The sequence below is a fragment of the Eucyclogobius newberryi genome, unplaced genomic scaffold, assembly GCF_026437365.1.
Source record: "Eucyclogobius newberryi isolate DKJ021-1_F unplaced genomic scaffold, fEucNew1.0.hap1 SCAF_4, whole genome shotgun sequence".
NCBI classification, from domain to species: Eukaryota; Metazoa; Chordata; class Actinopteri; order Gobiiformes; family Gobiidae; genus Eucyclogobius; species Eucyclogobius newberryi.
The window spans coordinates 6,060,678-6,115,751 of record NW_027316056.1 but is presented as its reverse complement, the minus strand read 5'-3'; the positions used below and the strand labels follow the sequence as shown (position 1 = coordinate 6,115,751).

General features: G+C 44.6%; 1 protein-coding gene and 1 pseudogene across 1 annotated transcript; one reads left to right on the top strand and one right to left on the bottom strand.

Moving 5' to 3' along the window:
- The first annotated feature begins 3,617 nt into the window (after window positions 1-3,617).
- vps54 (VPS54 subunit of GARP complex) lies at window positions 3,618-21,499 on the top strand. Its single transcript, XM_072462598.1, has 23 exons — window positions 3,618-3,760; window positions 5,223-5,373; window positions 6,393-6,634; window positions 9,312-9,393; window positions 9,665-9,699; window positions 10,084-10,215; window positions 11,229-11,614; window positions 12,554-12,680; window positions 14,048-14,155; window positions 14,235-14,290; window positions 14,809-14,905; window positions 15,080-15,354; window positions 15,603-15,732; window positions 15,862-16,043; window positions 16,146-16,258; window positions 16,329-16,392; window positions 16,699-16,804; window positions 18,537-18,624; window positions 19,044-19,165; window positions 19,930-20,010; window positions 20,409-20,516; window positions 20,600-20,694; window positions 21,383-21,499. The coding sequence occupies exons 2-23, from the start codon at window positions 5,250-5,252 to the stop codon at window positions 21,486-21,488; spliced, it is 2,859 nt and encodes a 952-aa protein (XP_072318699.1). The 5' UTR covers window positions 3,618-3,760; window positions 5,223-5,249; the 3' UTR covers window positions 21,489-21,499.
- Window positions 21,500-21,969: 470 nt separating this feature from the next.
- Window positions 21,970-42,134, bottom strand: LOC140377194 (UTP--glucose-1-phosphate uridylyltransferase-like; annotated as a pseudogene).
- Between the last annotated feature and the right edge of the window lie 12,940 nt (window positions 42,135-55,074).

Below are 55,074 nucleotides of genomic sequence, written 5' to 3'. Positions count from 1 at the left end.
TGGATGCTGTATGGATGATGTATGGATGATGTATGGATGACGTATGGATGATGTATGGATGATGTATGGATGTTGTATGGATGATGTATGTATGATGTATGGATGACGTATGGATGATGTATGGATGATGTATGGATGATGTATGGATGACGTATGGATGACGTATGGATGATGTATGGATGCTGTATGGATGATGTATGGATGTTGTATGGATGATGTATGGATGTTGTATGGATGATGTATGGATGACGTATGGATGACGTATGGATGTTGTATGGATGATGTATGGATGTTGTATGGATGATGTATGGATGATGTATGGATGATGTATGGATGTTGTATGGATGATGTATGGATGATGTATGGATGATGTATGGATGACGTATGGATGACGTATGGATGTTGTATGGATGATGTATGGATGTTGTATGAATGTTGTATGGATGATGTATGGATGTAGTATGGATGATGTATGGATGTTGTATGGATGACGTATGGATGACGTATTGATGATGTATGGATGATGTATGGATGATGTATGGATGATGTATGGATGGTGTATGGATGTTGTATGGATGATGTATGGATGTTGTATGGATGATGTATGGATGATGTATGGATGACGTATGGATGATATATGGATGATGTATGGATGATGTATGGATGTTGTATGGATGATGTATGGATGACGTATGGATGATGTATGGATGTTGTATGGATGATGTATGGATGATGTATGGATGTTGTATGGATGATGTATGGATGATGTATGGATGACGTATGGATGATGTATGGATGTTGTATGGATGATGTATGGATGACGTATGGATGATGTATGGATGACGTATGGATGATGTATGGATGTTGTATGGATGATGTATGGATGATGTATGGATGACGTATGGATGATGTATGGATGACGTATGGATGTTGTATGGATGATGTATGGATGCTGTATGGATGATGTATGGATGATGTATGGATGACGTATGGATGATGTATGGATGATGTATGGATGATGTATGGATGTTGTATGGATGATGTATGTATGATGTATGGATGACGTATGGATGATGTATGGATGATGTATGGATGATGTATGGATGACGTATGGATGACGTATGGATGATGTATGGATGCTGTATGGATGATGTATGGATGTTGTATGGATGATGTATGGATGTTGTATGGATGATGTATGGATGACGTATGGATGACGTATGGATGTTGTATGGATGATGTATGGATGTTGTATGGATGATGTATGGATGATGTATGGATGATGTATGGATGTTGTATGGATGATGTATGGATGATGTATGGATGATGTATGGATGACGTATGGATGACGTATGGATGTTGTATGGATGATGTATGGATGTTGTATGAATGTTGTATGGATGATGTATGGATGTTGTATGGATGATGTATGGATGATGTATGGATGATGTATGGATGACGTATGGATGACGTATGGATGTTGTATGGATGATGTATGGATGATGTATGGATGACGTATGGATGACGTATGGATGACGTATGGATGATGTATGGATGTTGTATGGATGATGTATGGATGATGTATGGATGATGTATGGATGACGTATGGATGACGTATGGATGTTGTATGGATGATGTATGGATGTTGTATGGATGTTGTATGGATGTTGTATGGATGATGTATGGATGATGTATGGATGATGTATGGATGACGTATGGATGATGTATGGATGATGTATGGATGATGTATGGATGATGTATGGATGACGTATGGATGACGTATGGATGACGTATGGATGACGTATGGATGTTGTATGGATGATGTATGGATGATGTATGGATGACGTATGGATGTTGTATGGATGATGTATGGATGTTGTATGGATGTTGTATGGATGTTGTATGGATGATGTATGGATGATGTATGGATGTTGTATGGATGATGTATGGATGATGTATGGATGATGTATGGATGTTGTATGGATGATGTATGGATGTTGTATGGATGATGTATGGATGTTGTATGGATGATGTATGGATGTTGTATGGATGATGTATGGATGATGTATGGATGATGTATGGATGTTGTATGGATGATGTATGGATGTTGTATGGATGATGTATGGATGATGTATGGATGTTGTATGGATGTTGTATGGATGATGTATGGATGTTGTATGGATGATGTATGGATGTTGTATGGATGATGTATGGATGTTGTATGGATGATGTATGGATGATGTATGGATGATGTATGGATGTTGTATGGATGATGTATGGATGTTGTATGGATGATGTATGGATGTTGTATGGATGATGTATGGATGTTGTATGGATGATGTATGGATGATGTATGGATGATGGCGTGTGCGTAAAACATATCGCTTTTTGGGTGTGCCAAACACGATCCGGGCGTCAGGAGGAGCTGAGAGGAGGCGCAGACAGATGTTTTGTGTTCTGTGTGTTTTACTGAGTTTGTCTAAGGGATGACAAAAGGTTAGAATCTGGGCATAAAACTGAAGTGCACACAATGAGCACGTGAGAATAGGGGACAAACAACTTAGAGGAGCAGAGAACGTGTGAATATAAGACCGAGGCTGCTCCTCCTGTCTGCAGGCTCCTCCTCCTGTCTGCAGGCTCCTCCTCCTGTCTGCAGGCTCCTCCTCCTGTCCGCAGGCTCCTCCTCCTGTCTGAGGGCGGCTGTGGCGCAGAGCACGGCTGCTGTTTGAGCCCAAAGTGCACTACGGGTACATCATGGAGAAAGTAAAGCGTTTATCCAACTGTCTGTGAATGATGCGACACACGTAAGACATCGTTTTAAAGGCCAGGAAACACTTTAACATCTATTTCAGGCTTTTAAGTAGTTCTAAACTGTCAACTCATCCAAGCCCGACCGTGGAGCTGAAAGTGAACTGATCACGTCACTTTGAATCGGCGCCTAAACTACGACTTTTTTCTCATTAATTAATTACTTTTTTCTCGTTATTTAATTACTTTTTCTCGTTATTTAATTACTTTTTTCTCGTTATTTAATTACTTTTTTCTCGTTATTTAGTTTATTGTCGTTAATTTACGACTTTTTTCTGACTCAGACTTTTTTCTCAATAATTAACGTCTTTTTTTCCTCATTAATTAATGACATTATTCTCGTAGTGCAGCGCATTTTTTTGGGGGGGTCGGCCCTTATACTCGTCGTATTACAAAGTTTTCTTTTAGGTTTTAGTTGTTTTGTTTTAGAAACGAGAACATTGGATGAGTTCGAGCATTTTAATGTATGTATTATGATTTTGATGATTTATTCTAACTTGTATTTCTTTCTTCAAGAATCAATAAATCAATAAATCAATAAATCAATAAATCAATCAATCAATCAATCAATCAATCAATCAATCAATCAATCAATCAATCAATCAATCAATCAATCAAATATACCCTTTTTCTATCACTATTGCATTTGAGCAATCTAATGGAGTTATACAAATGCATGAGTTCATTCTTGAAAGCAAAACAAATAAAAAAATGTTTTACTATTAGGAATCGTTTGTGTTTTGGTGAGTTCGGGTATTTCCGTCTCCGTTCGGGTTCTTCCGTAAACTCTCGGCTCTGCTCGGCTCTGCTCGGCGCTCGCAGTGCATGATGGGCTGTGCACCGGTGGAGTGCTCTGCTGCTGCGGCTACTTCACTGATTTTCCCCCGGGTTTCACCGACATTCCTGGGATGTTGAGGACGGGAAAGAGCGGCCGCTGTGCTCCAGAAAACAGGTACCAAACACCGCCGACGGAAATCTGCTCCATTCCTTTGAACCAGCGCGAAAACGTACAGTTAGCATTGGCATTTAGCCAGCCTACGTGTAACAGCTTAGGACGTTAGCTTAGCATTAGCAACACGAATAAACATTGGATTTTTACGATTGTCATGGTAATTGTTGTTGAACTTTTGTATACTTTATAAGCTGCAAACCTTTTCCTTCATAGTTATTTTAGCTCATGTAATTTGACGTATAAAAACACTTAATAACTTATAGTTTTGTTTTGTTGTTTACTAGCCTCTGTCAAACTGCCTTTTCATAGAATGACAGGAGCTGTAACTCGATTTGATTAACATTAATGAATACAAACAAACGAGTTTTTTCATCTCGAAACGATTGGACAGAATTGAAATTCAAGCTCAAATCCTGTACACATTTTACAGAAGCAAATGTAAAATAAAGTTGATATTCAGTGGCTCAAAGGCAATGATTAAATACTAAAGGAATGTGGTTTGTCGGTTGGCAAATATCATTCATTGTATTGAGTATGAACATTAAAGCAATAACTTTTAAATTGGCTGTTAACTTCCTTGACCTTATGGACTTTTAACTGTTGTTTCATGAAAATAAATCCACACTCTCCCTTCTACTCGCTTTATTTCACAATGGAAGTTAAAGTCCTCATTTGATCCTCATTTTAAACAGTCACAAATTAATTACAAAAATACAAATGGTTTTCAATTTTAATTTCCTGAACGTCTTCTTCCATGGCCAATTTAAAAAAAAGAAAAAGAAAAAATGCCAATATGAAAGGGAAACTTCGTAAATCGTTTATGATTTATGATATACCCAAGGCTACTTATCTGTGGCTGTTATATACGGTATGACTCGTTTCAGGCTTTTTAAGTTTTAGCTTTAAGTTCTGCCTTATAGATAAACTTAAAATAGTCCGTCTCTTTATTTACAGTTTTTTAAGTCATTTAGATTATAGCTGTAGAAATTAATCACATTTTCTGTCTGGCTCTCGTTACAACTGAGAGAAGAATCGGCTGCGGTGCGATTACTGGTATATCACAAGTGATCTTGTGATATGATATGACACAATCTTACTTAAACCACATGTTTTTACAAACAGAGGAATGGCTATTTACCTGAATCTCAGTTTCGTGTGTTTTCAAAGTTTACACCAGACTTTCAATATCTTTATTCTGAAGTTTCATTGCCTACAATAAGGTGGACCTTAATTTTGAAGATTTTGGGTCTCATCAAGTCTTGTGCTTCTGTCTGGGCCTCTATATTTTCAGATTAAATTAGCTTTGTTGTTTTTCATATAGTAACATAACACTGTAAACTGTAAATTACCAAATGTAAGCTGCTTAATGTTTAATCTTAATGTTTAATATTGAAACTTTTAACTGGACTCACAACACAGGTTCTTCCTTCCTTCAATCCTGTTTTCCCTGTTGTGTGCGCAGCTAGCCTGAGGGCCCTGTGCCCAGGCCATGGCCTCCAGTCGCAGCTCTCCTTTGGGGTCTCGACACGCAGCAGGAATCTTCCACAAAGAACGGGACGAGCCACGACTCAGGGTTCGCTCTCTGCCTGATGTCTGCCCCAAAGAGCCCACAGGTACGAGCTGTAGCTGACTTGGAGCTAGGGCCCAACAATTATATACAAATACTGTATCTATTTGCAATTTTTCCTGATTTAAACGTTTGTAATTCTGCTCTAGCTATTTCATACTTTTGTTTATGTGCAAGATATTGTGTCCAGCCATGCCAGTGTGGATGTGTGTTGTAATGTGGTGGTTGCAAACAGTTTAAGATCAGAACTGCTTAACATTACCTAGGGTGTTCCACAGTGGTCCATTTTAGGACCTCTGCTTTTTACTTAATATAATCAATATGTATACAAACAATATTTTTGAACAACCGTGATCTTTTAAAGTTCACTATTATGCAGAAGATACAATATTGTAAAGTGTCGGTTCTATCCTGGAACAGGCCACCAAAAATCTTCAGCTTTTGCCATGTTTCAGTGTTTTAAATTCCACTCAAACCAAGTAGAGGATGTTCTCAAGATTTAAGAACTTTACAGTCCCATCTGTTATTCATTATCTTGGTACAGCACAGTCCTTAAATATGGCTTTATTTGACTATTTTGACTCTTTATATGCATGCTTCCTCCTCTACTTTTACTACAAGCTTCATGTTTCACTTCACCATATTTAAAATAAATAAATATATCACTATTAAAAAATAGGTTGCCCTACTCAAGACATTTCGACTTCCATCTTAAAGTTATTTTCAATTGATTGATTGAAAAAATCATTGTCCAGACTAATTTTGAAACATTCTCTACAATGAATCACTCCTGGACAAACAAGGGGATTACACCGACTAAGACAAGTGAAATTGATCAATTCATCTCAGTCGAGTCTTTCAGTCGAGTCTTTCAGTCGAGTCTTTCAGTCGAGTCTTTCAGTCGAGTCTTTCAGTCGAGTCTTTCAGTCGAGTCTTTCAGTCGAGTCTTTCAGAATCTAAAAAGGCGCATGAAACTATGCTTAATGTAGAAATGCTCGTCTTTGATGAAGTCGTGGTCTCTAGTATTGCCATAGTATATAAACCCTTGTAACTGTTGTTTTCCAGGTGAAGGCCGTGGTCTGTGTGGGGGGCCGTCTGTTGTAGCGGAGCACGAGCCGTGGACTGTTTACAGTTCAAAGGTGAATCTTCCTGCGGCTCTGAATGACCCTCGCCTCGCCAAACGAGAGTCCGACTTCTTCACTAAAACATGGGGCGTGGACTTCACAGAGACCGAAGTAGCTCCGTGCTGCCATCTGCCTTCCATCACCAGAGAAGACTTCAGCCACTACCTGCAAGAGACTGCACAGGTGACCACGCCTTTACACTGTACAATACATGACTCAAGCAAGGGACAGTTACACTGTACAATACATGACTCAAGGAACAGTTACACTGTACAATACATAACTCAAGGAACAGTTACACTGTACAATACATGACTCAAGCAAGGGACAGTTACACTGTACAATACATGACTCAAGCAAGGGACAGTTACACTGTACAATACATGACTCAAGCAAGGAACAGTTACACTGTACAATACATGACTCAAGCAAGGGACAGTTACACTGTACAATACATGACTCAAGTAAGGGACAGTTACACTATACGACACATGACTCAAGCAAGGAACAGTTACACTGTACAATACATGACTCAGGAGACAGTTATACTGTACGATACATGACTCAGGAGACAGTTACACTGTACAATACATGACTCAGGAGACAGTTATACTGTACGATACATGACTCAGGAGACAGTTACACTGTACAATACATGACTCAGGAGACAGTTACACTGTACAATACATGACTCAGGAGACAGTTAAACTGTACAATACATGACTCAGGAGACAGTTACACTGTACGATACATGACTCAGGAGACAGTTACACTGTACAATACATGACTCAGGAGACAGTTACACTGTACAATACATGACTCAGGAGACAGTTACACTGTACAATACATGACTCAGGAGACAGTTACACTGTACAATACATGACTCAAGCAAGGAACAGTTACACTGTACAATACATGACTCAGGAGACAGTTATACTGTACGATACATGACTCAGGAGACAGTTACACTGTACAATACATGACTCAGGAGACAGTTACACTGTACAATACATGACTCAGGAGACAGTTAAACTGTACAATACATGACTCAGGAGACAGTTACACTGTACGATACATGACTCAGGAGACAGTTACACTGTACGATACATGACTCAGGAGACAGTTACACTGTACAATACATGACTCAGGAGACAGTTACACTCTACAATACATGACTCAGGAGACAGTTACACTGTACAATACATGACTCAGGAGACAGTTATACTGTACGATACATGACTCAGGAGACAGTTACACTGTACAATACATGACTCAGGAGACAGTTACACTGTACAATACATGACTCAGGAGACAGTTACACTGTACAATACATGACTCAGGAGACAGTTACACTGTACGATACATGACTCAGGAGACAGTTACACTGTACAATACATGACTCAGGAGACAGTTACACTGTACAATACATGACTCAGGAGACAGTTACACTGTACGATACATGACTCAAGTAAGGGACAGTTACACTGTACGATACATGACTCAGGAGACAGTTATACTGTACGATACATGACTCAGGAGACAGTTACACTGTACAATACATGACTCAGGAGACAGTTACACTGTACAATACATGACTCAGGAGACAGTTATACTGTACGATACATGACTCAGGAGACAGTTACACTGTACAATACATGACTCAGGAGACAGTTACACTGTACAATACATGACTCAGGAGACAGTTACACTGTACAATACATGACTCAGGAGACAGTTACACTGTACGATACATGACTCAGGAGACAGTTACACTGTACAATACATGACTCAGGAGACAGTTACACTGTACGATACATGACTCAAGTAAGGGACAGTTACACTGTACGATACATGACTCAGGAGACAGTTATACTGTACGATACATGACTCAGGAGACAGTTACACTGTACAATACATGACTCAAGTAAGGGACAGTTACACTGTACAATACATGACTCGGGAGACAGTTATACTGTACGATACATGACTCAGGAGACAGTTACACTGTACAATACATGACTCAGGAGACAGTTACACTGTACAATACATGACTCAGGAGACAGTTACACTGTACAATACATGACTCAGGAGACAGTTACACTGTACAATACATGACTCAGGAGACAGTTACACTGTACAATACATGACTCAGGAGACAGTTACACTGTACAATACATGACTCAGGAGACAGTTACACTGTACAATACATGACTCAGGAGACAGTTACACTGTACAATACATGACTCAGGAGACAGTTACACTGTACAATACATGACTCAAGTAAGGGACAGTTACACTGTACGATACATGACTCAGGAGACAGTTATACTGTACGATACATGACTCAGGAGACAGTTACACTGTACAATACATGACTCAGGAGACAGTTACACTGTACAATACATGACTCAGGAGACAGTTACACTGTACAATACATGACTCAGGAGACAGTTACACTGCACAATACATGACTCAAGTAAGGGACAGTTACACTGTACAATACCAATACATGACTCAACTAGGATTAAAATTAAAGAGTCCGGAATTTTCTCAGAAAAGTATTTCCCACCTCCCAGGAATAAACCCATTTTAAGACTAGACCAGCACTAAATCTGAATCCAAATCAAATCAAATCAAATCCAGAGTTACTGCATGTGGATGGGCAAGCCACCAATATATAAACAATCTTTAATTACAAGAGAACAATAAGGACATTAGTTTGTGAGCTGAATCTCAGCAGACATCTGCCACAAGCTTAAAAGAATCCTTCACTCTCTGAAGAACACTGTTTCTTCCTTTTCCGATGAAGGCAATGCTTTGGAGGAGGTCTGATCCGTCTCTGTGTCTGTTTCATTTTTAGAGGGAGCGCATTCACGAACGCTGCAAGACGATCTGCCCCAACAAAGACGTAGATTCAGTCTCCAGTGTCAACATAAACCACGGTAACATTTTAATTATTAAAACTGTGCTTTTTTTGTCTAAGCATTTAATATCTCAGCAGGAAAGATTTTTATTCCTCATAAATATAGAACAAAAAGCTTCTGGGGGCCGGGACTGGGGGCCTAGTTATACAAGTAAAATATAATTTCAAAATCTGATATACAGTACAACATCTGAATATAATTTCTCTCTCTACATTCTCTATTTCTCAATTGTGTGAATATTTCAAATAATGAAAATAAATCATTTCCATTTCCACTGTTTTGCTTTTAGACAAAACGAGATCTGAGCTTGAACAAGTCCCAAAGGTAATGCACTTTTAGCTACTCTGTATCTTTTTGATTTTGTCTTTTTGCTTTCTGGTCTGCCTCCGTTTGTTCTGTGTTTTTAGAATACACAAAGTTTCGGATGTTTAAAGAAAATCAAATGCGTTTCTCATGGAAGGTGTTTTGTGTCTTTGATAACAGAAGAAATGTTTTGTTAAATGTAAAGCGTAAAATACAAACACATTATTTGTCAGTATGTTTCATAGGCTATACATATATTATCGAACAGATCTCCTCAGTGTGTATAAAACTGACCCGATTATGTAAAGCAAACTTTACTAAACAAGTTTTGATAATGTCAAGCAAATGTAGACCAAACAATTTTAATCTGAAGACGTGTTGATTTTAATTGTTTTTTTGTGGTAGATCTTCATGAAGCCCGAGTTCGCCCTGGAGGACCCGGCCACCTTTAACGCTGTTCTGCCTTGGTCTCATTTCAACAGCGCTGGAGGGAAAAGCAGCCGAGACATGGCCTCATCCAAACTACTGCAGGAGAAAGTCAGTCCAGGCACTAATACTTTCAATTTAACTGTGTGGATTTGTATATGTATGCAAATGTATGTGTCATACACATTTGTGTATGTATGCAAATGTAGTGTCATACACATTTGTGTATGTATGCAAATGTAGTGTCATACACATTTGTGTATGTATGCAAATGTGTATGTGTCATACACATTTGTGTCCCATAAGTACACTCAAATGTGCACCCATTATCTCATATTTGATCACGTTCCTCCATTATCTCATATTTGATCACGTTCCTCCATTATCTCATATTTGATCACGTTCCTCCATTATCTCATATTTGATCACGTTCCTCCATTATCTCATATTTGATCACGTTCCTCCATTATCTCATATTTGAACACGCTCCTCCATTATCTCATATTTGATCACGTTCCTCCATTATCTCATATTTGAACACGCTCCTCCATTATCTCATATTTGAACACGCTCCTCCATTATCTCATATTTGATCACGTTCCTCCATTATCTCATATTTGATCACATTCCTCCATTATCTCATATTTGATCACATTCCTCCATTATCTCATATTTGATCACGTTCCTCCATTATCTCATATTTGATCACGTTCCTCCATTATCTCATATTTGATCACGTTCCTCCATTATCTCATATTTGATCACGTTCCTCCTGCTCCTCGTCTCTTGCTCCCGCCTCTTGTCTCCTGACAAGCTGAAACCTCTGACTTTTGACCAACACAACTAAATAATATTGATTTCAGTACAATTGGTAGTAGTTTTTAGAAGAAAGAAAACTGTGATGTCACCTTTCCCTGCAATTACTTTGGCGTGAGACAAAGATTGACAAAGAGCCCAGACTCTGCTGTATAAATGTAAAATCAAGTCTTTAGATAAATCATCTTTCTGCCACATTGTCTGAAAGTGGTTGGTGCTGTTTGAGTCTAAAAGATCCAGTTTGTTTGCTATTGATTTAATGTCGTGGTACCTGTCAAAAAGCACACCTCCCCTGCTCTTGCCTTCAGCTGAGCCACTACCTGGACGTGGTGGAGGTGAGCATCGCGCGGCAGATCTCGCTGCGCTCCGATGCATTCTTTCACGCCATGTCGTCCCAACACGACCTCCAGGACCGGCTCCAGGACACGCAGCGAGCCGTGTCCTTCCTGAGGCAGCGCACGGCAGCCATAGACCGTGTCATGTGCCAGGGCCCGCTCCGCGCACTCTGCTCCGCCCTGACGCGCAACAACTGCGTCAAAGTGCACAACAAGCTGAAGCTGATGGCAGCGGTGCACCAGACGCAGCCCACCGTGCAGTTGCTCCTGTCCACCTCCGAGTTTGTGGGGGCGCTAGAGCTCATCGCCACAACCAAAGAGGTGCTACAACAGGAGCTGCAGGGGATACACAGCTTCAGGTGAGTGAAGTTCTGACTTGAAGGACACACATTATGCTAAATGAATGTTTTCCCTCTCTTTTAACCGTGTTCTAATGTCTAAAAACTCACCTGGAGAAGCATTTCACTTCATTCACATTAATATGATGAATCCAGGTTTGAAAGTCCTCTCCCTCCGAGCGTCAAAAACACACTTTAATCTGCTTTTTTACATATAAATACAGTTTTCCAGTACTTTTCTGTATAAATGCTTGTTTATTTTAAATTTCTTATGAAATCATTTATGGCTGGCATGTCCAAACTAGGGCCCGGGGGCCAAATGCGGTCCTTAAACCAATTTTTTTTGGCCCCCAAGCTTCCTGCTATGTCGGCCCAAACAACAAAAAGTAGTACTTTTTACTGTGAAATTGGGAAAATTCAGGCATACTGATGTTATACCAACCTAATATTAATTTTCTAGGTCTACTTAAAGGTGTGGAGGCTCATCGCAATTACATCAAATGCAAAATTTCAAATGATTCACTTTGTTATTCAACAAATTCGACATTGTCAAGTTGTTTGTGGCCCTCTGTCTGCCCTGTTTAAGTTTCAAAATGCGGCCCTTGGTGAAAAAGGTTTGGACACCCCTGATTTATGGTCTTATGAGTGCAGTTTGGGTCAGAGTTATGATCAGAAGAACCATAGAGATAACGAATAATTTTGAAAGCTTTCACCGCAGTCGACTAATAAATCAACAGGGCATGTTGTTTAGTCAACTACAGCCCTCGTTTTTAGTACATACAGTACATTATTTTAAGTTTTGAATCTTAAAATGCCAAAGTAATGCTACTAGAACAAAAAAAAGGAATGTATAATGTGTAATTTACTTTACTTTACTTTTTCATGAATAGAACCAGATAAAACGATGACCGGACAATTTTGAAACCTTTTCTACCATGTTATAATAATAATCTGTTTCAGACACCTGGGTTCTCAGCTGTGTGAACTGGAGAAGCTCATCGACAAAATGATGGTGGAGGACTTCAGTATTTACGCTCGGAGCGATCTGAACCGCAGCCTGAGGGACGAGCCACAGATCCTGGAGAAGGTACAATACACAACTATGCAATTTAAAAGCATTTCATCAGGTTTGCCTTAAACTTGTGGTCCTCTACGGCGCTTAAAGCTGGGGCACCTGACTTAAACACTGGGACTTATCACCTTCTCTTGTGAGAAATCGTTATTTGCTTTGGGGGCGATGTGGAATACTGTGACTGCACGCACACTGCAGCAGATTTTCCTCTCAGAGTGCAGATCATTTCTACTGCTAGAGCCTAGAGCCGCTTCAACACTGACTGCGGAGGCTCTGCAGAGGCTAAAAACTCAAATCATTAAAGAGATAAATAAGTAGTGGTGCACGATATGGAAATGTTAGACCAATACTGCTGTTGAGAGGGCCGGTGACAGATATTAGGCAGATATTTTTCTATACATAGTTTGGCTATTTTAAACTTATTTATATGATATTATATGTATGAAAATTAAAAAAACTAAACAAATTATCTTTTATTCTAATATAAGGATCAAATAGATTTGTTTTACAGAAACACGTAATACCTACCCTTCTTTGGGGAAAAAATGGAAATGTTTGACAGCGCTATCATTTATTTAGCACTGTGTTTCTATATAGTTAGGCCATAGTATGATTATTCTTTATTAGGGTAAAACGAACTTTCACACTTTTCCATTTCCTGTTTTATGTATATTACTAACCGCAGCAGCGACACGCTCTCCTCCTCAGACTGTCTGATCACCAGTGTTGGGTCGCGTTACTTTTAAAAGTAACTGCACTACTTTGTTATAAAAGTAACTTGTTAAGAGTACTCTTGCGTTACCAATAATTAACATTGTATAGCCTATATCGTTTGCTGACAATGTCTTTACATTGCTGAACAGTTGCATAATCATTAAAATATCAAATAAACAAGCAAAGTAAAGGCTTTATGTATGTTATGTTGACCAATAGCACAACACAATGGCATTCAATGAGCACGTGTAGGTTTGACCTCAAGCAATGACAAATATCACTAAAACAAAATGAATGATATAAATATTTGCAATTGTGTTTGTCTTGAAATAATAAATACTGTACCCATCACAGGTTAAGAGCCCAAATGCCGCCTCAGAGAAGGGGAAACACATTTGTACATTTACTTGTATAATCACAAGCCTTAAATTTGGGAACATAAATTGTTAATCAAGGCTTAAATTTTTGTCAAATGAATGGATGAAATTACTGTAGTTTGTTTTTCTTTTTGGTTCAATGATTAAAACATTTTGAAGCCTTAAGTAAGGAAATAATTCAAGCTGCCTTTTGTTGTAGCATCTGTGTAACTGATTTGTTCATTTAAAAGATGTATGTACACTGTAGTCATTATATAATTGTTGTTGTGTTTTGCTTGGTGTTGCATTCAGGAGCGTCTGGAATCGCTGGTGTTTGGTTTGCTGCGTCAGAGGAAGCTGGACTTTCTGGACATTTACAACGAAGAGATGATTTCAGCAGCTAAAGCCCTCGTCAACCAGGTACATGCCAATCAGAAAGCAGTAATAATAATTAGAATATCTGTGGGTCCCTTTTATTAAGGTTTTATCTTCTTTTCAGTGTGTGGCTGACTGTGTTTTACAAATAGAAGATCTTGACACAGAAGTCGTCACTAAGTAAGTTTAGTTTTTTGAGTGAAGAAAGAAATCTGAACACTAAGAATCCCAATGCAGTTCAGAATGTTTGGAGAGTCCAAACTAAACTAGGAATTAATTTTATGCCGACAATATATAGACATTTAAATAATATCATGAATGATGTTTTGAAGCTATGAAACATTTAATATTCTTTATTGTTAAATAAAAACTTTCAGAAAAAGATGCAATGGTAATATTTCTGCACTTTTCTGATTAACTTGGCAAACTTTTCACATTTGTCAGATAATTAAACCTCACTGAAATGACACAGTTAACATGTTTTACACAGAGTAAGGCCCATGGAGACACAGAGACATTTTCATTCTCAGCTGTGGACATATTTCACTCACATCGCTGCAGGCGTTTGTTTCCTAATTGCTTTTTGAATGGGCACAATTACCAGTATCATCGTAGATTTATATGTTTCTGCCCCGAACACTCCAAACTTAATTAATCATCTTTTACGGAACTAAAGTGAATAATTGTTCTTTTTTTAGGCTGGCGGATCAGATGCGTGTGATGACGTTTCCTCAGTGGTTCGATTTGTTGGCAAACGTCTTTGAGTGTTTCCTTCTGTTTCTGCAAAGGATCGAGGTCCGTCCAAACATTGACAGGACAGACTTTCAAAGACTGTCAAATGTTCAATACAATCCTAAATATAGTTTTACTACTTTGTACTTTAACAATATCCTTCCCCTGGTACAATGAGCACTGGCTTGAGACCCTACATTACACTTTAAAATGATTTCTTCATCTCCTCTCCTTTAGTCGACTCTAAGCGTGATCCGTAAAGTCGTCCTGGAGGCGTTGGACTCTCATCAGAAAAAACAGGCTTTGGAGGCGACTGCGGCAGACTCCAGCGACGTCTCCCAGAATGCTTTGCCAATGCAGGGCGTGGCAGAGCTGGCCTACCTCACTCACGAAGGCCTGTTCATCAGCGACGCCCTGAACGAGGCCAAGCACAAAGAGCAGAGCAGCGCACAGGAGCGAGAGAGCAGGCAGCAGCACGACACGGCGCAGACTGCAGGGGGCGCTAACAACATGTGAGAACTGCAGCTTCTACCACTGATACCACCACTACAAACCAATCACGGACAGATTAGAGTGCCACTACTCGTACCAACAGCAGCTACTATATATATATGTATATTACCAGTGAACGGTGCTTGTACAGAATCTTTTTTGTGAAACTTACTGTAAATTTGCATGTGCAAGGCGTGCAAATAATTTGTACAATTATCAACCAAATTCAGGTTAACGCAAAAGTGTAACTGTGTATTTCATTGTGCAGATGTCCTGAGAACATGATGCCTTCTGAGCTGGAGCTGAACCGTGTCCTGAATAACCTCCAAGAGGTGCTGTTCTCTGCCTCTGACGTCGGCCACGACCGCTGCGTCAAACTGCTCACCGCCAGAGCCAAGGTCGGCAAACCGCTCTAAATCCTCTGTGTATTGTATGGACTGCATTAACTGTGATGAACATGTAGAACACCAGAAGAATCTGAGCTTTATTTCGGCTCCCTGGGGCTGATGTCTTGTTCTTCTTCTCAGGACGGCTCGCTGGAGCGTCTTTCCTCTGCAGAGTTTGTGTGTTTGTCTCACGCTGTGGAGCAGTTTGTCAGAGACACAGAGGAGCTGAGCGGCAGGCGCAGTGTCAGCCTCAGGGGGGCGCTGCAGAGTCAAGCCAACCGCTTCGTCCACCGCTTCCACGAAGAACGCAAAAACAAACTGGGGTAAATATCATAGATTATTTAGATTGTGTTTGAAATGAACACTGCAGCAGTGGCTTTGAAGTGTGTTTAAGTGTCGCTAAAGGCTTTGTGCTTGTGCTTCAGTTTGCTGCTGGACAACGAGCGCTGGAAACAGGCCGAGGTTCCTGTTGAGTTTCAGGATTTGGTGAACTCCATCGCAGACGGACGGATCTCTCTCCCAGAAAGAAAACTCTCAGGTTTGTGACTCACTAAAGTTCTACAGTATTCATAGAATGACAAAACTTAACTGGACTTTTCTCTGGGCAGGTCCAAACGACAGGAAGCCCACTGAGTTCCTCCTGGTGAATGGGCAGAAATATGCTGTTGTCGGGTAGGTCTTTTTACATAAACACTCCATATTGATGAAGCGATTCCCTCCATGGTGGTGCAATCCCAGGCTCCACCATGTTTTTTCAAGCTCGTCTATTTAAATGTGATGCTTCAGACAAACCCTGTGTCAGTGTAGAATGGACTGAGCCCCGCCCAGATTCCTCAGTGTAGAATAGAGAGAAAGTTTGTCTGGAGAGTTACAAATGTAACTACAGTTCTATGAGTTCTGATGAAATAAAATGCTTTTTTATATCTGAACCCTATGGACAGTGAAGATTAGATGCAGAATTTCTTTGTGATTTTCCAGGACGGTCCTGCTGCTGATCCGTATGTTCCTGGAGTACTGTCAGTGTGTGAACGACATCCCGTCCATCTCCACAGACATGCTCACACGCCTCTCCGACCTGCTCAAGGTCTGACTCTGCTCCTCTGATTATCTCTGCATTTAAAGAACTCCCTGTGCTCACTTCTGTGTCTCCTGTGTCTCTCCTGTGTCTCTCTCACTCTCCTGTGTCTCCTGTGTGTCTCTTGCTCCTGTTTCTCTCTCTCCTGTGTCTCTCTCCTGTGTCTCTCTCCTGTGTCTCTCTCCTGTGTCTCTCTCCTGTGTCTCTCTCTCTCTCCTGTGTCTCTCTCTCTCTCCTGTGTCTCTCTCTCCTGTGTCTCTCTCTCTCCTTTTTGTCTCTCTCTCTCCTTTGTGTCTCTCTCTCCTGTGTCTCTCTCTCTCTCCTGTGTGTCTCTCTCTCCTGTGTCTCTCTCTCTCCTGTGTCTCTCTCTCTCTCCTGTGTGTCTCTCTCTCTCTCCTGTGTGTGTCTCTCTCTCTCCTGTGTCTCTCTCTCTCCTGTCTCTCTCTCTCTCTCTCCTGTGTCTCTCTCTCTCCTTTGTGTCTCTCTCTCCTGTGTCTCTCTCTCTCTCTCCTGTCTCTCTCTCTCTCTCTCCTGTGTCTCTCTCTCTCCTGTGTGTCTCTTGCTCCTGTTTCTCTCTCTCCTGTGTCTCTCTCCTGTGTCTCTCTCTCTCTCCTGTGTCTCTCTCTCTCCTTTGTGTCTCTCTCTCCTGTGTCTCTCTCTCTCCTTTTTGTCTCTCTCTCTCCTTTGTGTCTCTCTCTCCTGTGTCTCTCTCTCTCTCTCCTGTGTCTATCTCTCTCCTGTGTCTCTCTCTCTCTCCTGTGTGTCTCTCTCTCTCTCCTGTGTGTCTCTCTCTCTCTCTCCTGTGTGTGTCTCTCTCTCTCCTGTGTCTCTCTCTCTCCTGTCTCTCTCTCTCTCTCTCCTGTGTCTCTCTCTCTCCTTTGTGTCTCTCTCTCCTGTGTCTCTCTCTCTCTCTCCTGTCTCTCTCTCTCTCTCTCTCCTGTGTCTCTCTCTCTCCTTTGTGTCTCTCTCTCCTGTGTCTCTCTCTCTCTCCTGTGTCTCTCTCTCTCCTTTGTGTCTCTCTCTCCTGTGTCTCTCTCTCTCCTTTTTGTCTCTCTCTCTCCTTTGTGTCTCTCTCTCCTGTGTCTCTCTCTCTCTCCTGTGTGTCTCTCTCTCCTGTGTCTCTCTCTCTCTCCTGTGTGTCTCTCTCTCTCTCCTGTGTGTCTCTCTCTCTCTCCTGTGTCTCTCTCTCTCCTGTCTCTCTCTCTCTCTCTCCTTTGTGTCTCTCTCTCTCTCCTGTCTCTCTCTCTCTCTCTCCTTTGTGTCTCTCTCTCCTGTGTGTCTCTCTCTCTCTCTCTCTCTCTCCTGTGTCTCTCTCTCTCTCCTGTGTGTCTCTCTCTCCTGTGTGTGTGTCTCTCTCTCTCTCTCCTTTGTGTCTCTCTCTCTCTCCTGTCTCTCTCTCTCTCTCTCTCCTTTGTGTCTCTCTCTCCTGTGTGTCTCTCTCTCTCTCTCTCTCTCTCTCCTGTGTCTCTCTCTCTCTCCTGTGTGTCTCTCTCTCCTGTGTGTGTCTCTCTCTCTCTCTCTCTCCTTTGTGTCTCTCTCTCCTGTGTGTCTCTCTCTCTCTCTCTCTCTCTCCTGTGTCTCTCTCTCTCTCCTGTGTGTCTCTCTCTCCTGTGTGTGTCTCTCTCTCTCTCTCTCCTGTGTCTCTCTCTGTCTCCTGTGTCTCTCTCTGTCTCCTGTGTCTCCTGTGTCTCTCCTGTGTGTCTCCGGTGTCTTCCGTGTCTCTGTGTCCTGTTTCCTGCAGCACTTCAACTCTCGCAGTTGCCAGCTGGTCCTGGGAGCCGGGGCTTTGCAGGTCGTGGGCCTCAAAACCATCACTACAAAAAACCTAGGTATGAAAACGTATTGGATCTTATAGTAAATGTCCTTTGAAGCTGTAGGTTTTGATTGTAGAAGATAATGCCCAGACACCTGAACAAATGGTGTGACCAGCTTCTGATGTTAATAAAACAGAAATTAACCAGCATGAAGTCATAATTGTACATAATACCTGTAATCCAGTGTTCTCGCTGGGCTGAGGTTGAAAGCTGGCGGTGGGACAAACCACGACGCTCACGCAAAGTACCACAGCGCCCGCCGTGCGGGCGCCATGGCGCTCCTTGCCCGCGGCGCTTGCACGGTGATCTTAATACCTGGCAGTCTTTTTTGAGCATGGCGGTGACCGGCCGAAACATGGCGGCCCACCATGACACAGAGTGAGAACACTGGTGACCTGTGTCCACAGCCTGACTTTCCTTTGTTGCTGTTGCAGCGTTGGCGTCTCGCTGTCTGCAGCTGGTGGTGCACTACATTCCTCTGATCAGAGCTCATTTTGAGACCAAACTACAGCCAAAACAATTCAGCGTCCTCAGGCACTTCGACCACATCACCAAGGTACGACTTATACTGCAATAAAACTGCAGTATCACCAAGGTACAGCTTAAACTGCAATAATACTGTAATATCACCAAATAAACTACCTGCTATTGTAACCTAAATATGACATATTTTGTGACGTCCTACAGACCGTAACTTGATATTCCAAACCTTATTGAAGCTGTGGTGGCTCCTTAAACTATGTCAGGGCTGAACTTTGAACGATTCACTTCATTGTCTCGTCAGCTGTGGAACTTGTGTCCGGCCTGTTGTGGAGTTGTTCTGTTTGCGCTGCATCTTTGTTGATCAGTTTCTCAAGGAGAAATGAGCTCCTCGTTAATCGTGAACGCCACATTTACGAGCTTCCCTCTAACGATGGAGTTGCTTCTGGACTTGCTGGGTTTGATTTTCATGCCTACACTCTTGATGTTACTTTGAAGCTTGAACAGCTGTCTAGTGCAAGGTTTTGTGGTCATTATGGTTGTCAAGTCATCCGTGTCTGTGTCGAAGTGCTGCCTGGCAGTATTATTGTCTTGCAATGTCACACAAACTGGATGTCCTGAAAGTAGGCCTGTACGAGCAGGCTTTTAGATAGAGATCCGTCCTCCGGTATTTTGGAATATTTTAAAATGTGGACGGGCATTTTCGAGTGCAGGGGCGGCCATTTTCGGGCCGGGAAGCATTTGACAATAGGACACTCTCTGGCCTGTTGTACAAGCGTGCGTTTACTGTGGATTAGAAGAATGATCACTTTAGTGCTTTACTTCTGTGATTCTCCTCAGGATTACAACGACCACATCGCTGAGATTTCGGCCAAACTCGTTGCCATCATGGACGGCCTGTTTGAGAAGGTTTTATCAAAGGTAAGAAGTCACTAAAATCATGACCCAAACAGGTTCAGTACGAGGGCCTCAGTTAAAGGTGTAAATACTGCCATCTACTGTCCAAAAAGGAAATAATAAGCTATTAATTAATTTCCCCTGATCATTTGTATAATGCAACAATGGTCAGTCGTTTGTGCTGTAACTAACAATTATGTCAGTATTCGACTAGCTCAAAAAAGCTCAAATGTTGTCTTTGTTATAAAAGCTCTTTTCGGATGTGTTTTGAGTCGTTTTTTAGGTCAGCTGCTCTATTTGTCATATTAAATGTCATGAATAGTGAGGAAATGGCCTTGCTGCAGATAAGCCACCAGGGGCAGTGGAGAGCAGTTTAAGTCTCTGATTATTAGTTTTCCATCTTTCTTTCCCTGTGATTCCAGTATGAAGTGAAGGCTCCGATGCCGTCCGCCTGCTTCCGAAACGTGTGCAAACAAATGGCCAAGATGCACGAAGCCCTCTACGACCTTCTGCCAGAGGAACAGACTCAGGTGGGAACTAAAGTCACTCCATTTTCTCTTGTTTTGAGGCGTTCTTTGTGTTCTCTCTTTGCATTTACATTTCTCTGCTGCAGATGCTGTTTCAGAGAATTAACGGCGGTTTTAAAATGCACTTGAAGCGTCAGTTGTCTCGACTCGGAGTCATCAACGACGGAGGACCTCAGCACGGGTAAAACATTGGACACTTCCACATGAATGTCGTTCACTTTCCCGCTCCCTGAAGACGGAGAAACTAAATGAAGTGTAGTGTAAATCTCTTTCTCACCACAACGTGTAGTATGGTTTTATTTCTTAGTTTACTTTGTATATTGCTGTTTGGAAATGACTCGACCTGTCACGACATCACATTTTGAACAATAGTCACTCATTACAATAAATGATCTCACACACAAAAATGTACAAATATTGAGTAAAAACACGGTGACAGGCCGAGAAACAGCTTTTTGTGGCTGATTTAGGGTCAAACTTGAGCACTGTGACATCAGAGGATTTTCTCTGATGTCTTAAAGCACAAACTAAACAACTCCAGGAGCTTTAACCTTCGAGTGTCGTGTGATTTCGATTCAGAACAATCACAAAACATATTTTATATCTCATATTTCTTATTTAATCTTTATTTAACCATGAAATTTACATCAAGATTGCATTAATGTTTCTAAAGATCCCTGGCTCCCTTTTTATTATTTGTGAACGTAACTAAACCAAACAAACGGTGCTCGCGGCCGCCGGTGGCGCAGTGGTTTAAGGCGTCGCACATGCGTCAAATGAAAACACACTTTACACAGACAAGGTTTCAGAATCAAACGTTCGACTTCAAAATAAGGTGAATAACTGAGGTCTTGTTCCGTCCCGCTCAGGCTGGTGGTGGTGGACGTGGCGTTTTACACTGAAAACATCCAGGTTCTGAAAAGCCTGGAGCGACTGGACCTGAACATGGCCGAAATCTGGGAGCAGAAAAGGTGATGGAAGAGAAACACTCGAGAAGGACTTCAAAATAAGCTACAAACTGATGAAACGTGGCGACAAACGCGCTGCTGGTTCGTCCACTACGGCGAGCGAAAGGGACCAAACGGTGGCTCCTCCTCCTTTGAAAAGCACGCTTTCCACAAACCGCCTTCTCTCCTCACTGTGTGCAATCAAGAGTCCGTCATTTAAGGCGGCAATGGTTCTAATTTATTTTTCCTCAATAGTTGTCTCGCTTCAGGGTCGAGGAAATCAATCCACGGGCGATCGCCAAGAACATGGTTTGGTTTTTAATGCAAAGATGATTTTTTTACTCTTTACATAAATCTGTGAATAATTAGCTGGAAATGAAGATTTAAGGGTAAAATGTTGAAATAAAACAAGAATGGTTGTTACCAAAGTCCAAACTGTGTCTCGTCTGGTCTTTACTGACATTCACACTGTTAATTGTACAAAAGAAAGACAAAATAGACACTTAATGTTGCATTTCCCACTGTTTTATTGACCAACCGGTGAACCGGTCACAGCAGCAGCTTCAGTGACCCCAAATGCATAGTTCTGAGGGATATTGTTACAAACAGGAAGAGTTTAGGCTCTTTTGCTCTAAAAATAACTACAAAGTGCAACAATATTTTTTATTTTATGATTTCAATAGTTCTTCCTGCTCAATACATTTATTCTACAATTAAACATATTAAATAAGTCATTTTGGAAGTATTTGAATGCTCCTATTTTCTGCTAAACACTCACTTTTGAGACATAAGCATTATCTTGAAAGGCCAATGTTTCAAGACTGTATTTTTGTAACTTCTCACCAGTGAGGTTTGTTTTTCTTAAATGTTTCTGATAAATGGACAAATCTCATTTTTCATCTCCCAAAGTTTTTTTCCCCAGTATGAAAAAGCAGAAGTGGCAATTTATTATTTAGATGTGAAGCGCTGAACTAAGGGGACATTGAATATTGTTAAGACACTAAAAATGCATCAGTTTAGCAGAGAAATAGGTCATTTAAATAGTTTGTAGGTTAAACCTGTAACTACTGTAGATTTAGTTTGGTTTACGCCTAAACATTATGTTGTGTAGATGTAGACAGAAGAGGAGGGCAGTCGTGCCACAGGTTGTTTGGTGTACAGTGTTTTTTCCCAGAATGCCTCAGTGATCCAGGATCCTCAGGTTTCCGGACACGATCTTGTTTTCCAGCATGGCTCCAGCAGGAATATCGATCCGGTCGCCGTGGTTCGCAATGATTATCACAGTTCCCTGAAAAAAGACAAATGGAACTATGAAAATTAAGACTAAACATTTTAAAGTAATTTTATGATTAGAGATGCTTTTAAAAATATTTTCTTAATTAACACTTTATTATATATTTGTTTGATTATGTTCAGTCACCACATTTCATATCGATACAAGAATCCCATGCATTTCAGAAGGTAAACCACTACCAGCCTGTGGTTTGAACCTTTGTTTACAGTGTGATGTCATTTGTTTACAGCGTGATGTCATTTGTTTATCGTTCACCTTTAGGGACACGTTCTTGCCAAAGGTCACGTCTCCGGACACAGTCAGGTGATCCAGCTCCAACATGTCAGGGATGTTCTCAAACCTCTTCAGAAACTCCTGGACCTGAAGACAAACATGGGAGCTTCATAACTGACACGTGCACACAGAGAGACGCGTGCACACAGAGCTGTGCGGTGCGCGCGGTGCGTGCTGTGCAGTACCTTGGTGAAGGAGCTTCCCAGTTTGACGTGTGGTGTTGTTCTGAACTCTCTCTTCTGGCTCATGGTGAGCGAGCCGGCCTCCAGACTGTACAGGTTTGACATGACCAGCAGGAGGTCAGAGGTCATCTTCACCGGGAGGAAACGGCTGCGCGGCACGTTCACTCCCAGCGAGTTTTTAAAGCATTTTATAGCCGCTCCCACCGCCGTCTCCAGCTGGATCACGTTCAGACCACCGTCCAGCGTCTGCACGGGGAAAAGGTCATTATTAAGATTCAACATCAACTCATTCAGGATTCACTCCAAGTTCAACCAAGATAAAACAGCAGATTGTAGAGGTCATTGTAGAGGTCATTGTAGAGGAGCAGTTCACTTGGAAATGTGCTGAGGACACTATATAGTTTTACGCCCAGAGAGAGAACAGACAAAAATCAACATCCAACGAGTAAGAAAATGTAAAGAAAATGAAGGTCGACATAAACCCCTTTAGTCCAAAGTCTTTCAAATGCATAATTCTGAAATGTCACAGTAATTATGATTTTTTCTTTTAGAGCAACAAAACCGATTTAAATGTGATATTTACAGTATAAAGGACTAAACCCTAGATCTAAACCCAAGTCATTCATTTGAGTCATGTTTTCAATAAATGTACCACTTTTCTGACATATTTGTACTGATATAACGAGGGAAGTAAAGGAAGTAAAACCCCAGATATTATTCAGGTGCAAAAAGCAAGACTAAAACCAGACAAACTTATATGTGTTTATTTATATGTGGAGCAGATTTGAGCTGGAAAAATACACTTCTGAGGATTCTTTCCTCAAACCTGCCGAGCGCCGAGTGTAACACTGGTTTAATCACTGTGCAAGCCTTTCTGCACCACCCCCCCGGTCCTAAGCCCCCCCGGTCGTCTTAAGCCCCCCCGGTCGTCTTAAGCCCCCCCGGTCGTCTTAAGCCCCCCCGGTGGTCTGGCTCGTACCTTGGGGTTGACTATGATCTCCAGGTCCAGGGTGTTGGCCTCATAAACCCTCTTTATGGCCGGGAGAGAGATCCACAGGTTGTTTGTGTTGAAAATCTTAAACTTTGTGACAGATTTGAACTCGTCGACGTGATCCTTCGGGACCTGAGCGATCTCCAGCAGACGCAGACGCTCCTCGTACTTGATCAGAGTCCCGCCCTGAGAGACAGAAGAGACATATGTACAGATTATTAGTAGTAGTAAGTTCTTAAAAGGAGACGCATCATGCTTTAGTTTGGTCTTTATTGGTCATAAACATTATTTTGCTTTCCTTTGGATTTTCACCACGCGCTCAGATTTGGGTTAGCGCTCCCTCTGCTGACATCTATAGGCATTACACATGAACAAGCCAGTGCCAGGAAGTTGCAGTGAAACCACTTTTCTGGCAGAAATGCTCAGAACAAACCCGATGCTGTTATGTCACTATCTGAGGACATTTGAAACTGTATTTGTGAAGATCAGAAAAGACGAGCTCGAAAACAGGAAGTGAATGAAGTCGATCAAACTAAGAAGAACTTTCAAAGGTTTCATCTGGACAATGTTTTTCTACAGAAGTGTGACAAGGGAAACACGACTCCAGGAACAGGGTTAAAAGTCTAAGTTTTTAACGCATTGTAATTGTACATATAAAACAAGTGTAACATTGATTTGTTCACAAGTACAAAAAAAATGACTAAAACCTAAGCCTGTCACAATAACACATTTTGAAGCGTGATTTATTGCTACATAAAACATAATAATAATCCCAGGTAACCAGTTTGACATGAAGTGCATCACAAGCAGAATGAAAAGGACATGAGCCATAAAAGCACTTTAATCAACCCGCAGTGGTTCCATACCTTCACTTCAAGACACTTTTCTTCTTCTTCTTCTGTGTTTTATGGCGGTTGGTGTCTAAGTGTTACATTACTGTCACCCACTGTAGTTGTACATTTTAGACTTGGAAGCACACGAGTTCCAAGCACTTGAGGTCTTCTTCTTATTCTTCCTCCTCCAACGACTGCCATTATGAGCCCCCAGAACCTGCAAACAGGGAGCCTCCCCACTCCGACTCCCTGAATGGTGGACGTCTCCATCCCGACTCCCTGAATGGTGGACGTCTCCATCCCGACTCCCTGAATGGTGGACGTCTCCATCCCGACTCCCTGAATGGTGGACGTCTCCACCCCGACTCCCTGAATGGTGGACGTCTCCACTCCGACTCCCTGAATGGTGGACGTCTCCACTCCGACTCCCTGAATGGTGGACGTCTCCACTCCGACTCCCCTGAATGGTGGACGTCTCCACCCCGACTCCCTGAATGGTGGACGTCTCCACCCCGACTCCCTGAATGGTGGACGTCTCCACCCCGACTCCCTGAATGGTGGACGTTTCCACCCCGACTCCCTGAATGGTGGACGTCTCCACTCCGACTCCCTGAATGGTGGACGTCTCCACCCCGACTCCCTGAATGGTGGACGTCTCCACCCCGACTCCCTGAATGGTGGACGTCTCCACCCCGACTCCCTGAATGGTGGACGTCTCCACCCCCGACTCCCTGAATGGTGGACGTCTCCACTCCGACTCCCTGAATGGTGGACGTCTCCATCCCGACTCCCTGAATGGTGGACGTCTCCATCCCGACTCCCTGAATGGTGGACGTCTCCATCCCGACTCCCTGAATGGTGGACGTCTCCACCCCGACTCCCTGAATGGTGGACGTCTCCCGACCCCGACTCCCTGAATGGTGGACGTCTCCACCCCCGACTCCCTGAATGGTGGACGTCTCCACTCCGACTCCCTGAATGGTGGACGTCTCCACACACGACTCCTGAATGGTGGACGTCTCCACTCCGACTCCCTGAATGGTGGACGTCTCCACTCCGACTCCCTGAATGGTGGACGTCTCCACTCCGACTCCCTGAATGGTGGACGTCTCCACTCCGACTCCCTGAATGGTGGACGTCTCCACTCCGACTCCCTGATTGGTGACGTCTCCACTCGACTCCCTGAATGGTGGACGTCTCCACTCCGACTCCCTGAATGGTGGACGTCTCCACCTCCGACTCCCTGAATGGTGGACGTCTCCACCCCGACTCCCTGAATGGTGGACGTCTCCACCCCGACTCCCTGAATGGTGGACGTCTCCACCCCGACTCCCTGAATGGTGGACGTCTCCACCCCGACTCCCTGAATGGTGGACGTCTCCACTCCGACTCCCTGAATGGTGGACGTCTCCACTCCGACTCCCTGAATGGTGGACGTCTCCACTCCGACTCCCTGAATGGTGGACGTCTCCACACCCGACTCCCTGAATGGTGGACGTCTCCACTCCGACTCCCTGAATGGTGGACGTCTCCACTCCGACTCCCTGAATGGTGGACGTCTCCACTCCGACTCCCTGAATGGTGGACGTCTCCACTCCGACTCCCTGAATGGTGGACGTCTCCACTCCGACTCCCTGAATGGTGGACGTCTCCACTCCGACTCCCTGAATGGTGGACGTCTCCACTCCGACTCCCTGAATGGTGGACGTCTCCACTCCGACTCCCTGAATGGTGAGACGTCTCCACCCCCCGACTCCCTGAATGGTGGACGTCTCCATCCCGACTCCCTGAATGGTGGACGTCTCCACCCCGACTCCCTGAATGGTGGACGTCTCCACCCCGACTCCCTGAATGGTGGACGTCTCCACCCCGACTCCCTGAATGGTGGACGTCTCCACCCCCGACTCCCTGAATGGTGGACGTCTCCATCCCGACTCCCTGAATGGTGGACGTCTCCATCCCGACTCCCTGAATGGTGGACGTCTCCACTCCGACTCCCTGAATGGTGGACGTCTCCACTCCGACTCCCTGAATGGTGGACGTCTCCACCCCGACTCCCTGAATGGTGGACGTCTCCATCCCGACTCACTGAATGGTGGACGTCTCCACTCCGACTCCCTGAATGGTGGACGTCTCCACTCCGACTCACTGAATGGTGGACGTCTCCACTCCGACTCACTGAATGGTGGACGTCTCCATCCCGACTCCCTGAATGGTGGACGTCTCCACCCCGACTCCCTGAATGGTGGACGTCTCCACCCCGACTACCTGAATGGTGGACGTCTCCATCCCGACTCACTGAATGGTGGACGTCTCCACTCCGACTCACTGAATGGTGGACGTCTCCACTTCCGACTCACTGAATGGTGGACGTCTCCACTCCGACTCACTGAATGGTGAGACGTCTCCACTCCGACTCACTGAATGGTGGACGTCTCCACTCCGACTCACTGAATGGTGGACGTCTCCACTCCGACTCACTGAATGGTGGACGTCTCCACTCCGACTCCCTGAATGGTGGACGTCTCCACTCCGACTCCCTGAATGGTGGACGTCTCCACTCCGACTCCCTGAATGGTGGACGTCTCCATCCCGACTCCCTGAATGGTGGGACGTCTCCACCCCGACTCCCTGAATGGTGGACGTCTCCACTCCGACTCCCTGAATGGTGGACGTCTCCACTCCGACTCCCTGAATGGTGGACGTCTCCACCCCGACTCCCTGAATGGTGGACGTCTCCACCCCGACTCCCTGAATGGTGGACGTCTCCACCCCGACTCCCTGAATGGTGGACGTCTCCACTCCGACTCCCTGAATGGTGGACGTCTCCACCCCGACTCCCTGAATGGTGGACGTCTCCACCCCGACTCCCTGAATGGTGGACGTCTCCATCCCGACTCCCCCTGAATGGTGGACGTCTCCATCCCGACTCCCTGAATGGTGGACGTCTCCACTCCGACTCACTGAATGGTGGACGTCTCCACTCCGACTCCCTGAATGGTGGACGTCTCCACTCCGACTCCCTGAATGGTGGACGTCTCCACTCCGACTCACTGAATGGTGGACGTCTCCATCCCGACTCCCTGAATGGTGGACGTCTCCACCCCGACTCCCTGAATGGTGGACGTCTCCACCCCGACTCCCTGAATGGTGGACGTCTCCATCCCGACTCCCTGAATGGTGGACGTCTCCACTTCCGACTCCCTGAATGGTGGACGTCTCCATCCCGACTCCTGAATGGTGGACGTCTCCATCCCGACTCACTGAATGGTGGACGTCTCCACTCCGACTCCCTGAATGGTGGACGTCTCCATCCCGACTCCCTGAATGGTGGACGTCTCCATCCCGACTCCCTGAATGGTGGACGTCTCCATCCCGACTCCTGAATGGTGGACGTCTCCATCCCGACATCCCGACTCTCAACGCTGCACATTTTCCATCTCTGCCCGCTCAGGACCTTAAGGTATTTCCCTGCAGCCTTAGCGATGATCCTGGTCTTTTCAGATTTCCTTCTCTTCTAGTCTCTTCTTTTAAATGGCATCAATCTCCAAATCTTGCAAACATTCTGACACGTTCAAATAAACCCCGACGCGCTGCTATAATGGCGTTTACCTTGACGTCGGCTCTGGTCTTGTCGGTGACCTCCATGATGAACTCGCAGCGTTTGTCCTGAGGTTGGCTCATCAGATGCTGCAGAATGAACAGGTCCACGGTCGCCCCCAAGTTGTCGATGTTGGACACAAAGATGTACTCTTTCCCCCTCGGACAGGAGTTTGTCCAGCAGACCAGAGTTGGAGAAGCTGGCGTAGATGTCGCCGTGACCCGGGGGATACCACGCCTCGCCGTCTCCGTCCGGCCCCAGGCTCTTGGCGACCGGCAGCAGAGACTCTTTGTTGATGCGCGGGTATCTAAAAGGGAAAGACGACAGGAAACACAACATAACATATCAAATCTTAAGCTTTTGTCACCAATTCATGGTCTCAAAAGTAAAGAAAAGGACAGTTTAACGAAGCAAACGTCAAAAGATTCTGGAAAACGACCTTTTTCCCATCGATGTGTTTGTATTCAATAAAAAATGAATGTGACTTATTGTTTAGTTATGTTGTAATAGTTACTCCATAGTGCTCGAGATCAAATGTAAATGATCAAACTCTCATGTTTGCTCTACTTTTTCACGCTTACATCAAACCAAAGAAAAGAAAAGATATATGACAAAGTTAACAAAAAAGCCATGCAACAGCCCGATAAACCTATTTACCATTATTCACCCAGCAGTTTATTACTTTATTCACACTTTTGCCTCGTTTTGCTACGGCTCAGCACTACCTTTGTTTTGGCACTTCCTGTCACGCGGAAACTCCATTCATTTAAGTTTAGAAGGAGCGAAAAGTCAACGCTAAATATGATGTAAAGGAGATCAATGTGTGTAAAATGTTGATGTGACCGACAAGTTACTATTAATTGTGTGATTTAAAGTCTGTAAAGCTCATGTCATGATATTGTATAAAGGCATTTACATTTGTTTTGAATAAGACGAAATTTAATTGAAATCGATTTTTTGTCATCTCATTATTTTAGTCACACAATTACTTTTTCAAATAGTACTACTACTTTTTTCACTGTGAGCCTTTTAAAATACATTATTAATCAAATAAAAGTTAAAATATGGTGAATAAGGTGTATTATGAATGAAAATCAGAAATAATGTATCGTTTGTGTTTTAGAGTCTATAGTCCAGATTACCATGATGTTCATTTTGAAAAGTGGGCACGATGGTTCTGTTACTCTACAGTTCATGGGACATTACGAGTGCTGTGTCTCACCGGCTCTGGTTGAAGGTGTGGATCTTGACTCGGTGGTGAGAGTATTTCGGCAGGATTTTCTTTGTGTCTTCGTCAGTGTTGAAGGAGTTCATGAGCACCAGCGGCACATCGGCGTTGTACGTTTTATTCAAGTGCTGCAAACAAGGCAAATACACACTAAACTGAACCAGGACCAAGTCAGGACCAAACCAGGACTAAACCAGGACTAAACCAGGACTACCAAAGCACAGTGAAGTGAGATCAGGGCAATCAAGGCAAGCAGTGATTGACCAATAAATCTATGTGTCACAACTATATATGAATTGTTCTAAAATATATCTAATGAGCCTGTTTTCCCCTCACTTCTGCTGCTGAAGCTTCCCTGAACTCACGGTCCTTTAGTGACAGGCCGCTGGACAGTACTGCAGGAAGCATGATTCTTCTTCTCCTGCAGCTGCTCAGCCTGTGACTGTGTTCAGAGCCCGTTCATGCTCCGCTCTCTAACATGAGCTTGTAGAACCAGAGCGGACAGCAGCTTCTTTCAGAGTTCTGCACATGTGCTCTGAACACAGCCTCAAACACATGGATCTGAGCTCAAACCAGGCGGAATAAACCTGTGTGAGAATCAAAGATGTTTGCATGTTCTGCCCAAACTGAGCATGTGCAGAAGAGAAGTGAAGCAACAGCAGCGCCAAGTTTCAACAAATGTCTCTAAACTATTGATTTTAAGTCCTTGTTTTTGTTTGCAGCTCAGGCTCTGTTCACGTTCCTAATGATTAGATGTTAGTTAGAAATACAGGCAGTAATTTGTGTGATGAATTGGGTTTATTTAATCCATTTGTCCACTTGTGTGTCACCACATGCTACTCCTAAAGCAAGGCTAAACCAAGATGAAAGGAAGGCTAAACAAAGATTCCAGGTTCTAGTTTTAGAGCAGGGCTTACCTCGATCTGCTGGACAGTGAGGTCCAGAAAGGTGTTGTCGCTGCTCACATTGATCAGGCTCTTGGGGCCCTTGCAGCCCATGCTGGTGCCCAGGCCTCCATTCAGCTTCACCACCACGAGCCGGTTCAGAGCGGCCGAGATGTCTTCAGGAAGGCCTTTAGCTCGGATACGCTCATACGGCTGGATCTGCAGAGGACGAGAGGATGAGATTAGGGAAGGAACACAACCACTCTGCCCCAGGGCAGATATGGCCAGAAGCTTTTACTCCCGACTCTGGATGACAATGACTCTCTTTAACCCTGTTCTAACGTAGTTCAAAAACATGTGTTAAGCTTCATTCACACCTATTCCAATAAACCTGTTTACGAGCAAAAAACACTGGCAGGGATGTGACTAGAGGGAGAGATCTGAAGGTCTTATGTTCCGTTTATTTGAGTCCATAAATCATCACAGACATGTTTTGATTATGGCGTCATGGTCGACTCACAATTATCATGGACATTGACTTCATCTGTAAAAAGATCAAACGGAAAATAGATTTCCTCCGTCGCCTCAGGTCATGCAGGATTACAGTTCCTCCAGCTGTTCTTTAGCCGCATCATCCTCGGCACGCCGCATCCTCCTCAGCTCAGCACGCCGCATCCTCCTCAGCTCAGCACGCCGCATCCTCCTCAGCTCAGCACGCCGCATCCTCCTCAGCTCAGCACGCCGCATCCTCCTCAGCTCAGCACGCCGCATCCTCCTCAGCTCAGCACGCCGCATCCTCCTCAGCTCAGCACGCCGCATCCTCCTCAGCTCAGCACGCCGCATCCTCCTCAGCTCAGCACGCCGCATCCTCCTCAGCTCAGCACGCCGCATCCTCCTCAGCTCAGCACGCCGCATCCTCCTCAGCTCAGCACGCCGCATCCTCCTCAGCTCAGCACGCCGCATCCTCCTCAGCTCAGCACGCCGCATCCTCCTCAGCTCAGCACGCCGCATCCTCCTCAGCTCAGCACGTCGCATCCTCCTCAGCTCAGCACGCCGCATCCTCCTCAGCTCAGCACGCCGCATCCTCCTCAGCTCAGCACGCCGCATCCTCCTCAGCTCAGCACGCCGCATCCTCCTCAGCTCAGCACGCCGCATCATCCTCAGCAGGCCGCATCATCCTCAGCAGGCCGCATCATCCTCAGCAGGCCGCATCATCCTCAGCAGGCCGCATCATCCTCAGCAGGCCGCATCATCCTCAGCAGGCCGCATCATCCTCAGCAGGCCGCATCATCCTCAGCAGGCCGCATCATCCTCAGCAGGCCGCATCATCCTCAGCAGGCCGCATCATCCTCAGCAGGCCGCATCATCCTCAGCAGGCCGCATCATCCTCAGCAGGCCGCATCATCCTCAGCAGGCCGCATCATCCTCAGCAGGCCGCATCATCCTCAGCAGGCTGCATCATCGTAGTGTGTGTGGAGCAGCTGCAGCTCAATCACTGCTAAATCTGGACTGAGAGACCTGATTCAAATATGCTCAAAGATCGTCTGATCCTTAAACAGACTGAGACCCCATGTTCTACGTAACTGTAGTGACCTACAGATGACTCCTAATGTCGCCATGGTGACAGTACAGTGTACTATCGTACAACCCCCATGTGGAGATTTATACGACCCTGCAGAAGGAAAAACCTCACACTTGTGTGAAAGAGCACAGTGTTTTGAGCTGTAACTCTGAAATCATTTTGCAGCATTAGCTCCGTGTGCCATTCACTCGCCCTGTCATCGCAGACTTTCTGTTTCATACTCGCGGTCCTCTGTGCTCTTTCATACAACATACTCTGCTTCCCAGTCACACTCTAAAGCAGGGGTGGGCAATTATTTTCCTCTGAGGGCCATATTCGAATCCAGGCAAGTAGCGGAGGGCCGGCCCGCCATCGTTGGTGTGAAAAAAAAGAAATCCCCAAAATGAAATATCAAATAAAATCTAACTTTTCTGTCAAATATAGGCTATTGAATCTATTATTTAATTGATTTTACGTCATATGTATTAAGGATACACGTGCAGACAGATGCCTGAGGGCAAAAAAAATAAATAAAAAAAAATTACTTGGACAAGCTTGGCGGGCCAGATTGAAAGGCCCTGCGGGCCGGATCCGGCCCACGGGCCGTTGTTTGCCAACCCCTGCTCTAAAGCTTAAGATCTGCCTCTCTCTCTCTCCTTTGTTGTGCTTTGAAACAGCCAATACAACCGTGAAAACAGCACAGAGGGCCGCCATTAGGAAACAGACTAAACAGCTAAAGTGATTCAAACTCAAGCAAAGGACCTTTTGCTTCAGACCATCCTCAGTGAATCAGTGCAACAGCCTTATTGTTGTCTGAGGAACACCTCAGATCAAGAGGTCCGGTGCTTCTTCGGCCTGACACCTGTCAGAGTGTCTGTGCCCTGCCCAGCGTGTGGACCGAGCTGCTGCAGTCTGTCCCCCTGAGTGACCCCTGAGTGACCCCTGAGTGACCCCTGAGTGACCCCTGAGTGACCCCTGGAGGCGACATGGACACACACAGGTTCATCTCCTCAGGATCACAGCTCCTGCTTCTGGTCGTATGAAAATTGCATGTATTTCACAATCTGGCTGATGAGATCATATTAGAGTCAACATTAACTCTAACACACAATGAGCCAGATCATGTCCAATCATGTCCAGCATCTCCATCTGTTATCAACTCATTTGCATATTCCATATTCATATTTATCTGTCCAATTATTTGGTCATTAAATCTTCATAAACCACATTTGGTAAAGTGTTCCAGAAAAGGGGTCAATGTTTGTTACGATCTCACAAACCTTCAGATTAACGAGCAAATACATTTTTAATGAATCAATTAATTTAGATATTTTATAGAATTGTTAAATGCCTAACCAAGGCAGTAATGTTTGAAATCTTGATCCAAGTCTATAAAATCAACTTTGAATGTCACGTTTAATTGTTTTTTAAATGTTCGTCATATCGCACAGCCTTACATTTCTGTCAACTAAAAACTCATCTAAAACCGAAGAGAATTATCATAAGATTGAAACTTAAATAAAAATGTCCTGCAGAACTAGACCAGGACTTTACCACAACTGGAGCAAGAAAAGTGTGAATGGAGCCGTGAGTGTTCATAAAGCAGTTATAAACGGCAGTAACATTAGCATCAGAGGCTGGTGTGTCTCTAAACAGTGACTCGTGATTGAAAGAGGATCCGAGGGACGAAGAGGAAACACTGTGTGACATTTCTGTGACACAAACTGCTCCAGGAATAAACTGCACTGAAGGTCAGACTAAAATTATACTGAGCAGCAGCGTTCAGAGTCAGACACGGGCCAGAGAAACGAGAGATAACGACGAGTGAGAGGACAACGACAGACGGGCCATGCTGCGTACCACCTAACTAATGATACTACTTCTACTTCTACTACAAGAAATACTATTGGCCTAAATTCAAAGCACAGAACTCTAGTTTCTTAACACTTTTCCATACAAAACAACCACAAAGAAAACATGTGACAAAATCTATATTTCTGTTAGCATTTACCTCGATAGCACCAAACGCTCACGCCGCAGTCACACAGGAAGCACCAAACGCTCACGCCGCAGTCACACAGGAAGCACCAAACGCTCACGCCGCAGTCACACAGGAAGCACCAAACGCTCACGCCGCAGTCACACAGGAAGCACCAAACGCTCACGCCGAAGTCACACAGGAAGCACCAAACGCTCACGCCGCAGTCACACAGGAAGCACCAAACGCTCACGCCGCAGTCACACAGGAAGCACCAAACGCTCACGCCGCAGTCACACAGGAAGCACCAAACGCTCACGCCGCAGTCACACAGGAAGCACCAAACGCTCACGCCGCAGTCACACAGGAAGCACCAAACGCTCACGCCGCAGTCACACAGGAAGCACAAAACGCTCACGCCGCAGTCACACAGGAAGCACCAAACGCTCACGCCGCAGTCACACAGGAAGCACCAAACGCTCACGCCGCAGTCACACAGGAAGCACCAAACGCTCACGCCGCAGTCACACAGGAAGCACCAAACGCTCACGCCGCAGTCACACAGGAAGCACCAAACGCTCACGCCGCAGTCACACAGGAAGCACCAAACGCTCACGCCGCAGTCACACAGGAAGCACCAAACGCTCACGCCGCAGTCACACAGGAAGCACCAAACGCTCACGCCGCAGTCACACAGGAAGCACCAAACGCTCACGCCGCAGTCACACAGGAAGCACCAAACGCTCACGCCGCAGTCACACAGGAAGCACCAAACGCTCACGCCGCAGTCACACAGGAAGCACCAAACGCTCACGCCGCAGTCACACAGGAAGCACCAAACGCTCACGCCGCAGTCACACAGGAAGCACCAAACGCTCACGCCGCAGTCACACAGGAAGCACCAAACGCTCACGCCGCAGTCACACAGGAAGCACCAAACGCTCGCGCCGCAGTCACACAGGAAGCACCAAACGCTCGCGCCGAAGTCACAGAGGAAGCACCAAACGCTCGCGCCGCAGTCACACAGGAAGCAGCAAACGCTCACGCCGCAGTCACACAGGAAGCACCAAACGCTCACGCCGCAGTCACACAGGAAGCACCAAACGCTCACGCCGCAGTCACACAGGAAGCACCAAACGCTCACGCCGCAGTCACACAGGAAGCACCAAACGCTCACGCCGCAGTCACACAGGAAGCACCAAACGCTCACGCCGCAGTCACACAGGAAGCACCAAACGCTCACGCCGCAGTCACACAGGAAGCACCAAACGCTCACGCCGCAGTCACACAGGAAGCACCAAACGCTCACGCCGCAGTCACACAGGAAGCACCAAACGCTCACGCCGCAGTCACACAGGAAGCACCAAACGCTCACGCCGCAGTCACACAGGAAGCACCAAACGCTCACGCCGCAGTCACACAGGAAGCACCAAACGCTCGTGCCGCAGTCACACAGGAAGCACCAAACGCTCACGCCGCAGTCACACAGGAAGCACCAAACGCTCACGCCGCAGTCACACAGGAAGCACCAAACGCTCGCGCCGCAGTCACACAGGAAGCACCAAACGCTCACGCCGCAGTCACACAGGAAGCACCAGACGCTCACGCCGCAGTCACACAGGAAGCACCAAACGCTCGTGCCGCAGTCACAGAGGAAGCACCAAACGCTCACGCCGCAGTCACACAGGAAGCACCAAACGCTCGCGCCGCAGTCACACAGGAAGCACCAAACGCTCGCGCCGCAGTCACACAGGAAGCACCAAACGCTCACGCCGCAGTCACACAGGAAGCACCAAACGCTCACGCCGCAGTCACACAGGAAGCACCAAACGCTCACGCCGCAGTCACACAGGAAGCACCAAACGCTCACGCCGCAGTCACACAGGAAGCACCAAACGCTCACGCCGCAGTCACACAGGAAGCACCAAACGCTCACGCCGCAGTCACACAGGAAGCACCAAACGCTCACGCCGCAGTCACACAGGAAGCACCAAACGCTCACGCCGCAGTCACACAGGAAGCACCAAACGCTCACGCCGCAGTCACACAGGAAGCACCAAACGCTCACGCCGCAGTCACACAGGAAGCACCAAACGCTCACGCCGCAGTCACACAGGAAGCACCAAACGCTCACGCCGCAGTCACACAGGAAGCACCAAACGCTCACGCCGCAGTCACACAGGAAGCACCAAACGCTCACGCCGCAGTCACACAGGAAGCACCAAACGCTCACGCCGCAGTCACACAGGAAGCACCAAACGCTCACGCCGCAGTCACACAGGAAGCACCAAACGCTCACGCCGCAGTCACACAGGAAGCAGCAAACGCTCACGCCGCAGTCACACAGGAAGCAGCAAACGCTCACGCCGCAGTCACACAGGAAGCACCAAACGCTCACGCCGCAGTCACACAGGAAGCACCAAACGCTCGCGCCGAAGTCACAGAGGAAGCACCAAACGCTCACGCCGCAGTCACACAGGAAGCACCAAACGCTCACGCCGCAGTCACACAGGAAGCACCAAACGCTCACGCCGAAGTCACAGAGGAAGCACCAAACGCTCACGCCGCAGTCACACAGGAAGCACCAAACGCTCGCGCCGCAGTCACACAGGAAGCACCAAACGCTCACGCCGCAGTCACACAGGAAGCACCAAACGCTCGCGCCGAAGTCACACAGGAAGCACCAAACGCTCACGCCGCAGTCACACAGGAAGCACCAAACGCTCACGCCGCAGTCACACAGGAAGCACCAAACGCTCACGCCGCAGTCACACAGGAAGCACCAAACGCTCACGCCGCAGTCACACAGGAAGCACCAAACGCTCACGCCGCAGTCACACAGGAAGCACCAAACGCTCACGCCGCAGTCACACAGGAAGCACCAAACGCTCACGCCGCAGTCACACAGGAAGCACCAAACGCTCACGCCGCAGTCACACAGGAAGCACCAAACGCTAACGCCGCAGTCACACAGGAAGCACCAAACGCTCACGCCGCAGTCACACAGGAAGCACCAAACGCTCACGCCGCAGTCACACAGGAAGCACCAAACGCTCACGCCGCAGTCACACAGGAAGCACCAAACGCTCACGCCGCAGTCACACAGGAAGCACCAAACGCTCACGCCGCAGTCACACAGGAAGCACCAAACGCTCACGCCGCAGTCACACAGGAAGCACCAAACGCTCACGCCGCAGTCACACAGGAAGCACCAAACGCTCACGCCGCAGTCACACAGGAAGCAGCAAGCGCTCACGCCGCAGTCACACAGGAAGCAGCAAACGCTCCCGCCGCAGTCACACAGGAAGCAGCAAACGCTCCCGCCGCAGTCACACAGGAAGTTAGGGAACATAATGGCAGTACAAACCGGGTAAATCTGGGAGTATTTCTTTAAGTGACGATTACTTTGCACACTTAGGTCGTCAAAGTAATCGTTTGTGCAAAATAATAGTAAATATCCCAGACAAATGACTGTAAAAAGTGTGAGGGAACATTTGTTCAGTAATACTTTTTAACATGATTTGTGGGAGTCACAGTATGTAATAATGTCAACTCTGAGGGAAAATACTCTGGAGTGGTCCAGGCAAACATCTGCTCCTGAACGTGGACAAGCCTAAGGAGCTGGACTCCAGCAGAAAGAAGACACCAGTGGAACATCCATGGACTCTCAAGGAGGAACATTATGAACGCAACTACTGGGGATAAGACGATCGATACTTAACACCATGATAATAACAAATATTAATGTTTCTATAACATTTTGTGCAAATGTGATTTTTTTTATTTTATATGAATACTAGTTAAAATGATCAGTATCTGTAAGAAAGACTGTGTACAATGTAGAGAAGGGCATGAGGAGATTTATCCCACAGTGGGGAAAATAAATAACTTTTAAAATAGACTTCGATCAAACACACAGAGTAAAAAATAAAAGGAGGAGATTCTACTTCATGATGTTTATGTGTGCGTTTAGTTTCCTCACCGAGTCCTCTGGAGGTCGGCTGATTTTGGGCCAGTCGATCGCGGGACCTTTGACCCGGAGAAACCTGTGGAACAACTTCTTGAACCCATCAAAGTCCTTCCTGGAGATCTGGGGGGGAAAAGTGTATATGGCATTTAGAGCTGTAATCCTGTCTCGTGGTGTATTTGGCTAAAGGTTTTTAAACCCAGATAACCAGTTGTCAATGTTACTGTCTCTGAGGTCATTCACTTTGTTGCAAAACTCCTCAAACACTGACAGACCAAAGAGCAGAGAACGCAAACATTAAACAAGTCATCCACCTTTCTTATGTTAAAATAATTTGATTTTGAAAAAGGCCAATGGCTTTGGCATAGGAATGTACATTTTGTTTACTCATTATTAGGTTACTTTGACCCAAATCAACAAACTAACCACAGGATTGACGTCCTAACATTTGATGTAATGAAAGCCAGGAAAAAAGTGATTTAATTATAAAACTATTATAGGTATAAAAACTGTTTATTCTGTAGATTCTCTAGCTTTATAGCAATGTTTCCATTCAGTATTGCAGCATAACAGTGACTAACTGCACCTATCACGCAGGTGATGAGCGGTGGAAATGCCAGATATCGCATAAAAGTTTATACTTGCTTTTTTCCCCCAAACCAATATCAGTTAAAGCAGATTTTGGCAAGTGGAAAAGCAATATTTGTTAGTACATTTTATAGCTCTTTTTGACGCTGATCCTGATTTTGACCATCTTAAAAACATGAAAAACAAAAATCTCTACTATAAACAGCAAACATGAATTTAGCCTGCGTCAATCTGTATTAGTTTGTGTGTTTATTTAGCCCTCCCCTGTGACCTCTCTGTGACCCCTTTGTGACCTCTGACCTCTTGCTCTTTGGACTCGGCGGTAGATAACAGCGTCTCGAGCTCGCGGTGCATCGACTCCTCGTGCTGCTCCCGGAGCTGCTCCTGAAACTCCGTCATGCCTCCGCCAGTTAAATCTGAGACACAAAAACATCAACTAAATCAATGATGACCAAATATAAATTATACTATATCAAAAAGTGACAGATGTATTGGAATATGGAAAAGTGAGGGATGTATTGGAATTAAAGCTGGGTTTCGATTCAAATTTCAATAATTGATTCGATTCCGATTTTTACGTTTCAAAATCGATTTTTTCCGATTTCTCAGATCCCATCCGATTCGCTCCGATTTCGATCTGATTTCCGATTTCGATTTGATCCGGGGGTTAATGTTATAAAACATAATTTTTTTTATTTGAACCGCTTCCTTCACTTCATGACTTTAGAGAAGCAATATATTAAAACTAGTATTATATCAATATTAAACAGCAAATCTTACAAGTATTGGTAGTTACTGATGGAAGACTGATGAAAAGGTTAAGGGTCAATCTACCTTCAAGAAAGATAATCCAGGAGTCCTGAATTATCTTTCTTGAAGGTAGATTGAAGTTCACTGAGGGAAATGTAGAAAATAATTTTAAATGAAAAATAAATAAAATAAATAAATAGATCTTTGGATGTACGAATCGATAATCGGTCATTAATATGCGAATCGATTAAAAATCGGAAAATCAATTATTTCAACCCAGCTCTAATTGGAACATGGAAAAGTGAGGGATGTATTGGAACATGGAAAAGTGAGGGATGTATTGGAACATGGAAAAGTGAGGGATGTATTAGAATAACTTGATAGGGCTAATTAACTAATTGTCTAGTCGTCTATATACTGACCTAACCTAATAATGATGTGCAATTCTGTCGTATGTGCAATTGCTGTTGGAATTCATGTGCAATTCATGTGCAATTACTGTGAAATTCATGTGCAATCTATGTGCTGTTGTGACACATATTCATGTGCAATTACTGTCGTGATCACATGCAATGGTATTTATGTATTTATTTATTTATTTGTCTATGGGAGTTTTTATTTATTTATAGGAGATCTTCTACTGAAAGTGTTTTTCAGACTTCCTATAAGTGATCTGTTCTTCTGTATCTACCTCTGTATCTACCTGCGTTGCACCAATGAAATTTCCCCATGTGGGACAATAAAGGAATATCTTATCTTATAAAAAATACAGTATATTGTAACAATTATCTGGTCTATAAATATGTATGTATGTATATATGAAAATATCGATTGTTTATTTAAATTGACTAATAAATATTTCAAACTTTATTGGTTGATAATGTATTCAAAAAGTCTCAATGTAAAAGTTTGACTAGTCGACTAATACAACAAGCTGGAAGAAGAACTAATAGAAAGCAAAAAATAATAAGCCACACCAAAAAAGGGTCACATGCTCTAATATTTCTTAGAGCCACCTATAGTTTTGATTACAGCATAGTTTCACTCAGCTTCTGGAATATTCTCTAGGACAGGACGATTTGCTAAGATGAATCTCATTGGACACTTTTTTGGTGTAGTAATATTCAATTTTGTCAAAATCGACTTCTGGAACGCAAGCAATTTTATCTGAGGCCTCATGTTTGTGCACAGAAGGCCAGCAGAGGGCGCAAGGACTCCAGCGGCTGAAACACTGAGGAGTAAAGCAGTTTTAATCTGGTTTAAATGAATAGCTTTTTAGAGGAAAAACGGATGGTATTACAATTGTTCTGGAGATGTGCTACATGAGAATATAAGAGTGTATTTTCTATAATTGAAACAATGAAAAATGAGCTCAAAGAGAGACAGAAAGTGTATACAAGTGTATACAGTGATATTTCTGCACTTTTGCGACTGATTGTTGCAGTATTTAGCACATTCCTGATATTTGACCAAAGTATCATAATAGTGAAAAAAAACCTTTTCGCTCAGCACTTGCAGTCGAGGTCAAAGATGAATTGCTGCAGAGTGATGGATGTGTGCGAATCAAAGTAAACATTGTGACCCTTAAACTTATTACAGTAACCAATAGTAGAGTATTAGATTAGATTAGATTTCTTCATTTTCTCCAAATAAATTATTGAAAACTTTAGCTAAGGACGTAAATTTGAGGCTTTATTGTGGCGCAAAAACATAAAAAAAATGTCATACTTTGTGCAAACCTTGCTCGTTGGTTGTGATAGAAATCGATAGAAATAGTTAGCACTATTACTCGGCCTGTCACAAGAATTACTATATTGACTTCAATAAATACAAGCTGGAACAATCATTTTGGGGCTCAGTATCTACTGTGGATGCTTTTTCCTTTGTACTACTGGAGAAACTTTGTCATTTTTCTGTTCTATAATGAGATTTGAACTGTAGCCGCTTGAATAAATAACATTTGTGACTCATTACAGAGACAAAATAACTACTTTAGTGTTTCTTACTGCTTTTTATTTATTGTAGTTAGTGTTTTTTTTTTACTTTTATATAATATTTTTGGATAATCCTGCTTTAAGGTTATTGTGTCATGGTGCAAATAATTAAATTATCGTTCATTGTCTAGATTTTCTTATCACCCTTCAAAATGTATTATCTACAAATACAGATCAATATTTCACTTTGCGCTTCTGTGTCAGTGTAATGTCACTGAAGGTTACTTGTCATTTCCACCAGACAGTAGCAAGGGCAATAGAGACAAATCAATTAAAAACCACATAAAAGGCCACAACATAAAACTGAGATGATACAACATAATCCCAAACGTCATGAAGACCACAAAACACACACAAAAAACTATTTCTCTTTCAAAAATCATGATTAAATAATTGCAAAACTCTTGAATAACCCCTGTGCTTACCTGCCACAGTGAGCGACATTTTGGAATATTAGAGTTTTCAAAGTGAAGAGTGTTCCTGTGCCTCCAAGTCGCAGCGGCAGAAGGACCAACGCTCCCGAAGTGCATAAGACAAAAGGCTCTGCCCACAGTGGACAAACCAATGGCCCCGGAGCAGGGAGGAGGAGCCACAACAATAACACACAGTAAACATGACCAGTCCTGCAACCCTGCCACTGGAGGGCGAGCGCTCAACACACTCATTATTATATTACGACCTGAACAATCTCGACTATGACTTAACTGAATCATCTTGACGTCCTGATGACACTGATTAACCAAGTCTGATATAACAAACACAGAGCAGTGTTATTCTAAAACACTTTTATACATTTATGCTCATTTTTAACTTAATCGTCTTTAATTGACCATTTCATTATTGTTTTGTGAAGCGTCTTTTAGTCCTGAAAACGTCTTACAACTATTATTATGCACCGTTTTTTTTATCTTCATTTGTTTTTCATTCTCTTTCTTTCCTTCTTTACTTGTCTTTCTTTCTTTCCCTGTTTATTGTTCCATTTCTTTCTTTCCTTCTTTCTTACTTCTCTTCTTTTCCGATTATGGTATAGTTTAAACAATAATTAAGTAGAATTTCTCAATAACAATTGTTTATTAACAGCCAATTTATTCATAGCCTGGAAGAACATAATATAGTAATCCTATATTAAATCCTAAATAAAAATCCTAATAATACTGATTAAACATGTTGGGAGATTTAAGAGAGTATAAGGTCACTAAAGGTTAGGAGTTTATAAATCTGTAAATGAACACAATATGAACTGCACAGAAACCATGACACAACAGCCGAGAGTCAAAACTACAAAAACAACTGCGGCTTATTTGGAATATAGAGATTTAGAGAGATGATTTAACGCTAGAACACAATAGTTAAATTGCAAAGACCGTAATCATTTAGATCATAGCAAGTCCTCTGCAAAGAAAATCATACATTCAAAACAAAAATAACCAAATGTCAAAGCTCTGTTCACACTGCAGGTCAGATCTGATTGTGGCCCATAATGTGACCTGTATCTGATCCAGGCCATTGACGTACGTGGAAATAAATCTGATCTGTGCTCGGGCCCGTTCATCCCACCTCAACGTCATCACTAGGAAATATTTCCAGGATAAACGTCACAATTTTGAGTCAAAGCGCCAGAAAAGTGGAGAGAAATCTCTTTTGGATTGAAATGGAAATGAACATTAACAATGTTTTATTACTCTTCTCTCCAAAAGGGCATAGACAATAACACAAAATATATAACTTACTTTTTCATTGAACATAATCTAGAACTAATAAACTATTAAAAACTACATGGAAGTAAGAACAAAAAACTTAACTAAACAAACAAACATTAAACTTTCTAAATAAGAGTATTTAGGTAAAATCCTAAATAATAACTAAAATTATGTAAATGTCATTGGATTTATGTTTGTCAATTGATTTGTATTAATTTGTTTAATTTTTTTGGTATTAAACAAGGTGGAGAAAAATGGCAGACGAAGGATCCAAGCAAGGAAGGAGGATGTTTGTGAGTCGATATACGAGGTGACAAATCAATTCAGGCCAAAAACAGGGTTCGTACCGTAATCGGGCGGGATTTGAAGAGACGCTTAAGAGTCTGGAGAGGGATTAAGGCTCCTGGCTGCAACAATAGAAAACCTTCATGCAAAATGGAAAGACACTTAAGGACATCAATAAAAGGAGCAGCCGGGGAACCTGCCCTTTTTATTCCGTAAACACAGTGCACTTGTGCAGCACGTTTGTGCGCATGCAGGTGGAACTTCACCATTTGTTTTAGCCCAGATTTAGCCCAGAGCGGCGTGTCCCGAGTTGATCCAGCCAAAATATATCATGTGATCAACTATTTACCTGCATGTTACTGCCAGGTAACATGCAGGTAAACATGTTAGCTACATGTTACTGCCAGGTAACATGCAGGTAAACATGTTAGCTGCATGTTACTGCCAGGTAACATGCAGGTAAACATGTTAGCTACATGTTACTGCCAGGTAACATGCAGGTAAACATGTTAGCTACATGTTACTGCCAGGTAACATGCAGGTAAACATGTTAGCTACATGTTACTGCCAGGTAACATGCAGGTAAACATGTTAGCTACATGTTACTGCCAGGTAACATGCAGGTAAACATGTTAGCTACATGTTACTGCCAGGTAACATGCAGGTAAACATGTTAGCTACATGTTATTGCTAGGTAACATGCAGGTAAACATGTTATTTACCTACATGTTACTGCCAGGTAACATGCAGGTAAACATGTTAGCTACATGTTATTGCTAGGTAACATGCAGGTAAACATGTTATTTACCTGCATGTTACTGCCAGGTAACATGCAGGTAAACATGTTAGCTACATGTTATTTACCTGCATGTTACTGCCAGGTAACATGCAGGTAAACATGTTAGCTACATGTTATTTACCTGCATGTTACTGCCAGGTAACATGCAGGTAAACATGTTGGCTGCATGTTATGCAGCCACATCTTGCTGTATTCTGTTCACACCAGACACAAACTGCAATCGCATTTATCGTTATGTGAATGACCAGTCGACCACAAAAAGTCAGTTTTAAACTAAACATATCCTACATGGGCCTCAGTATGGTAGTGTGAACGTAGCATTTATAGGATTCTTGCAGCCTATTTCTGCCTCGTCTCAAATGTTAAACCTCCTGGAGTTGTTCACAATCATACATGTTATCACAATGTATAGTAACAACAATTTTAATTAGATTTTTTTCCAAACTGATGCAGCTCAAACAAGATCTTGCAAAATGTTGCACACCAGTAATAACAATCTATAATACAAATAATACTTCAGTGGTCACTGTGTCGTGTTGTTTGACTGACATAATGATATAGTTAGTTGATTTGCATTGACACTGGAGGTGAAAAGCTAAATGACCAACAGTCATTTGAGGTAATATTTGCAGTGCGCACATTTATTTGACGTGAAAAGCGCAGATCCAGTGGTGGAGTGGTTAAGGCACAGCACATACGCACAAGTAATTCGGGACGTCCCGAATTATGGGTGATTTTGATTTGTCCCGTCCGGGACAGCTCCAGTCCCGTATTCCAATCACAGCCTCGCCGCCTCCACTTCCTGGAATTACCGTGACAGACGCGAGTCTCAGCCAATCAGCGCGCAGCAACTGAACAGCGGCTGCTGCGCGCTGATCCGAGGTCAGATTGAATTGAAATACCTGGCCTGTCCTCGTTCTCTGACTGCCACCGCCACATCAAGTCATATTCATATCCAGAGAGGGAAACAGAAGGTAAAGCGCGTTGAAACCAAGGCGCACGGATTTTGGAGATTGGCGTGAGGAGAAAAACCCAGCTGCTGCTGCGCACGGACAGGTGCACTGACAGGTGCACTGACAGGTGCACTGACAGGGGCGCGGACAGGGGCGCGGACAGGGGCGCGGACAGGGGCGCGGACAGGGGCGCGGACAGGGGCGCGGACAGGGGCGCGGACAGGGGCGCGGACAGGGGCGCGGACAGGGGCGCGGAGAACGTGAGCTGATGTTGAACGAGCATCATTCCTGTGAATGATGCTGAATGATGTGTGCATAACCTTATAGATTAGGTGCAGTATTTCTCAAACTAAGAATGATTTGTTTCTGTCATTTAATGCAGGGTAAGAGGAGGTCCATGAAACAGACAGTTTAAGACAACTGAGGATAACAACAGAGACACAGTCAAGAAGACGATACAGTGTAAGAAACAACAGAATCAGGTCAGGAGAGCAACACCAACACAACACCAACACAACAGTGGATCTCCCCGCTCGGTCAGAGCGGTCAGATCCACTGGCCTGCAGGTTGGCGGCACGATCGCAGCTGCCTCATGTGAATCCTTGGGCAAGACACTTAACCCAACTCGCCCCCCAGTGTCTGCGTATATCTGGGGTGTGAATGTGTGTGTGAATGGGTGACTGGTTCCTTGATGTAAAGCGCTTTGAGTACCTTGATGGTAGAAAAGCGCTATATAAATGTGACCATTTACAACAAGACAGATGGATAATAACAAAAAGTTCTACACCCGTTAAATGACATGTTTTAAAAGCTTAAATGTCAGCGTTATAATACAATTTTAATATACAACTTACATAAATGTCTGTCTTTTTCCCCCTTCAATATGATATGGCCTCATGTACTGCTCAGAACTGGGATAAATGAGTTTGACAGTGGTTTAGGTCTAAAGCTTTTCAGTGTCTGCAGCACATGGTTATAGTCTAAACATGACATTTGAGAGAAACTTGTAATAATTGTCTTCACTATTCGCATGAACAATACATCCAAGCAAGTACAGTAGTGGTTTACCAAAATTACACTGAAATTAGTAAGTTTATGGCTAATGAAACCTTGTTATTTCCATTATTGTTGGTCAGCTGTGAAGAAAGTGTCCCTCATTTGGGGTTGCGATAGTTGGCAGCCCTACGCACAAGTGCAGCCTTGCAGTGTCCGAACTCTGACAAAGTACTGCATGTCCTCCCTTTTCTCATCCCCATTTCACACTGTTCATTCGTGTCTAATAAAGCCTTCGGGACAAAAAAATAATACATCTTTGAAAAGTGCAGATCCACCTGCTGTTGTCGTTTTGGTCCTGGGCGTGTGCAGAAACTCACCAGACAAATGTTCTCAAACTCGACAAAGTCGGCGCTGACAGCTCGGACTGATCCCACCGCGGGCCCCGGGAGGTTCTGCTGCTTCACCCGCGTCAGGTTCACTCTTTCCCTGGAGCACATGGAGCTTAAATACCCGCTCACGGCCGCGGTCGTCTCATCTTTCCACTGTTAGCTCATGGTGTTAGCCTAGCCGCACGCACGCGCGGTGATGCAAAGACGCAAGGAACAGCCAAAATAAAAGAAAATGAAATAAAACATTAAAAACAAAAAACAAACATAAATATATAAATAGATCCACTAAATAAAATTTTCCGGTGGTTGGAATGGGTTGATATAAATACAATCCAAAAATAAAATGTACTTTTGGCTACCATAGACTATGTTTCTACGACAAATAAAACAAAATATGATAAGATAAATGAAAGAACCGTCGAAAAGGGTTGATGTAAAAAAATAAAAAGGCTTACAAAAAAGTAATCTACTGGCCAAGCAAACAGCCTATTACGACAAAAGCATAGCTACATTTGTCTTTGAATTATACAAAAACTGCTAAGGATGATAGTCATGAAGTCACTTGAGCGCCTGGTCTTGCCCCACCTCAAGTCCTTCATCTGCAGATGGAGCACTGACTTCCTGAGTGCCCCCCCCCTCACCATCACAGACTCCCCCATCTCCACCGTAGACTCCTTCCGCTTCCTCGGCACCATCATCACCCAGGACCTCAAGTGGAGCCCACCATGAGCTCCCTCATCAAGAAGGCCCAGCAGAGGATGTACTTCCTGTGGCAGCTGAAGAAAGCCAAGCTGCCAGAGCAGATGATGGTGCAGTTCTACACGGCCATCATTGAGTCCATCCTCACCTCCTCCGTCACCTCCTCCATCACCTCCTCCATCACCTCCTCCTTCACCTCTTCCATCACCTCTTCCTTCACCTCCTCCATCACCTCCTCCATCACCTCTTCCTTCACCTCCTCCATCACCTCCTCCTTCACCTCTTCCATCACCTCCTCCATCACTTCCTCCTTCACCTCTTCCATCACCTCCTCCATCACTTCCTCCTTCACCTCTTCCATCACCTCTTCCATCACCTCCTCCATCACCTCTTCCATAACCTCCTCCATCACCTCTTCCTTCACCTCCTCCATCACCTCCTCCTTCACCTCTTCCTTCACCTCCTCCTTCACCTCCTCCATCACCTCTTCCTTCACCTCTTCCATCACCTCTTCCATCACCTCCTCCATCACCTCTTCCTTCACCTCTTCCATCACCTCCTCCATCACCTCTTCCTTCACCTCCTCCATCACCTCCTCATCACCTCCTCCTTCACCTCTTCCATCACCTCCTCCTTCACCTCTTCCATCACCTCCTCCATCACTTCCTCCTTCACCTCTTCCATCACCTCCTCCTTCACCTCTTCCATCACCTCTTCCATCACCTCTTCCATCACCTCCTCCATCACCTCTTCCTTCACCTCCTCCATCACCTCCTCCTTCACCTCTTCCTTCACCTCCTCCATCACCTCCTCCATCACCTCCTCCTTCACCTCTTCCATCACCTCCTCCATCACTTCCTCCTTCACCTCTTCCATCACCTCTTCCATCACCTCTTCCATCACCTCCTCCTTCACCTCCTCCATCACCTCCTCCATCACCTCCTCCATCACCTCCTCCATCACCTCCTCCATCACCTCCTCCTTCACCTCTTCCATCACCTCCTCCATCACTTCCTCCTTCACCTCTTCCATCACCTCTTCCATCACCTCCTCCATCACCTCTTCCTTCACCTCCTCCATCACCTCCTCCATCACCTCCTCCTTCACCTCTTCCATCACCTCCTCCATCACCTCCTCCTTCACCTCTTCCATCACCTCCTCCATCACTTCCTCCTTCACCTCTTCCATCACCTCTTCCATCACCTCCTCCTTCACCTCCTCCATCACCTCCTCCATCACCTCCTCCATCACCTCCTCCATCACCTCTTCCATCACCTCCTCCATCACCTCCTCCTTCACCTCTTCCATCACCTCCTCCATCACCTCCTCCATCACCTCTTCCTTCACCTCTTCCATCACCTCCTCCATCACCTCTTCCTTCACCTCCTCCATCACCTCCTCATCACCTCCTCCTTCACCTCTTCCATCACCTCCTCCTTCACCTCTTCCATCACCTCCTCCATCACTTCCTCCTTCACCTCTTCCATCACCTCCTCCTTCACCTCTTCCATCACCTCTTCCATCACCTCTTCCATCACCTCCTCCATCACCTCTTCCTTCACCTCCTCCATCACCTCCTCCTTCACCTCTTCCTTCACCTCCTCCATCACCTCCTCCATCACCTCCTCCTTCACCTCTTCCATCACCTCCTCCATCACTTCCTCCTTCACCTCTTCCATCACCTCCTCCTTCACCTCTTCCATCACCTCTTCCATCACCTCTTCCATCACCTCCTCCATCACCTCTTCCTTCACCTCCTCCATCACCTCCTCCTTCACCTCTTCCTTCACCTCCTCCATCACCTCCTCCATCACCTCCTCCTTCACCTCTTCCATCACCTCTTCCATCACCTCCTCCATCACCTCTTCCTTCACCTCCTCCATCACCTCCTCCATCACCTCCTCCTTCACCTCTTCCATCACCTCCTCCATCACCTCCTCCTTCACCTCTTCCATCACCTCCTCCATCACTTCCTCCTTCACCTCTTCCATCACCTCTTCCATCACCTCCTCCTTCACCTCCTCCATCACCTCCTCCATCACCTCCTCCATCACCTCCTCCATCACCTCCTCCATCACCTCTTCCATCACCTCCTCCATCACCTCCTCCTTCACCTCTTCCATCACCTCCTCCATCACTTCCTCCTTCACCTCTTCCATCACCTCTTCCATCACCTCCTCCATCACCTCTTCCTTCACCTCCTCCATCACCTCCTCCTTCACCTCTTCCTTCACCTCCTCCATCACCTCCTCTATCACCTCCTCCTTCACCTCTTCCATCACCTCCTCCATCACTTCCTCCTTCACCTCTTCCATCACCTCTTCCATCACCTCCTCCATCACCTCTTCCTTCACCTCCTCCATCACCTCCTCCATCACTTCCTCCTTCACCTCTTCCATCACCTCTTCCATCACCTCCTCCATCACCTCTTCCTTCACCTCCTCCATCACCTCCTCCTTCACCTCTTCCTTCACCTCCTCCATCACCTCCTCCATCACCTCCTCCTTCACCTCTTCCATCACCTCCTCCATCACTTCCTCCTTCACCTCTTCCATCACCTCCTCCATCACCTCCTCCTTCACCTCTTCCTTCACCTCCTCCATCACCTCCTCCATCACCTCCTCCTTCACCTCTTCCATCACCTCCTCCATCACCTCCTCCTTCACCTCTTCCATCACCTCCTCCATCACCTCTTCCTTCACCTCCTCCATCACCTCCTCCTTCACCTCTTCCTTCACCTCTTCCATCACCTCCTCCATCACTTCCTTCTTCACCTCTTCCATCACCTCTTCCATCACCTCCTCCATCACCTCTTCCTTCACCTCCTCCATTACCTCCTCATCACCTCCTCCTTCACCTCTTCCATCACCTCCTCCTTCACCTCTTCCATCACCTCTTCCATCACCTCCTCCATCACCTCTTCCTCCACCTCCTCCATCACCTCCTCCTTCACCTCTTCCTTCACCTCCTCCATCACCTCCTCCATCACCTCCTCCTTCACCTCTTCCATCACCTCCTCCATCACTTCCTCCTTCACCTCTTCAATCACCTCTTCCATCACCTCCTCCATCACCTCTTCCTTCACCTCCTCCATCACCTCCTCCATCACCTCCTCCTTCACCTCTTCCATCACCTCTTCCTTCACCTCCTCCTTCACCTCTTCCATCACCTCCTCCATCACCTCCTCCTTCACCTCCTCCATCACCTCCTCCATCACCTCCTCCATCACCGTGTGGTACCCTGGAGCCACAGCCAGGGACAAACTTCTCTGCTGAGAAGGTGATCGGCTGCAGACTTTCATCTCTGCAGGACCTGTACATCTCCAGGACTCTGGGACGAGCAGGATCACAGTCGACCCTTCTCACCCTGGACATGGACCAGAACAGTTTCTTTCCCTCTGCTGTCGGACTCATGAACACTTCATAAACACTGTCACTTTAACCACAACTTAATCAATCACTGCACTGTTCACTTTCTGCACTATTTCCGACCCTCTGTAAATGTTTGTGTAAATATCTGTGTAGATACTGAGACCAGGTAAATTCTTAATTTATGCATGCCATATTTGACACTATAAACATTGCTATTATTATTATTTTATTATTCATTGTTCTACGTTTGCACCTAACGCCGAACAAGTTCCTAAGTTTGCGAACTGTGTTCAATGACAATGGCAATAAACTTTTTCTTATTCTGATTCTGAAGTACCACCAGCCTGAGCACAGCTGGATTATACATGAATTGGCCCAGTAACAAGTTTTATTACCAAGATGCCGCTTCACTCAAGCCTACAACTCAAATGTAATTTTATTCCATCCTATTTCAAACTTTTTTTTTTTTTTTTTTTTAATGGCCATTAAATTAACATTTGGGGGTGAAGCGTGTGTCAGTTCTCAGTCCAAGCAGCAGGGGGCAGTGTAGGACTGTGCCTCAGTTTCCTGTTGCAGGGCGGTTTTTTCTGCAGTAATGATACATTCATCTGTCAGTGTTCCTCAAACCTTTCAAGTACCACCTAAGATAATATTACCAGATCCAAACCAGATCCAAACCACATCCAAACCACATCCAAACCAGATCCAAACCACATCCAAACCACATTCAAACCAGATCCAAACCACATCCAAACCAGATCCAAACCACATCCAAACCAGGTCCAAACCAGGTCCAAACCAGGTCTAAACCAGGTCTGTATTGGTCTTTGGGTATTGGGGCTAATCCTGGTCTAAAATGTGATAAACAGTGGTTCTAAATAATGATTAAATCGAACGTCTAAGCACCACCAGAGGCACCCTGGATTGTGGTACACTCACAACAGTTTGAGAAACACTGTCAAGGCTTTTTCAGACACTCCATGTGTGTCTTTGATTGACTATTTTGTTCTGTTTTACTGGAGCCTAATACATTTATGTGGAGGGTTTTTGGTGACCCTCAGTCACATTCTAATGTATAATGCATTACATGATCCTTTTTACCATGTGCAACTGCAACTTTATTTATAACGCACTTTATACCAACCAGATTTAACAAAGTGCTAGAATATTAAACACACTAAAATAAGACAATTTAATAGTTAAAAAACAGAATCTGCCACAATGTCTAAGAATAAACAGCAGGTTCTGCTCTGATCATGTCCTGTTCATATGACTGAAAGTACATTTTATAATGATTATTAATGTTTTTGATAGTTTTGTATCATGATTTAAATGCACATTTTCCTGTTGTGTGAACTCCTTTGAAATGCTTCCTGTACAAATTGTACTCGACAAATAAACTTGCCTTATGGTCATAACGCACCTGATATATGAAACATTTAAACGGAAAGCATTTATTTGGTCCTCCACAGCCCCTTTAACTGTCGTATACATTTAATAAATATAATTTATTTGTTTTTGCTGTGATTATAAAACATATTTTCTTGCTATGTAAAGCTCTTTGAATGGTTTTGTGCTCAAACACACGACCCACTCTCTGTTTTGTGCTTTGATCACTGTCTCAGAGCCGACACTCATCGCTCCATATAAAGAGGTTACACTTTCACATTTACCTCAAACACAACAAACAGCACACTTCATGCTCCATTCATCACCAATGCAGTGAAGGATTGTGGGTAAAGAGCCGGATCACATGGAATACATATTTAAGATTGCATCCATTTTCGTTGCTAGTCAAAACTCTAAGCGAGCTGTAAAACAGCTGCAGTTCATCCAGAACGCTGCTGCTCGGGTCCTGACTAGAACCAGGAAGTACCATCACATTAGTCCTGTTCTCAGGTCTCTGCACTGGCTCCTGTGGCTCAGAGAAGAGACTTTAAAGCAGCTCTGCTTGTGTACAAGTCTCTCCATGGCCTAGCACCGAAGTACATCTCAGACATGTTAGTGCCATATGAACCGTCTCAAACTCTGAGGACCTCAGGGACCGGCCTCCTGCTGGTGCCAGAGTCAGGACTAAACATGGACCGGCCTCCTGCTGGTGCCAGAGTCAGGACTAAACATGGACCAGCCTCCTGCTGGTGCCAGAGTCAGGACTAAACATGGACCGGCCTCCTGCTGGTGCCAGAGTCAGAACTAAACATGGACCGGCCTCCTGCTGGTGCCAGAGTCAGGACTAAACATGGACCGGCCTCCTGCTGATGCCAGAGTCAGAACTAAACATGGACCGGCCTCCTGCTGGTGCCAGAGTCAGAACTAAACATGGACCGGCCTCCTGCTGGTGCCAGAGTCAGGACTAAACATGGACCGGCCTCCTGCTGGTGCCAGAGTCAGGACTAAACATGGACCGGCCTCCTGCTGGTGCCAGAGTCAGAACTAAACATGGACCTGCCTCCTGCTGGTGCCAGAGTCAGGACTAAACATGGACCGGCCTCCTGCTGGTGCCAGAGTCAGGACTAAACATGGACCGGCCTCCTGCTGGTGCCAGAGTCAGGACTAAACATGGACCGGCCTCCTGCTGGTGCCAGAGTCAGGACTAAACATGGACCGGCCTCCTGCTGGTGCCAGAGTCAGGACTAAACATAAAAAAAGTTCTGTTTAGCTGTGCATATGACTGAAGGCATTTTACTTTTGTATGAACTGTGCTCGACACAAAAACGTTGATTGATTGTAAAAAAATCATGAATTGAATGTACTTTTTTAAAAAATATTGTCACTGTCTTTGTCATAAAAAGATCTTGTTGTGTGTGTTTGTGTAGTCTTTTTAGTCCAGAGAATGATGATCGAAATACCACTACAGTTATTTTGATAGTCGACTCACAATTATTCTGATTAAATGTTGCAGTTCTATTTTAAACAAGTCTGAAATCACACGTCAAAAACAATTCTACAGGTAAATAAATCTAAAACAATGATGACTCCATGGAGATTACTTTGCCTTCAGAATGTCCCACAATATGGCATTAAACTGATCCGTCTTCATGGAAACAAGCAGATTACATCACCAGGCTAAGGTACTGGTCAGATCTGGGGAGAGGCGTTGCTGCTTACACAAAGAATACATGTTTTTCAAGATATTTTTGAGAAATACAGCTCCTGAAATGAAGAGGATGAATACGTTTAATGTCATATTGTGGAACAAAAGAGCAGGTAGCAGACCCTCCCCCACCTGAAAAGTTCCCTAGTGTACCTTTAATTTTCATGATTCCAGTGGTGTTCAGTTTGGTTTGCCATGTTCGTGACACGACATGTTTGTCGGCTCAGTCGTGTCATTTCCTCATCTGTAGAGTCTTGTCATGGGAACAAAATATTATTCATGATAAATATATATTATAAGTGGTCAAATAATAGGAGTAATAATAATAGTATGGTTTAGACCGGGTTCAGACTTTAAACCAGGTTTAAACCAGGTTCAGACCTGGTTTAAACCTGGTTTAAACCTGGTTTAGACATGGTTCAGACCTGGTTCTGTCCTGGTTCAGACCTGGTTCAGTCCAGGTTCTGTCCTGGTTCAGACCTGGTTCTGTCCTGGTTCAGACCTGGTTCAGTCCAGGTTCTGTCCTGGTTCAGACCTGGTTCTGTCCTGGTTCAGACCTGGTTCAGACCTGGTTCAGTCCTGGTTTAGACCTGGTTTAGACCTTGTTCAGACCTGGTTCAGACCTGGTTCAGAACTGGTTTAGACCTGGTTCAGACCTGGTTCAGACCTGGTTCTGTCCTGGTTCAGACCTGGTTCAGTCCTGGTTCAGTCCTGGTTCAGACCTGGTTCAGACCTGGTTCAGAACTGGTTTAGACCTGGTTCAGACCTGGTTCAGAACTGGTTTAGACCTGGTTCTGTCCTGGTTTAGACCTTGTTCAGACCTTGTTCAGACCTGGTTCAGACCTGGTTCAGACCTGGTTCAGACCTGGTTCAGAACTGGTTTAGACCTGGTTTAGACCCAGTTCAGTCATCATTTGCTGCGTGAACACAAACACTGATGACACTAATTAAGCTGCAGCCAAACTCACAAAGGGAAACTCTGTGAACAAAGTTTTTAATGAAGTGTTTTTTCCTGAGAAACGCTGAGTTCAGAACAAGTACACAGAGTCAGCGCCTCAGAGGAAAGATCGCAGATTATTAGAGACGATAAAACTGTAATTTTTTACCTTTTTTGAGTCGTGATACACTTTATTGGTTGAAGGGACCTGTGGCACACCACCATTTTAGGATGAAATAGTATATTGTGGCAAATAGTTTGTGTCAC

Bases quoted from the DNA above. Each gene is read 5' to 3' on its own strand.
- vps54 (XM_072462598.1), top strand. From the start codon at position 5,250: ATGGCCTCCAGTCGCAGCTCTCCTTTGGGGTCTCGACACGCAGCAGGA. The intron at 15,355-15,602 runs GTGAGAACTGCA...TTCATTGTGCAG, and splicing joins GCAGGGGGCGCTAACAACAT to ATGTCCTGAGAACATGATGC. The intron at 16,259-16,328 runs GTTTGTGACTCA...TTCTCTGGGCAG, and splicing joins CCCAGAAAGAAAACTCTCAG to GTCCAAACGACAGGAAGCCC.